Genomic DNA, 72,089 nt, shown 5'->3' with positions numbered 1-72,089 from the left:
AAGTGCTTCTTTGGCTTCTTGTCCTTCTTCAACTTTGGACAATCACTTTTGTAGTGCCCTGATTCTTTGCACTCAAAGCATGTGACTTCCTTAATTGATGACTTCTTCTGGCCTGAGGATTCAGACTTTCCTTTTACCTTTCCAGAGCCTTTGTACTTGCTCTGCCTGTGCTTCCAGATGCGGTTGAGTCTCTTGGAGATCAGAGTCAGCTCATCTTCATCAGAATCTTCTGATGCTTCTTCAGATTCTTCTGCTTCAGCTTGGAGAGCCTTTGACTTCTCAGCCTTAGCCTTTTCAGATTTGGATTTCAAGGCTATAGACTTTTTCCTCAGATCTTGCATCTCAGAACGCTTCAGCTCGTGGCATTTCAGAATGCTAATGAGTTCTTCTAAACTCATATGCTCAACATCTCTTGTGAGCTCAATTGATGTCACTAAAGGCATCCAGCTTTCAGGAAGACACCTGATGACCCTTATGACATGATCTTTTGTTGTGTAGCTCTTGTTGAGAGGTCGTATTCCGGCTACAAGCAACTGAAATCTGGAGAACATTTCTTCAATGGTCTCATTTGGCTCCATGATGAAGGATTCATACTTTTGGATCAAAGACAATGCCTTTGATTCTTTAACTTTCTTGTTTCCTTCATGAGACATCTTCAGAGATTCAAAAATGCCTTTTGCAAACTCACGATCTGTAATCTTCTGGTACTCTTCATAAGAAATAGCACTTAGAAGAATTGCTCTTGCTTTGTGATTTTGGGAGTACAGCTTCTTTTGATCTGCAGTCATCTCTGACCTTGGAATCTTCTTGCCATCTGCATCGACTGGACGTTCATAGCCATCCATAATAATATCCCAGAGATCTGCATCAAAACCCAGAAAGAAACTTTCGAGTCTATCTTTCCAATACTCGAACCTTTGACCGTCGAACATAGGAGGCTTTGCATTGTATCCATCTTTCTGTGTTTCACTGGTGGTATCCATTGTTTTTCACACCGGCCCGGATCACTGAACACTGTTAGTTGTGGTAATCAGAACTTGCGCTCTGATACCAATTGAAGGTATGAAAAACGGTAGAAAGGGGGGGTTTGAATAACGTTTTCAAGATAAAACTTCCACCTTAAAGATTTTAACAAATCTTTTCGAGAACAAAGTGCTAAAGATGAGAGATAGAAAAGCACACAAGGATTTTATCCTGGTTCACTTGATAAATCACTCAAGCTACTCCAGTCCACCCGTTAAGGTGATTTCTTCCTTCTTAGAATGAAGGCAATCCACTAATCAGGTATGTGTTACAACTGCACTTGAAACCTACAAGTGAGTAACAATACACTGACTTAGCTCACACTAAGATTCACTCTCTTAGTCTTCTCTAGGATCCGATCAACCTTAATCTCCTAAAGGAAAACTATACAACTGTATATGAAGTTCTTGTTTACAAAGAATGTGCTTCTAAAAAGCTTATAGTAAACACAATGAAATTCAGGATGAAAGAAAGCTTAGAAGGATTTGAATATTTCTTGCGCGTGTGTGAATGCTTCTAGCCGCTTCTTTCAATCTTCAGTCACAATTTATACTCCAAGGATTAGGGTTGAACGTTGCATGGAAATGCTACCGTTGGAGGGCAGTTCTGGAAATTCCAGCTTCTGCTGTGGCTGAGAACGTTAGGTAGGTCGTCAGGAAAGTACATTCGCTTTTGTACTTGGATAGCGGCTTGACCTTTAAACCTAGGAGGCTTCTGATCAGAGGAATGCTTCATGTTGGAACTTGTGAAGCCGGTTGATCAGAGTCAGAGGGAAAGCACAGATCCTATGACCGTTGTATCTTCTGATTCTGAGCTCAGAGGGAAGTACATGGTCTTTAGAGTTTCTTGCTTCTGGACATCAGAGTTTCCACTATTCAGCTTCTGGATCTTCAGAGTCTTCTACACCATCAGAACATCTGAACCTTCAGTGTTTCTTGGTTGTCAGAACTTCTGGATCTTCAGAACTTCTGGTGGCTGAGTCCACATCAGAGCTTGTATGACTTCAGATCTTCTGAAGCATTTCTACTGTTCAGAGTGAACATAGATGTTGCGAAAGCGTTGCTTGGGTCACTCTTTATGCACAGTGCTTCTGATTTGTGTGAGACTGAATCAAGGTCAGAGCCTGTAAATAGCACACTCAGAAAAACACGTTAGAGTACCATAATTGTTCATACTCAAAAGGTTAACTTGTAATCATCAAAACATAGAGTTGTACTACTAGATCAAAACTTGATCTTACAGTTTCTTCAGATTCTTCTGCTTCAGCTTGGAGAGCTTTAGCCTTTTCAGATTTGGATTTCAAGGCTATAGACTTCTTCTTCTGATCCTGATGTTCAGAACACTTCAGTTCATGACACTTCAGTATGCTTATGAGTTCTTCCAGACTCATCTGCTCAACATCTCTTGTGAGCTCCAAGGAAGTTATCAAAGACATCCAGCTTTCAGGAAGACCTCTAAGGATCCTCATGACATGATCAGCAGTAGTGTAGCTTTTGTTGAGGGGTCTTATTCCAGCAATAATCAACTGGAATCTGGAAAACATATCCTCAATGGATTCGTCAGGTTCCATTTGGGAGGATTCATACTGCTTGATCAGAGACAACGCCTTTGTCTCTTTCACCTTTTTGTTTCCTTCATGTGTCATCTTTAAGGAATCAAGGATACACTTAGCAGAATCACGATCAGTAATTTTCTCATATTCTTCATATGAAATGGCACTTTGCAGAATAGCTCTTGATCTGTGGTGATCTCTGAACTCCTTCTTTTGATCTTCACTCATCTTCTCCCTTGGGATCTTTACACCATGTTCATCAACAGGATGGGTGTAACCATCAACAACAAAATCCCAGAGATCAGGATCAAAGCCAAGAATGAAGCTTTCGATTCTGTCTTTCCAGAAATCAAATCTCTGACCATCAAAGATAGGTGGTCTTGCACTGTATTGATATTTGCTTGTAGTAGTGGTGGAATCCATGAGTTTTTCACACTGGCCCGGATCTACTGAACATTGTTAAGTGTGGTAATCAGAACCAGGCTCTGATACCAATTGAAGGTGTGAAAAACGACTAGAAGGGGGGGTTGAATAGAGTTTTGAATATAAAAACTTTCCCTTTAAGATTTAGAGTAAATCTTTTCGGTTTATCTGAGATAGATGGTGCTGCGGATAAAGATTGAGAGAAGAGAGAAGCACACAAGTATTTTATCCTGGTTCACTTGATAAATCCCTCAAGCTAATCCAGTCCACCCGTTAAGGTGATTTCTTCCTTCTTAGAATGAAGGCAATCCACTATTCAGAGTTTGTTACAACTGCACTAGCAACCGGCTCAGTGACTAACAATACAATGAACTAGTAAACACTAAGATTCACTCTCTTAGTCTTCTCAAGGATACTGACCTAACTGGTCCCTTAAGGAATCACCACTAAGATACACAGATCCTAGTCTTCTTAAGGATACTGACCTACCCGGTCCCTTAAGGAAAATCAAACAACTGTTTGAGGTTGGTGTTTACAAAGGTTTGCTTCTGAATAAGCTAAGTGTAAACTAAATAAGAACAGATGAAGAAATTGGAGGCTTGAATCTTTTCTTGTATTGCAGCTCTTGGTTTCTCTCTCTTCTCATCTTTCTTCTTTTCTTCAGCTTTAAATAGTCCAAGGTGCAAATGATATTTCTGTTGAGAAAATATGACCGTTGGAGGGCATTTCTGGAACTTCCAGAACCTGCTGTGGCTGAACCTTGGTAGGTAGGCTTGTCAGAATAGTACACTGCTCTTGTACTTCTTGATAGTGACATTTGCCTTTAACCATTGACTTCTGATCTGACGACGTTTCATGTTGGAACTTGTGAAGCTTGGTGATCAGAGTCAGAGGGAAGCTTGGATCCTCTGATCTTCGTAACTTCTGCTTCTGGACCTCATAGTAGAAAGTACTTGGTCTTCAGAGTAAGCTTACTCTTGGACTTCAGAGTCTTCACTTCTTAGCTTCTGGACCTTCAGAGCTTCTGGACCTTCAGAGCCTTTGGACCTTCAGAGCCTCTGGTCCTTCAGAGCTTCTGGACCTTCAGAGCTTCTGGACCTCAGAACTTTTGATCCTCAGATCTTCTGATCTTCAGATCTTCTGATCCTCAGATCTTCTGATGAATATATCTTCTGGTATCAGAATCAGAACCTGTTTGTCAAAACACTCAAGACAAACGTTAGAGTACCATAATTGTTCATCCAGAAATAAATACTTGTTATCATCAAAACATAGAGTTGTACCACATGACCAAATCTTGATCTTACAGTAGCCGTTGTGAGACAATATCCAACTGTTGAGATAGTCGTTGAGAAATGATATCGGGCCGTTGATTCAAAAGGCTTGGTTGGTAGCTTCATTAAATGTTACTTCTGAAGCAAGTCTATCCTTTAGCTCAAAAGGTGATGTTTGTCAGCTAGTAGGTGGTGATAGACTTTGAGCTACTTTTCAGACAAGAGACAATTTGGCAATTTGATGTTGACAGCTTGAACTTTTCCTCGTTGGTCAGCGTGCCTTTTGCTAAAACAAACTTGTCTTCATGTGATTCAGTTTGAATGAAACTCAAATAGTTGTCATTGGATTTGAATGTAAGACAACCGATTGAAATCAAACTAAAACTTTTGCGCTCAAAATTTGTCTTGATATATCTGACTGATGACGTGGCGTTGAAACGATCAGAGTCTTCAAACTGCGCGACCACTTACAGAACGGTTCTGTAAAGACATAGTTCCTTCTAGTTTTTGAGATAGATATCTTTTTAAGAACTGATAGAACGTTGAAGCGTGTGACATATGTCCGAATTTCTCCTGAAATTGAGAATGTTATCAGTAGTTGAATATTCAATGAAACTTCTACTATAAAATTGTTATGATCAAAATAAGATTTTAAAAACGTTATGATGCGTTTGAACTTAACAATCTCCCCCTTTTTGATAATGACAAATTTTATAGAAAGAGGTAATTGACATAATAAACTCCCCCTGAGTTTAGTGAAGTTTCCAAAGAATTTTGAGTTTAGAAATGTTTTCAAAAAGAATTTCATTCGCTTCACTCCCACTCCCCCTGACTAAATTAATCTATGTTTTAACTGTTATCTATAGAATAGATTTAGAGAAAAAATTTATCTTTTCTACCCTTTCTCTTTCCTTTCTCTTCTCCCCCTTTGGCATTATTAAAAAGACATGTTAACCAGAAGAGACATGCATATAGGATAACTTAAGTACGGATATGACAAAGGTCAAGAATTAAAGTGCAAAAAATTGAAGAGATAAATAACATAGAACGATAGAGGTAGAGAGTGGCCATTAGCCAAAACGATTCAGGAGCAGGTCAATCTTGGAGGCCATTAGCCAAAGAGAGTGTTGATTTGATTCTTATGATCCTCAAAATCGCTTCTGCGAACAAATTGATCTTCCAGAGGTTGCTCCATGTTCTCTTGCTCATTCCCTTCTTCCTGAAGTTTTGCTTTTCCTTTGACGATGTGAAGTTTTTTTGGACGCAGAAGGATGTCTGGAATGTTCCTTGGCAGCAAAATGAAGACCCAGTTGCCCAAGAAAACAATTAAAGCAGTTAACCTGTTTAGAAGGGAGTAGGACTGTGTGCCATTATAGCCTTCAGTTGTACAAACTTGCCATTCATCCCAATCTGGTACCTTGCTTGCTTCCAAATGATATTTGTAGCCAACGTCAGAGGATCTTTTCCATGAGACAGACACAAAATGATTGGGAGCCTTCTCAATTTTCTTAATCAGTTTTTCCTGAAAGACCTTGAAGTGCGCCTTGGTTGTTCCTGCAGTGCGCCTACGCTTAATAGCAGAGGACACTAGTGTCTGAAGACGCCTCTTTCTCGCCTGAGAAAGGATGCAGATTGTACCTGGCCTTGAGTGTGGTTTTGGGGTGCTTTCATTGGTTTGTGCTTGTGGAGTGTTTTGAAATGGTTGATCAATTGGGGTTGCCAGAGTCAAAGGGAAGAAAGTAAACAGTTGAGATTTTGGCTTGGTTTGTTGAACAGTGTGTTCCTCATCGTGGTTTTGGTGAAAGGTGTGGTTGTTGTGGTGTGATGTTGTGGTGTGGATCATATGAATCATCAAACAGAGAATTGACAAATTCTTGATTTGAGAGTTCAGAGTTTACCTCGTGGTGTGGAAAGTTGGAGTCTAAGGATTATGCGAGGTTGGTGTGAATGATGAGGTCTTCTTCATTAACTGGTTTATCAGGTTCATTTGCTAAAGTCTTCCTTTTGTTGTAGTGGGGCTGTTGAACTTGTACAGTGGATTCATCATCAAACTGCTTCCTTAAACGTTTAAGCTTTTTCTTGGGTTCTGCAAGCTTGCAAGCAGGAGACCCTTGCCCAGATCTTGTTCTTGAAGCGATGGGATGAGAAACAAATTGTATAGGAACTCCACCTTTGATGATCCGGATGGATCGTTCCTTAGTAGATGCCTTGGGAACGTCCCTGGACTGTTCTGGCTCGTACTCAGGGAACGGTGCGATTCGCAAAGCAGCAGAAACGACTCTTTTGCTTGGAACCTTGCTGATTTGTTCCGCTAGTTCTTTCAAGGTTTTCACCTTTCCTTTACCAGCTTTGACATTTGCATCTGTTTTCTCCTTCTCTCTTACAGCTCTTTTCTTCTTTGTCAGGTATTCATCAGGAACCTCTGAATCATCGTAAGGGATATTCATTTTTCTTACATCTCCTAGCTTGATAGGAGTGGGCCAGATGATATCCTCTTCCAATTGTTCAGCCTTGTTTTCCAGAAATTCAGCAGTAATTCCTTTCTTCTCAAGAATCACGGTCAGTAGGGACCCAAAGGGAATGTATCCTTTTCCCATATCTAGGAAGTTAATCAAGTAATTCCACATCAAATGAGCAGGATTTATCTTCACCTTTTTTACAATCTTGTAAATTGCATACCTTGCATGTGCGTTTACATGTCCTCTTGCACCATCTTTGGGAAGAACCACTTTGCTGATCACAGCATTGTTGAACTTGAGCTCATCTCTGAGATTGCTCACTTCCACTTGCAAGGGATCTTCTTGATTTTTCTAGATGCAACGGTAGTCTTCTGTCTTTGACCACCATGAGGGAGAGTATTTCTCACCTTGATCCAGACTCACATCAAGAGCCTCAGCGACGTCTTGCAAAGTGACATCAATGATTTTGTTGTACGCTCTTGACTTGATGGTTTCACGATTCTTCACCACAGCACAGTCATAGAATTCTTTGACAAGAGGCACATAGACTTCACGTTGTGCTACATTGTACACCGTCTCCCAGTCTTGATAGAGAAGGTCCAAGAGTCCTGCCATTTTTACAAAAGAAAATACCTTCATACCAAGATATCTTGGTGAAACCAGAGCGTTATCACCCAGTTTTCCAGTCTTCACAACTCCTATTTCTTGGTTCTGAACAGACCGTTGTAGGTTGATCTTCTCAGATCTTCTCTTCAGAATCTCCATTTCAGCCTTAGTGTAGGGTGTCTTTCCACCTTTCTTGGAAGGGACCTTAGAGGCGGTTGCAAGAACTCCGGCCATTAGGTTTTTGAGAAGAGGAGAAATTTGCAGAGAAATGAAGTTGCTTTTCCTGGAGGAGAGAGAGAGAGTATTTTGCAAATGAGAAAGCGTGAAGTAAGTTTGCAAAATCTTTTATAGATATGTTGATTGGGAATATGGAATGACGGTTTTGGAAGAAAGTGCAAAGAGCGGTTTTCCTTGAAAAGAGAAAATATTAAACAATTGAGTTGGGGTTGCACGCGCGATAAAGGCTGACTGAGTAACTGTTGAGCATTGAATGTGATGTGACTTTTCAGAAAATAACTGTTGAAGAACGTGTCACAAATATGATGACGTTGAACTTTTGACAAACAATTTTCAGGAAAGGCTGAACAGTAGCAAAGATAAACTCATAGTACGATGTGGCACGTATGCAGTTGGCTCAGTTCGTTCTGAGATGACTCTTGAACTGTACCTAGTTAATTCATCGAACGATACCTGCAAAATAGCAAACTTGCATTTCTATATCTTCAATTTGCATATTGCATATTGATTCTTTCTCTTAGGTCAGAGAATCTGCCTTCCAGTAAAGGTTTTGTCAAAATGTCAGCAAGTTGATCTTCAGTATGAACATAAGACATATCAATATGTCCTTTCCCAACTAGATCTCTGATGAAGTAATGCTTAATTTCAATGTGCTTTGTCCTTGAGTGCTGAACTGGATTTTTCGCTATATTTATAGCACTTGTGTTATCACATAGTAAAGGTATGTGATCTTCATGGATGTTGTAGTCTTCAAGTTGATGCTTGATCCAGAGAAGTTGAGTGCAACAAGAGCTAGCTGCTACGTACTCAGCTTCAGCAGTGGATAGGGATATGGTGCTTTGTCTTTTGCTAGACCAGGAAACTAAACAGTTTCCTAGAAAGTGACATCCTCCACTGGTGCTTTTCGCTCAACTCTATCTCCAACATAGTCAGCATCACAGTATCCACTCAGCCTGAAATCACTACCTTTCTCATATAATAGACCCTGATTAGCAGTACCTATTAGGTATCTAAATATTCGTTTAACCGCACTGAGATGAGATTGTTGAGGATTTACCTGGAATATGGCACATAGGAAAACACTGAACATAATGTCAGGTCTGCTTGAAGTAAGGTACAGGAGATATCCTATCATTCCACGGTACGATGTTGGATCGACCAGTGAGCTTTCATCATTCTTGTCTAGAACAGTGTTTGGGTACATATGAGTACTCATGTTATTTGAGTTTTGCATGTTGTATTTCTTGAGCATATCCTTTATATATTTGGTCTGATGTATGTAGATCTTGTCTTTCTCTTGCTTGATTTGAAGACCAAGAAAGAATTTTAGTTCCCCCATCATACTCATCTCGAATTCGCTTTGCACGAGAGTTGAAAATTCCTTGCATAGGTTATCACTAGTGGCTCCAAAGATGATGTCATCAACCTACAGTTGTACAAGAATGTAGTTATCTTTCAGTTGCTTTCTGAATAAGGTGTTGTCAATCTTTCCTCTTGAGAAACCGTTCTTCATGAGAAAGCTGCTTAAATGATCGTACCAAGCCCTTGGCGCTTGTTTTAAACCATAGAGAGCTTTCTTAAGTTTGAACACATGCTCGGAGCAAGATGGTTCCTCAAAACCTGGAGGCTGCTTCACATAGACTTCTTCTTCTATTACTCCATTTAGAAAGGCACTTTTGACATTAATTTGATATAGTTTAATGGAATGTTGACATGCAAAAGCTAGAAGAATACGAATTGCTTCAATTCTGGCCACTGGAGCAAAGGTTTCTGTGTAATCAATTCCTTCTTGTTGATTGTATCCTTGAGCTACCAGTCTTGCTTTGTTCCTTGTTACTTTTGAAGGTATGAAAAACGATAGAAAAGGGGGTTTGAATAGCGTTTTATATCTAAAAACTTAACCCACTTGAGATTTAAATAAATCTCTTCAATCACCAATGATAAAAGTGCAGAGATAAGAGATAAGGAAAGCACACAGATGATTTTATCCTGGTTCACTTGATAAATCCCTCAAGCTAATCCAGTCCACCCGTTAAGGTGATTTCTTCCTTCTTAGAATGAAGGCAATCCACTAATCAGAGTTTTGTTACAACTGCACTTGCTACCTGCAAAGTGACTAACAATACACTGACTTAGCTAACACTAAGATTCACTCTCTTAGTCTTCTCTAGGATCCGATCAACCTTGATCTTCTAAAGGTAAATCAAACAACTGTTTGAAGGTTTTGGGTTTACAAATAAGTGCTTCTTCAAAAGCTAATAGTAAACACACTTAGTTCTATTTGAAGAAAGATTGCTAAGAAGATTTGAAATATTTCTTGCGCGTGAACAAGTTTCTTAGGCGGCATCTTTTAATCTTCAGCCTCTTTATATACTCCAAGGATTAGGGTTTGAACGTTGCATGGAGATGCTACCGTTGGAGGGCAGATCTGGAATTTCCAGGTTCTGCTGTGGCTGAATCAATTAGGTAAGGTCGTCAGGAATGGTACAATTGCTTTTGTACTTTGGATAGCGACATGACCTTCAACCTTGTTGACTTCTGATCAAAGTGATGCTTCATCTTGGAACTTGTGAAGCTTGATGATCAGAGTCAAGAGGGAAGCTTGGATCCTCTAATCTTTGTACCTTCTGCTTCTGGACTCAGAGGAGAAGTACTTGGTCTTCAGAGCCAGCTTACTCTTGGACTTTAGAGTCTTCACTGCACAGCTTCTGATGCTTCAGAGCTTCTGATCCTTCAGAGCGTCTGATCCTTCAGAGCATCTGATCCTTCAGAGCGTCTGATCCTTCAGAGCTTCTAGTGAGCTGAATCCATATCAAAGCTTTGTAATCTTCAGATCTTTTGAAGCTTGATCTACTGTTCAAATTGAACATAGTACGTGCGAAAGCGTTGCAGAGGTTACTCTTTGAGCATTGTGCTTCTGAATCATGTGAGATAGGTCCAGAGTCTTGGCCTGTCATTTGAACACTCAGAAAACAACGTTAGAGTACCATAATTGTTCATACTCAAAAGTTAACTTTTAATCATCAAAACATAGAGTTGTACTACTAGATCAAAACTTGATCTTACAACTTTTCCATTTTCATCCATCTTGTTTCTGAAGACCCACTTGGTACCAATGATTGATTTTCCTTTTGGTTTGGGTACAAGTGTCCAGACTTCGCTTCTTTCAAATTGATTCAGTTCTTCTTGCATGGCTAGAATCCATCCTTCATCTTGTAGGGCTTCATCTACGGTTTTGGGTTCAATCTCTGAAATAAATGCGCAGTTGGATTCTTCTCTGAAGGCTGACCTTGTCTTGACTTTTTCTGAGACGCTTCCAATAATATGTTCTGGTGGAGATCGGATTTGTATTTCCACTCCCTTGGAAGAGAGATACCACTTGACGTCATGACTTGATCAGACTGTTCTTGAGCTTCTGGTTGAGGAGCAGTGAACTGTTCTACAGGTGAGATGTCCGAGGGTTGAGCTTCTTTGGAGAGACCATCATCATCTTGATCAGATAGGTCAAGGTTTAGGAAGTCTCTTTCTAAACGATCAATTGATTCGGTTGAGTGATCATCAAACTTGACATTGATGGATTCCTCTACTGCTTTCATCCTAGAGTTGAAAACTTTGTACGCTTTAGAGTGAGTAGAGTATCCTATGAGAATACCTTGATCAGATTTGTTGTCGAATTTTCTGACATTGTCCTTAATGTTGAGTATGAAGCATTTGCACCCAAAAGGATGAAAGTACGAAACGGTAGGACGTCTTCCGCGCCATAGCTCATAAGGAGTTTTCTTTAACAAAGGTCGGATGGAAATTCTGTTCTGGATGTAGCATGCAGTTTCAATAGCTTCAGCCCAAAAGTACTTGGGTAGAGAGGTTTCGCTTAGCATCGTTCTTGCCATTTCTTGAAGTGACCTATTCTTTCGTTCAGCAACTCCGTTTTGCTGAGGGGTTCTAGGAGCAGAGAATTGATGAGTAATGCCTTCTTGTTCACATAATTTTTCAAATTCTTCATTGACAAATTCTCCTCCTCGATCACTGCGAATGGTTGTGATGCAGTATCCTTTTTCGTTTTGAACTCTTTTGCTGAATATCTTGAATGCTCGAAAGGTTTCATCTTTACTTGTTAGGAAGAATACCCAACAGGATCTTGTGTAGTCATCGATTATGACAAGACAATATCTCCTTCCAGAAATACTAGCTACTCTAGTAGGACCAAACAAATTCATATGTAACAGGTCCAGAGGTTTGTTGGTGCTGAAAAAGTTTTTAGCACGACAGGAGGTACGATGTTGTTTGCTTTGAACACAAGCAGAACATGTAACATCAGATTCGATATTTAGTTTTGGAAGACCACGTACTAAGTCATTACTTATGATTTTAGTGATGGTCCTTAAGGAAGCATGCCCTAGCTTCCTATGCCAAAGCCATGTATTGTCCTCTGATGATACTAGACACGTTACATTTTGATTTGCTAGGTTTTCCAAGTTCGTCTTATATATATTCCCTTGTCTCTGAGCTTCAAAGATGATCTTGTCATCCGTATCAGTGACACTACACTTCACTTAATTAAAGGAAACAGTGAACCCACTATCACATAATTGACTTATGCTAAGTAGATTGTGTTTTAATCCTTCAACCAACAGAACATTACTAATCACAGGAAGTGGTTCCTTACCAACATTACCTTCTCCGACAATGATTTCCTCTAAAGGTAACCGATCCACCATTTCTTTTAGTTTGGATCTTTGGGAACATAGATTTTTCTCCCTTCATGTGACGCGAGCATCCACTGTCCAGGTACCGTTGTTGGCGTTTCCTTCGTTCTGTTAAATAGGTCTCATCATTATCTTCATCGTCTGAGCTTTCTGCAGATGCCATAAGAGCAAAGAGTGCATCATCATCTTCGTCTTCATCATCATCTTCTGAACCGTCCTCAGTGTAAGATCAAGTTTTGATCTAGTAGTACAACTCTATGTTTTGATGATTACAAGTTAACTATTAAGTATGAACAATTATGATACTCTAACGTTGTTTTCTGAGTGTTCAAATGACAGGCCAAGACTCTGGACCTATCTCACTAAAATCAGAAGCACAATGCTCTAAGGGAAACCTCTGCAACGCTTTCGCACGTACTATGTTCAATCTGAACAGTAGTTCAAGCTTCAGAAGATCTGAAGATTACAAAGCTCTGATATGGATTCAGCTCACTAGAAGCTCTGAAGGATCAGACGTTCTGAAGAATCAGACGCTCTGAAGGATCAGACGCTCTGAAGGATCAGAAGCTCTGAAGCAACAGAAGTTGAGTAGTGAAGACTCTGAAGTCCAAGAGTAAGCTGGCTCTGAAGACCAAGTACTTCTCCTCTGAGTCCAGAAGCAGAAGGTACAAAGGTCAGAGGATCCAAGCTTCCCTCTGACTCTGATCATCAAGCTTCACAAGTTCCAAGAAGAAGCATCACTCTGATCAGAAGTCAACAAGGTTGAAGGTCATGTCGCTATCCAAAGTACAAAAGCAATTGTACCATTCCTGGTGACCTTACCTAACTGATTCAGCCATAGCAGAACTTGGAAATTCCAGATCTGCCCTCCAACGGTAGCATCTCCATGCAACGATCAAACCATAATCCTTGGAGTATATAAAGAGGCTGAAGATTGAAAGATGCCGTCTAAGAAACTTACTCACGCGCAAGAAATATTTCAAATCTTCTTAGCAATCTTTCTTCAAATAGAACTAAGTGTGTTTACTATCAGCTTTTATAGAAGCACTTATTTGTAAACCCAATATTTTCAAACAGTTGTTTGTTTTACCTTTAGGAGATCAAGGTTGATCGGATCCTAGAGAAGACTAAGAGAGTGAATCTTAGTGATAGCTAAGTCAGTGTATTGTTAGTCACTTTGCAGGTAGCAAGTGCAGTTGTAACAAAACTCTGATTAGTGGATTGCCTTCATTCTAAGAAGGAAGAAATCACCTTAACGGGTGGACTGGATTAGCTTGAGGGATTTATCAAGTGAACCAGGATAAAATCATTTGTGTGCTTTCCTTATCTCTTATCTCTGCACTTTTATCTTTCTTGTTCGAAGAGATTTATTTAAATCTTAAGTGGGTTGAGTTTTTAGTTGTAAAACGCTATTCAAACCGCCCTTTCTATCGTTTTTCATACCTTCACTCAGATTCATCCCATCCAACAGCTAGAGCTTTCTTTTTCTTGTAGAAGGGTTTCTTGCCTGATTTCTTTGCTAGTCTTGGACAGTCCGGCTTGATGTGTCCTGGCTTTTTGCACTCGAAGCAGGTGATGTTGCTTTTGTCTAAGTTTGTGCCACCTTCACCTTTGTGAGTGAGCGATTTCTTTTTCATGCTTGAATCCCATTTGTTGTCCTTCCTTGATGTTCCTTTTCCACTTTGTTGTTTGATCCACATCCTTTTGAACTTTCTGTAGAAAAGGGCTTGTTCATCATCTGACATTTCTTCTGAGGATTCTTCTTCTTCAGATTGTTCTTTTGTTTGAATGGCCTTTGAACTGTTTGCTTTGAATGCAATGTTCTTCTGCTTCTTCAATCCTTCGTCATGAGCCAGCTCTATTTCATGAACCTTCAGAGATCCAAGGAGGTCTTCCAGTCTCAAGGTGTTGAGATCTTTAGCTTCTTGAATGGTTGTGACCTTGGGTCTCCATTTTCTGGGAAGGCATCTTAGAATCTTGTGATTTGATCAACATTTTCGTATTTGCGATCAAGATTTCTGAGCCCATTAACGACGGTTTGGAATCTTCCAAACATGTCATCAATGCTTTCATTTTCCTTCATCTTGAAAGTTTCATATTCAGCCACGAGTAAGCTTACTTTGGCTTGTCTGACATTCGTTGTACCTTCATATGAAACCCCCTAGAGCTTCCCAGACTTCTTTGGTTGTTGCTAAGCCATCAACCTTCTTCAGGTGAGATTTACTTAACGCACACAGTAGGAATAACTTAGCTTTAGCATTGAGTTGATAGTCCTTGCGTTGCGCTTCTGTCAGTTGATCCTTCTTTATAGGTTCTCCAGCATCATCTTTGTGAACGATGTTGCCATTTTCAATGATGTCCCAAAGCTTGTAGTTTGAGGACTCAATGAATAGTTGCATGTGAGTTTTCCAATAAGGATACTCAATTCCATCAAAGAACGGAGGCTTGTTGGTGGATGAGCCCGTAGCTATTGCTAGATCTTCTGCCATGGATCTTTACTCTACACCTGTTTAAGATGTTAGTTTCTAGAGACTATGCTCTGATGCCAATTGAGTTGCAAATAAGTAACACAAGAAAGGGGGGGTTTGGATTGTGTTCCTGAAAATTACTTTTTAAAACTTTGTTTTATGAAAAGAATATTAGTTCTTTGGTAAAAACGTTTAAGTGTGACTTTTCACAAACTGTTTAGTGCAACGGAAGTAAAACAGTAAATAGAACAGAACGATCAGCACACATAGATTTATACTGGTTCACCCCAAACAATTGGGCTACGTCCAGTACTTGGCCACCACTAAGATTTTCACTAGCAAGTATCAAGGACTTCTCCAATACAAGTATTAGACATGACTTCTCCAAGTATTATCACGGACTTCTCCAAGTATTCTGCAGGACTCCTCCTATAAGTATTGTACTGGACTTCTCCAAAATCTTACAAAGATTTAAATCACTCTACGGAGATTCTCTTCTTTCAAGAGCAAGGGTAGAGACTTTATAGCACTGAAACTCTAAGTGTTTGGGTTCAGATCTGACTATTGGATCACTTAAGAGTTACTACAGGAGTGTAAAGGGAATAAAGAGATATGACTCTTTTAAGGTACGAGGTTTTCTCTTTCACTGAGCAGAATTTAATGGCTTGTGTTTGACACTTGGGAATATCTGCTTGAGCTTTGAATGTTGTTGAGAAGTTTTGAAAATGAATGCTTGTATTCTCAGAATTAATTCATATTCCTTCAGATCTTCAAGAATGTCTTAAATACTTGCTTACTAGTGTTGTAGCCGTTGTGAGACAATATCCAACCGTTGAGATAGCCATTGAGAAATGATATCGGGCCGTTGATTCAAAAGGCTTGGTTGGTAGCTTCATTGAATGTTACTTCTGAAGCAAGTCTATCCTTTAGCTCAAAAGGTGATGTTTGTCAGCTAGTAGGTGGTGATAGACTTTGGGCTACTTTTCAGACAAGAGACAATTTGGCAATTTGATGTTGACAGCTTGAACTTTTCCTCGTTGGTCAGCGTGCCTTTTGCTAAAGCAAACTTGTCTTCATGTGATTAAGTTTGAATGAAACTCAAATGGTTGTCATTGGATTTGAATGTAAGACAGCCGGTTGAAATCAAACTAAAACTTTTGCGCTCAAAATTTGTCTTGATATATCTGACTGATGACGTGGCGTTGAAATGGTCAGAGTCTACAAACTACACGACCACTTACAGAACGGTTATATAAAGACAGAGTTCCTTCTAGTTTCTGAGATAGATAACTTTTTAAGAATTGATAGAACGTTGAAGCGTGTGACATATGTCCGAATTTCTCCTGAAATTTAGAACGTTATTGTAAGATCAAGTTTTGATCTAGTAGTACAACTCTATGTTTTGATGTTTACAAGTTAACCTTTTGATATGAACAACTGTGGTACTCTAACGTGTTTTTCTGAGTGTGCTATTTACAGGCTCTGACCTCAACTCAATCTCACACAAATCAGAAGCACTGTGTATAAAGAGTGACCCAAGCAACGCTTTCGCATTCACCATGTTCAGTATGAACAGTGGAAAAGCTTCAGAAGTTCTGAAGTTATACAAACTCTGATGAGGACTCAGTCACTAGAGGCTCTGAAGATCCAGAAGTTCTGATAACCAAGAAACACTGAAGGTTCAGATGTTCTGATGGTGTAGAAGACTCTGAAGTTGCAGAAGCTGAATAGTGGAAACTCTGAAGTCCAGAAGCAAGAAACTCTGAAGGCCATGTTCTTCCCTCTGAGTTCAGAATCAGAAGATACAATGGTCAGAGGATCTGTGCTTTCCCTCTGACTCTGATCAACCGGCTTCACAAGTTCCAATACGAAGCATTCCCCTGATCAGAAGTCTCCTAGGTTTAAAGGTCGCGTCGCTATCCAAGTACAAAAGCAACTGTACCTTCCTGACGACCTACCTAACGTTCTCAGCCACAGCAGAAGCTGGATTTTCCAGAACTGCCCTCCAACGGTAGCATTTCCCATGCATCGCTCAACCCTAATCCTTGGAGTATATAAAGAGGCTGAAGACTGAAAGAAACGGCTAGAAGAAGAAGCATTCACATACGCAAGACAATCTTAAATTCTTCTAAGTTTTCTTTCATCTGAAATTCATTGAGTTTACTATTAGCTTTTTAGAAGCAAATCTCTTGTAAACAATTCTTTGATAAACAGTTTGTTTAGTTCCTTTAGGAGATCAAGGTTGATCGGATCCTAGAGAAGACTAAGAGAGTGAATCTTAGTGTGGGCTAAGTCAGTGTAATTGTTAGTCACTTGTAGGTTTCAAGTGCAGTTGTAACTCTTACCTGATTAGTGGATTGCCTTCATTCTAAGAAGGAAGAAATCACCTTAACGGGTGGACTGGAGTAGCTTGAGTGATTTATCAAGTGAACCAGGATAAAATCCTTGTGTGCTTTTCTATCTCTTATCTTTAGCACTTAAGTTCTCGAAAGATTTGTCAAAATCTTTAAGGTGGAAGTTTTATACTGAAAACGTTATTCAAACCCCCCCTTTCTACCGTTTTTCATACCTTCAATTGGTATCAGAGCGCAAGTTCTGATTACCACACCTAACAGTGTTCAGTGATCCGGGCCGGTGTGAAAAACAATGGCTGCCACCACCAGTGAAACTCAAAGAGATGGTTACAATGCAAAGCCTCCTATGTTCGACGGTCAAAGGTTCGAATATTGGAAAGATAGACTGGAAAGTTTCTTTCTGGGTTTCGATGCAGATCTCTGGGATATTATTGTGGATGGCTACGAGCGTCCAGTTGATGCAGATGGCAAGAAGATCCCAAGGTCAGAGATGACTGCAGATCAAAAGAAGCTGTACTCACAACATCACAAAGCAAGAGCAATTCTTCTAAGTGCTATTTCCTATGAAGAGTACCAGAAGATTACAGATCGTGAGTTTGCTAAAGGCATTTTCGAATCTCTGAAGATGTCTCATGAAGGAAACAAGAAAGTCAAAGAATCAAAGGCATTGTCTTTGATCCAAAAGTATGAATCCTTCATCATGGAGCCAAATGAGTCCATTGAAGAAATGTTCTCCAGATTTCAGTTGCTTGTAGCTGGCATACGACCTCTCAACAAGAGCTACACAACAAAAGATCATGTCATAAGGGTCATCAGGTGTCTTCCTGAAAGTTGGATGCCTTTGGTGACTTCAATAGAGCTCACGAGAGACGTTGAGAATATGAGTTTAGAAGAACTCATCAGCATTTTGAAATGCCATGAGCTGAAGCGCTCAGAGATGCAAGATCTGAGGAAAAAGTCCATAGCCTTGAAATCCAAATCTGAAAAGGCTAAGGTTGAGAAGTCAAAAGCTCTTCAAGCTGAAGAAGAGGAGTCTGAAGAAGCATCAGAAGATTCTGATGAAGATGAGCTGACTCTGATCTCCAAGAGACTCAACCGAATCTGGAAGCACAGGCAGAGCAAGTACAAAGGCTCTGGAAAGGCAAAAGGAAAGTCTGAATCCTCAGGCCAGAAGAAGTCCTCAATTAAGGAAGTCACATGCTTCGAGTGCAAAGAATCAGGGCACTACAAAAGTGACTGTCCAAAGTTGAAGAAGGACAAGAAGCCAAAGAAGCACTTCAAGACGAAGAAGAGTCTGATGGTGACATTTGATGAATCAGAGTCAGAGGATGTTGACTCTGATGGTGAAGTCCAAGGACTCATGGCTATTGTCAAAGACAAGGAAGCAGAGTCAAAGGGAGCTGTTGACTCTGACTCAGAATCAGAAGGAGATCCTAACTCAGACGATGAAAATGAGGTATTCGCTTCTTTCTCTACCTCTGAACTGAAACATGCATTGTCTGATATTATGGATAAGTATAACTCCTTATTGTCTAAGCATAAGAAGCTGAAAAAGAACTTATCTGCTGTTTCCAAAACTCCTTCTGAACATGAGAAAATTATTTCTGATTTGAAAAATGATAATCATGCTTTGATCAATTCTAACTCTGTGCTTAAGAACCAGATTGCTAAGTTAGAAGAAATTGTTGCCTGTGATGCCTCTGATTGTAGAAATGAATCTAAGTATGAAAAGTCTTTTCAAAGATTCCTAGCTAAAAGCGTGGATAGAAGCTTAATGGCTTCAATGATCTATGGCGTAAGCAGAAATGGAATGCATGGCATTGGCTATTCTAAACCAATTAGAAATGAGCCCTTTGTGTCTAAAGCTAAATCCTTGTATGAATGCTTTGTTCCCTCTGGTACCATATTGCCTGATCCTGTACCTGCTAAAGTTGATAAAAACCCTCTTAAAAAGGGATCTTTCTCTATGACTAAATATCATGCAAATATTCCTTTAAAATATCATGTTGAGACACCCAAGGTGATCAGAACCTCTGGGGTAACTAACAAGAGAGGACCCAGAAAGTGGGTACCTAAGGACAAGATTATCTATGTTGCAGATATCCTTGATAGCTCCACTGAAACACCAATCATGGTATCTGGACAGTGGATGCTCGCGTCACATGACGGGAGAAAGGCGTATGTTCCGAGAGCTGAAACTTAAGCCTGGAGGTGAAGTTGGCTTTGGAGGAAATGAAAAGGATTTGACGATAAGCTTGACTCTGACCAGTCAAAGCTAGTTGAAAAGTTTGCAGATTTAAGCATTAATGTTTCTGACAAAGGCAAAGCTCCAGAGGAAGATGAGCCAGAGGAAGATGAACCAGAGGAAGAAGCTGGTCCCTCTAACTCACAAACTCTGAAGAAGAGCAGAATCACTGCAGCTCACCCTAAGGAATTGATTCTGGGCAACAAAGACGAACCAGTCAGAACCAGATCTGCCTTCAGACCCTCTGAAGAGACCTTGCTCAGTCTGAAAGGATTGGTGTCCTTAATTGAACCCAAGTCCATAGATGAAGCTCTTCAGGACAAGGATTGGATTCTGGCCATGGAAGAAGAACTGAATCAATTTTCCAAGAACGATGTTTGGAGCTTAGTGAAGAAGCCTGAGAGTGTCCATGTTATTGGAACGAAGTGGGTATTCAGAAACAAGCTGAATGAGAAAGGAGATGTAGTCAGAAACAAGGCAAGGCTAGTTGCTCAAGGCTACAGCCAGCAGGAAGGAATAGACTACACTGAAACATTTGCTCCAGTAGCAAGACTGGAGGCAAATAGACTGTTGATTTCTTTCTCAGTAAATCACAACATAGTTCTACATCAGATGGACGTAAAGAGTGCCTTCCTAAATGGTTATATCTCAGAGGAAGTCTATGTTCATCAACCCCCAGGTTTTGAAGATGAGAAGAAACCAGACCATGTGTTCAAATTGAAGAAATCACTCTACGGTCTGAAGCAAGCTCCCAGAGCATGGTATGAGAGACTTAGCTCATTCCTTCTGGAGAATGAGTTTGTAAGGGGTAAAGTAGATACAACTCTTTTTTGCAAGACTTATAAAGATGATATCTTAATTGTGCAAATTTATGTTGATGATATTATATTTGGTTCTGCTAATCAATCTCTATGCAAAGAATTTTCTGAGATGATGCAGGCTGAATTTGAGATGAGTATGATGGGAGAATTAAAGTACTTTCTGGGAATACAAGTTGATCAAACACCAGAAGGAACATATATCCATCAGAGCAAGTACACTAAAGAACTTCTGAAGAAGTTCAATATGCTGGAATCTACAGTGGCCAAGACTCCAATGCATCCTACATGCATTCTGGAGAAAGAAGATAAAAGTGGTAAAGTATGTCAGAAGCTCTATCGTGGCATGATAGGTTCACTTCTATACTTAACTGCATCTAGGCCAGACATATTATTTAGTGTTCACTTATGTGCTCGTTTCCAATCAGATCCAAGGGAAACCCACTTAACTGCTGTTAAGAGGATCCTAAGGTATCTGAAAGGCACCACTAACCTTGGCTTGATGTATAAGAAAACATCAGAGTATAAGCTTTCAGGTTACTGTGATGCTGATTATGCTGGAGATAGAACAGAGAGAAAAAGTACTTCCGGAAATTGTCAATTTCTGGGAAGCAATCTAGTCTCATGGGCAAGCAAGAGGCAATCAACCATTGCACTATCAACTGCAGAGGCAGAATATATCTCAGCAGCAATATGCAGCACTCAGATGCTCTGGATGAAACATCAGCTGGAGGATTATCAGATCCTTGAGAGCAATATCCCAATCTATTGTGATAACACTGCTGCAATCTCATTGAGTAAGAATCCTATCCTGCATTCAAGGGCAAAGCACATTGAGGTAAAGTATCACTTTATTAGAGATTATGTACAGAAGGGCGTACTTCTTCTGAAGTTTGTTGATACTGACCATCAATGGGCAGATATCTTTACAAAGCCCTTAGCAGAGGATAGATTTAATTTTATTCTGAAAAATCTGAACATGGACTTTTGTCCAGAGTGAAGATGGATCAGAACCTCTGACTATGATACTTCTTGATCAGAAGATGTCTAGTCCAGAAGGTAACTCAATCAGAGTGTGTGTACCCACTGGTACTGACTCTGAAGCTGAGACAACAACACGTGTGTCAGTATTTCTGATGCATAGTTCCTTGTGCCCGTGTGACTGTCTGTTATGATTGCGTGTAGATATGCTTCTCTCCTGTGTGTGATTTGTGTATTTTACTGTTACTATCTATCTTTAATTTTCAACCGCTGATCTTAAAGTGCTTTTTGAATCAACAACGGTTATTTGTTAAAACCCATTATACACACACGATCTCTTTCACTTCCGGTTTTTACTCTCGCTCTCTCTGCTTTTTCGAAACCGCTTGTTCTCGATTTCTCTCTCGATCTCTCTTCATCTTTCAACCCTCATCTTCTACCTCAAACCTTCAACCACTTCAAAAATGGTGAGACAAACCAGAAGAGCTACTGCAGATGCACCCCAGTTCCCTCACATGGTAGTTGGTCTAGCAACGGGTCAAAGGGGCCCTGAGAATCCGACACAAGATCAAGTTCAAGCTCAAGAACAGAGTGTTCCAATTGCAGAACGGGGCTGTGCCGTTCACTGCGTATATCCTCCTGAGGAACTCCAAGTCCTGGCAGAATGGAGATTCAACCTCGACAACCTGGCTACAAATGGGTATGATCTTCGTCCTGAAGTCCAAGCTCAAGGTTGGGGAAATTACTTCAACAGACTTCGAGGACCGGTGTATGATAGACTGGTCAAGGAATTCTGGAAGCACGCCGACTGCGATGATACTCAGGTGGTATCTCATATTCTTGGAAGAAAGATCATCATCACGGAGAAGTCCTTCGTGAACTTGCTGGGTGCAGACACTGCTTATGGGTATCGTTTCCAACTCACGGAATCGAAGCTGAAACCCAGCACCAAGGATATAATCAACCAGGCCCTGTACACCACTTACAAACCGGGCAAGACGAGTTACAAGGTGATGGACCTTCATCCCAAGCTCAGGATCTGGCACAAAATCCTGCTCCACTGCATAAACCAGAGACCAAAGGGCAGTTCTCCAGACTACATCAACTTCAACCAGAAGGTGATGTTGTTCTTCATCCAAGACCAGAAGAAGATCTGCCTTCCCTACTTCCTGTTCTCCTACTTGAAGGAATGCATCCGGAAGTCTCGCACCACTGCCTCCATCAAGTCAGCAATCAAATATATCCCCTTTGGGAGACTGCTCTCAGACTTTCTCATTGAAAGCAACCTGGTGCAAGATCTGGTCAATGCTGGATGTGTAGAGGATCTGAGCACCATGGTTAGTGATGTCTTCACTGCAAATTCTCTGAAGAAGATGGGTTTGGTCCAGAAGAAGATTGCTCCTGCTCATGAAGACACATCTTCTGAGATCAGAAGCAGAAGGATGCCTCTGAATGACTACCCTCTGTGGACACAGGCAGACAATCCTGACGCCATCAGGTGCTATGTTGAAGACCTAAGGGCTCAAGGATTCGAAATTGATCTTGATGATTTCGTCAGCAGACTGCCGCCAGCTCCAGAGTTTCCTTCTCCTCCCAAGAAGAAAGCTCAGAGGAAGATGATAATGGACGAATCTTCTGAGGAATCCGATGTCCCTCTGGTCCAAAAGAAGAAGAGAAAGCCTGATGATGGTGATGATAGTGATAATGAGGATGGTCCTCCTAAGAAGAAGAAGAAGCAGGTCAGAATCGTGGTGAAGCCTACTCGGGTGGAACCAGCTGCTGAAGTGGTCAGAAGGACTGAACCTCCTGCCAGAGTGACTAGATCATCAGCACATTCAAGTAAGCCTGCACTTGCTTCTGATGATGATTTGAATTTATTTGATGCACTCCCTATATCTGCCATGCTCAAACACTCCTCAAATCCCCTCACTCCTATTCCTGAATCCCAACCGGCTGCTCCAACCACCTCTCCACCACATTCCCCAAGATCTTCATTCTTTCAACCTTCCCCTACTGAAGCACCTCTCTGGAATTTGCTTCAGGACCAACCCTCTAGGTCAGAAGAACCAACCTCTCTCATTACCATCCCGTACGACCCATTATCTTCTGAACCCATCATCCATGAACAACCAGAGCCCAACCAAACAGAACCACAACCCAGAACGTCTGATCACTCTGTTCCCAGAGCATCAGCACGTCCTGCTGCCAGAACCACGGATACAGACTCTTCCACAGCCTATACACCCGTATCCTTCCCAACCAATGTTGCTGATTCTTCTCCCTCCAATAACTCTGAATCCATTAGAAAATTCATGGAGGTCAGAAAAGAAAAGGTGTCTACCTTAGAAGAATATTACCTCACTTGTCCAAGCCCTAGGAGATATCCTGGCCCTAGACCTGAACGTCTAGTAGACCCAGATGAACCTATCTTGGCCAATCCTTTACAAGAGGCAGACCCTTTGGCTCAACAAGCTCACCCTGCCCCTGACCAACAAGAGCCTATTCAACCAGAACCTGAACCCGAACAATCAGTGTCTAACCAATCCTCGGTTAAATCACCCCATCCTCTGGTTGAAACTTCAGACCCTCACCTTGGAACCTCTGAACCCAATACTCAAATCATTAACATTGGTTCTCCACAAGGTGCCTCTGAAGCTCATAGCAGCAACCACCCAGCCTCTCCTGAAACCAACCTCTCCATAATTCCCTATACTCACCTCCAACCCACATCTCTCTTTGAGTGCATCAATATTTTCCATCATGAAGCCTCTTTGAGGCTCCGCAATGTGCACGGTCAGACTGACCTCAGTGAGAATGCTGAACGTGTGGCTGATGAGTGGAACAATCTGGGCACTTGGCTAGTGGCTCAAGTTCCAATTATGATGCAGCTCCTGCATGCAGAGGGAAGTCAGAGCATTGAGGCTGCAAAGCAAAGGTTTGCTCGAAGGGTGGCTCTTCATGAACAAGAACAGAGACACAAGCTTCTTGAAGCTATTGAAGAAGCCAAGAGAAAGAAAGCTCAAGCAGAAGAAGCTGCACGTCAAGCAGTAGCTCAAGCTGAACAAGCCAGACTAGAGGCAGAGCGACTTGAAGCTGAGGCTGAAGCTCTTAGATGCCAAGCACTTGCACCAGTTGTGTTTACTCCTGCTGCTTCTGCTTCCATTCCAGATCCTCAAGCTGCTCAGAATGTTCCTTCCAGTTCTACTCAGTCAAGCTCATCCAGACTCGACATCATGGAACAGCGTCTTGACATTCATGAATCCATGCTGATTGAGATGAAGCACATGATGATGGAACTTCTGAGACGAACTGACAAACCTTAGTTTTAGGATCTCTTCATTTTCCTTCTTTTTCTTTAACCTTGTTTTATTTTTGTTAAACTCTGTTTCTTTTTACTTATTTATTCTCTTTGTTCGTTTGTGATTATATATGCATCTCTATATATATTTGTGTCACATATGTTTGCAAAAATCTTTTTATTCATCATATTTTTATGTTTATATCATACATTCTTTCCCTAAAGTCTAGAATGGAGGATCTCTCCTCATTCTTCTGCACTCCTGGCGCTGCTCTGACCTATCCTTCTCCAGACGCTCCAGTACATGCTGGATGTTGCTGAGCCTGTCCTTTAGCTCATCCCTCTCCAGAATCTCTTCTGCAGTCTTGAGCTTCTCTTCCAAACCTTCTTTTTCTTCCAGCAGCTTGAGTTCAAGCCGGCTGAGTTCTTGCACCTCCTCCACGAAGGCAAGAAATTCCCTCAGGTCTCTCTCCAACTCTGGACGCAGGTCCTCTTCCAGCAGTGTCCGTGTCAGCTCCGCGATGGTCGTTGTACCCTCTGGATGCCTGATGTTCAGGAACAAGTCCTCCTCAAAGGCCTTCTTCCTCAGCTCTTCTAGTGCTACGATGTATGATGCCATTTTCTTTACTGACAATTGTTCGAAGTGTGAAGCTTACCTTTCTCTCCAACGCTTTATATAGGCTTCACTTTCTCTCTAAAAGTTAATGCTCCTACGGTTTCTCGAGGTTAAGTTCTTGGTAACTGACCATTCTCTTTACTCACTTGACCGGTGGTAAACGTTCTTCTCTTGCATTAACTCTTCTATTTATTTCGCCTAACTCTGATTCTTGCATCGGTTTCATCTTCTTTAAACTTAGACCTTCTCTAAGGGGGAGTACCTTGTACTTCAAGCTAAGTTTTTCACACCCCAAGCTTTTTGCTTATGACAAAAAGGGGGAGTAAACCCAGTTTTTGATGTGTAAGATGTGTTAGTGTGATTTATTTTTCTTTTGGAGAATTTAAGAGTTCCACCTTCATGACCATAGATGTGTCACTAGGCAAATACAAGGAATACATTTCACTTCTTCTGAAGTGATTATAAGTTGACTCTGATACCCAAGACTCTGATACCTTGTCCGTGACTCCGATTACTTATGCGCTCTGATTACTCGATTTTCATCTATGTCATAAGTTTTTCACTCTGAACTCTTATATTATTTAGCTCAGAATCTAGACTTTACTAACGTTTTCATCAAGTATTAGATTCAGGGGGAGCTAAGCTCAGAATCAAGCAGTGACTTGAATTCAGAATGAGCAAGATAAACTATTCACATCAGGATAAGTATTATTCTATATCTCTAAACTCTGAGTGAATTCAGTTTAATGTTTAAGAATTGTTCATCAAAAATCTTAGTTTTGTCATCATCAAAAAGGGGGAGATTGTAAGATCAAGTTTTGATCTAGTAGTACAACTCTATGTTTTGATGTTTACAAGTTAACCTTTTGATATGAACAACTGTGGTACTCTAACGTGTTTTTCTGAGTGTGCTATTTACAGGCTCTGACCTCAACTCAATTTCACACAAATCAGAAGCACTGTGTATAAAGAGTGACCCAAGCAACGCTTTCGCATTCACCATGTTCAGTATGAACAGTGGAAAAGCTTCAGAAGTTCTGAAGTTATACAAACTCTGATGAGGACTCAGTCACTAGAAGCTCTGAAGATCCAGAAGTTCTGATAACCAAGAAACACTGAAGGTTCAGATGTTCTGATGGTGTAGAAGACTCTGAAGTTGCAGAAGCTGAATAGTGGAAACTCTGAAGTCCAGAAGCAAGAAACTCTGAAGGCCATGTTCTTCCCTCTGAGTTCAGAATCAGAAGATACAATGGTCAGAGGATCTGTGCTTTCCCTCTGACTCTGATCAACCGGCTTCACAAGTTCCAATACGAAGCATTCCCCTGATCAGAAGTCTCCTAGGTTTAAAGGTCGCGTCGCTATCCAAGTACAAAAGCAACTGTACCTTCCTGACGACCTACCTAACGTTCTCAGCCACAGCAGAAGCTGGATTTTCCAGAACTGCCCTCCAACGGTAGCATTTCCCATGCATCGCTCAACCCTAATCCTTGGAGTATATAAAGAGGCTGAAGACTGAAAGAAACGGCTAGAAGAAGAAGCATTCACATACGCAAGACAATCTTAAATTCTTCTAAGTTTTCTTTCATCTGAAATTCATTGAGTTTACTATTAGCTTTTTAGAAGCAAATCTCTTGTAAACAATTCTTTGATAAACAGTTTGTTTAGTTCCTTTAGGAGATCAAGGTTGATCGGATCCTAGAGAAGACTAAGAGAGTGAATCTTAGTGTGAGCTAAGTCAGTGTAATTGTTAGTCAGTTGTAGGTTTCAAGTGCAGTTGTAACTCTTACCTGATTAGTGGATTGCCTTCATTCTAAGAAGGAAGAAATCACCTTAACGGGTGGACTGGAGTAGCTTGAGTGATTTATCAAGTGAACCAGGATAAAATCCTTGTGTGCTTTTCTATCTCTTATCTTTAGCACTTAAGTTCTCGAAAGATTTGTCAAAATCTTTAAGGTGGAAGTTTTATACTGAAAACGTTATTCAAACCCCCCCTTTCTACCGTTTTTCATACCTTCAGTTATCAGTAGTTGAATATTCAATGAAACTTCGACTATAAAATTGTTATGATCAAAATAAGGTTTTAAAAACGTTATGATGCGTTTGAACTTAACACATGGCTCGGTGAGTAAAGCTTTTAAATCTACATCTCAAACTTTTGCTGTGCTCCTCATCTCCGGGCGGTCTGAGTCCACAACTGAGCTTGTGGCGATGGCATTTGGTCTGCTCGCCCCACCATAACTATGCGCGTACTCTGAATCGTGACATTTTGACATGTGTCGAGCCTTCGCCACGCGTCGTGCCCTGAAGTGGTGCTAGGGTCAGCGAATCCACCGAATCCCAACTGCTATCTTTGAAACGTCCTTTCGAATCACGGTAAAGCCTGACAATTTGAATTCAAACCAATCAGCTCCAACCGTTGTAACTTTTCATTTAATGCGTTGCCTTCGTTCCCCGAAATCCGCACCACGCTCCCTTGAGTAATCATTCCACCTTTGTCATGATAAGGCACGATTCCCCAACCGTTTCTTATATCAACTTTTAAATTCCCCTTCCTTCTCTCACTTACTGCTTCTGGAACCCTAACACTTTGCTGAACTTGACAACTTTGCATCCCCTCCCCTCTCGTCTTTTCTCTTTCTCTATTAGCGAAAAATGACTTCCCAACGCCGCACCAAAGGATCCTCTCGATCCCGTAGCGCCGCTCAAGCGTCTCCCGCTCCAGTTAACCCTCCTCCTGCTGGGGGGCTCCCCCTCAGCGAAAATGAGAAGAACGCTTTCTGGCACCAAGTCTTCTCCACCCTTCCTCAGTCTACCATTCGGGAACCCACTCAGGAGGCCATCTGCCAACCTTCTGAGTTGTCCACCGACAAGTCCATCGCCGAGTCGGCCCGCCAGGCTGGCGGGTTTTGCCACGAGAAGTCTCTTGAAGATGTCCTCATCACCGGCCGGGGCTTGGCCATCCGTCGTCCTTGGAGGTGCCGCGCGATCGAGCAGGGCGCGGGACAGCCCCACTTCTTTTATGTTTATGAGTACTTCTTCCTTGATCTGGGAATCAAACTACCCTTCTCTCCCTTCCTCTGTTAGGTTATGAGGGAGATCAATGTAGCTCCGAGCCAACTACATTTGAACGCTTGGGCTTACATTCGATGCTTCGAGATTCTCTGCAACGCCGTCAGTCTTGAAGCGAAAAACCTCCCATTTCTTCTATTTTTACGGCGTGGAGCTGAAATCCTTGAAGACCCCAACTCCTGGGTGGGTCTCTCTGAAATCCCGTACGGGCCAACAAAGTCTCTACCCTTACAAGAGCAACGTCAAGAAGGGGCCCGAGCGCCGATACTTCCGCATACTCGTGCATCCTACCTACCCTGAGGCTTTCACTCGTCGGGAAGGGACTGCTCTAATCCCTTTTTACTGGACCGATAGCCCTCGCGACGTTCCACAACCGTCCGATGCGTCACTGAGCAACGAAGACAAAGCCATCCTTGGCTTTTTCGCTGGGTTCCCCATCCTTGAGTGCTCACAGTTGCTTGAAGCTGCCCGTGAAAACACCCACCGCTCATTTCTAGAAAGGATAAACTTTACTGAAGTCGCGTTGCGGCGCGCCCTGGCTTCCGATTCACTTGAGTTCCCTCCTGTTTTTAATACCACGGGAATTAAGAGGAAATGCGCCGTTGCCGATTCTGATGCCGAGGCTGCCGTTCCCCCTTTAAAGAAGGTCAAAGGATCTTCTTCGATTGACCCTGCCCTCTCTGACACGGCCGTGGCCGCCCCAAATGCCGCTGGGTCTGGAGAGTCAATACCGAGCACCGCTCCATCGCCGGAAATTGACGATCTGGTCCCAAGGCCCAATGACGGTGCTGCTCAACCCTTCCAACCAAGAAAATCCCGGAAATCCAAAAGGGACGATTCTAGCGCAGATGGAAAATCTGGGGTCGAAGCTTCTTCGCCTCAGAAGTTGGAAAAGAAAAAGAAGAAAACCAAGAGATCCAAGGCTGGTGAAGCATTTGCCTCTCGCCAAGACCTGGGGGGCGAGAAAGAAACAGACTCCACGGGCGGCGCGGGGTCCTCGCCTCGCCCCGAGGGAGTTCCCGTTGATCAACAAGCTTCCGAAGCATTCCTTCCAGTGCTCCTCGAGCAATCCCTTCTTTTGACCGCTCAAGTCATCAGGCCGAGGCGAACCCACTTGGAGTCTTCCTCGTCCATCCAGTGAGTCCCAACGGTAGAGGTCCATCTTCCAACGCCTCCCCCACTCCTCGCCACTCTTCCCCTGATACTAGTCATCCCATTACTGATGGTCAGACGGGTTGTGCTCCAAACCAGCAACCTTCTCCTATCGACTTCATGCTGACCGATTCCTTTCTTGGAAGTATGAGGGGGTTCGAGAATCCTGACCTCGACGATGTGGCGCAGGAAGCCATCCTCAGCTTTTTGCGTGCGGGGTGCCTCTTCGCCAGGCTATCTCAGGATTCCGCCTTGTTTGCAAAGGTGGAAGAGGGTTACCGCGTGGCTACACAGGAAGCGCATGGCGAACTCGACAAGTTGCTGACCCAAGTGGTAACTCAAACGGCGAAGCTGAACAGGTTAGGCATTGAGATGAGCCAGCGCGAGGATGACTTTTCTGCTTGCAAAGAAAGAATGAAGGAACTGGAGATGGAGCGGGATGAGCTGCAACAGGAGGTGAAGGCGAAAACGGAGGTGATCAACGCAAACAGGGTCGCTTGTATCGTTAAGGACAGGGAAATCGCGTCCCTTCGCAGCGAATTGGAGGCGAAGAACGAGTCTCTCGCCGATGTGAGCTCCCAACTCGAGACAAAGGCCCAGGCCTTGGCGGTCATGGACTCCAAAATCAGGACCTCTCAAGCAAGGATGGAGGCTGGGATTGCTGCCGAGGCCGTGGAGGAGCATGGCCGCGGCTTCTTTCTCGCCAAAGCTCAGTTCCAGCATCTTTACAAAGGAATTAACCTTGACGGAATGGGAGCTTTCAAGAAGGTTACTCCGCATGGACTAGTTGGCCAAGACGATCCCTAGGGCTTTACTGCTGAGTATTTCGCGGCTGCAGAAATTGAAAAGGAAAAAGATGTCAATGTAACATGATAATTTTGCACTGATTTTCCTTACCCCTTTTTGTAATCAACTATTGTTCTTATTCTTATTCAGTTTAATTTCCGCATGGTTTCCTTCGTAAATTTTCCGCCTTGTGATCGCCTCGTCGCCTTTTAGGCCTTGTTTTTCTTTTCGCGCTCGTGTAGCGATTTTGAAGGTGTGTCAAAGAAACTAGGACTTTTGCTCAGTTTTGAACTGAGACTTTCTCCTCGCACTAATATTTCCCGTAAAAGCAGGTGCGGCCTCGCCGGTTTTATCCCGGCGAGGGCTTACGATGCTAGGGACCCAGCGGCCATATAGGTTTACCCAGACTTATGCCTAGTTTATGTTCTCGCCCATATTTCGGGGATGCCTCGTATTCCCAGATTTCGGGGAGACTAAGGGGATAAGGGACCCACCCCATTTTGGGGATAAGTCACTTTCCCGCACACATCGCCAACGAGAGGTCAGCGCTTCGCGTCAGACTTTCCCGGAGCAATCCCCAGACATCAAGGTCGTGTTGGGATTGCCACCTTTGGGGAATTTTTCCCACCGAGCGAACGTGACATGTTAATTGAGTTGCTATCTGGGTAGCACCGGTTCGCGCCGGACTTTCCCGGAACAATCCCTAGACAAGGTCGTGTTGGGATTGTCACCTTCGGGGAATTTTTCCCACCGTGCGACCGTATATTTGCAGTTTGAGTTAGGAGTATTGCTGGTGAATATCCTTTTGTATTTCATTCGTAAAAGATTTTTTTTTACATTGAGGGATGCCTCATTAAAAAACTCCCGAGATGGAGAAAAAGAGTGCATCTTTATTTTTGGTCCTATTCCTTCTGATCTGGTTCCTCGGCTGCATCCTCGCCCCTGTCGCCAAGCCTCCAAGGCTCCAAGTTAAAGTATTACGCCCAGTACCTCGCCCTTCGTGCCTGACGTACTCGCGACCCACTCACCGTTGTTGCGGAGTTGACTTTCTCGCCAGCGCGCCTCTGATTCACTCTCTTGTTCATTCCATTTGGCTTTTTTGTTGGCTTTTTTGTTTTCAAGGATCATTGTTCTCGCCGACTTCCACTGCTTTGCCTAAGCCTTCCCCTTATTCTTGCCGCGGTACGTCGGGCCTCTCTTCCCCGCCTTTTGCTTTTCCCGGGACCGCCCGAGCACTCATTTCCCCTTTGCTTGCAATCTTGGCGCTGTAGAATTCCTGGGTCCATTTCCCGGCTCATCGCCGCTTTCCCCTTCTGCTCGTTCGGCCCCTTGCTCGAAAGAGCTGGTGTCCTGAACCGCGGAAGTTCCCATAGTGTCACATTCTTTGGACTCCAGCTGAAGAGGTCAAAATTGTCCTCTACCAACTTCTCCAATCGTCGTTCCTGTCCGGGTCTGAGCCTGGGCTCGATCGCCAGCACCCCCCTAGTGAATTTATACCTTTCCAAGTCGTCAATATTTCCTGCCCAGGGCTCCAATGCCAGGATGTCTGTAAACTGCCAATTCCTTCCTGCCTTGTCATCTTGCTTGCCTTGACTCTGACTGTCTCGTTGCCTTTTTACCTTCCTATCAACGACCTGTTCTGTCCTTTGCTCCTGCTGGCTCAACCCTTCTCGTTTGTCTTCTAAAATCTCAACCTTGTGGCACCTGTGTCCCTCGCTGGCTCCTTTCTTTCCGTACATGCTAAGACAGTTGTTGTAGCACTCTCTCACCCTTCTCTGGTCCACCACGATCTTCCCCACTCTACCACACATCAACGGGTATTTCACCGCCAAGTGAGCTGTCGAAATTACTGCGCAAAGGCGATTGAGTGTGTTCCTTCCAATGATGACGTTGTATGAAGCCACAACCTGCAATACTAGGTACCTTACGCGAAGAAGTTTGGCGTTCTAGTCGACACCAAAGAGTGTGTCCAAATCTATATACCCTCGTACCCATACCTGCTCGCCCGAGAAACCTACCAATGTCCCTGTGTAAGGAATCAGATCTATATCCGTTAATCCCAGCTAGTCAAACGCATCCCCGTTAATCCCTGTTAGCAGAGCTTCCCTGATCCAGAAGAACTCGTCGCACATTGAAGCTTTTATCCTTATCATGACAACCACTGGATCGTCCTTGTGCGTCTTTATTCCATCAAAATCCGCCGACGATATCACGATATCTGGGTGCTGGAAGCCGAAAGGGGTCTCATATTGCTGTACCGACGTTACTGCCCTGACGTGTCTTCTCCTCGCCGAAGTCGATTCCCTGCCTCCACCGAAACCACCTGCAATCGTATTTATCGTCCCAACCGGCGGCTCGAGGTCCTTATTAAAGGTCTCCTCCGCACCCTTTTTCTGTGTGGCCAGTGTTTCCTTTTTGTCATCGTTTGGGGTACGGCGGCGATCCTCTCGCTTACGATCATCTTGCTGGCAGGCCCTATTATACCGGTTTCCTCGTTGCCGCTCTCCGCTCCAGCGATCACCATGATCACTCAACTGTGAACGGCTCGCTCGGATGAGCCTCTCGATCTCGATCTCGTTCTTCAGAGTAAAACAGTCCCCAGTGTCATGTCCTGCTGAGCGATGGTATTCGCACCACTTGGTCTTATCCAACGCTGCCCGGGGCGGGCCTGTCTCTTTCTCGCCTTAACCTCACGCAGAAGCTCCGTCAGGTGCACACTCAAACTCTTCCCTGGCTCCTCTCGCCAGCGAGAATCGGCTTGATGCCAGGGTCGGCGACGCTCAAAATTTTCCTTTTTGGGATACAACGGTTCCCTCGGCACTTTTTCACTCGCACGCACCTTCCGGTCTCGCCTTTTGCTTCCTTCCGTTCTCTCCTTACTCGGCTTGTTCTCTGGCGATGCATCCCTCTTATTACCATCTTTCTCTACCTTCGCGCGCCTTCGCTTAAAAGCATCATACTCCTCGTAGAGTATGTAGGTGTTTGCCCGCGCTCGAACCTCCGCCATTGACCGGGCGGGCTTGCGACTTAATTTTCTATTCAGTTTTCCAGGCTGCAAACCGTTCTTGAAGGCACGGGCGCAGACATTTGGCTCTGACTCCTCAATCTTCACCGACGCGGCGCTAAATCGTTTCACATACTGCTTCAGAGTCTCGCCTTCGGACTGGCGCACATTGTACAAATCCTCAATTGTCACTTGCTTGGTTTTACTTGCCGAAAACTGGACGAGGAACTTGGATGAGAAGTCACGGAAATTCATGATTGATCCTCGGGGTAGGGTTGTGACCCATGCCATGGCAGTTCCCTTGAATATAGCCGGAAACATCCTGCACTTTACAGCATCGGAAGCGTCACTGATTACCATCTTCATGTTAAAATATAGCAGGTGTTCCTTGGGATCAGCCTTCCCATTGTATGTCTCCAGGAAAATATTATTCATATTATCCGGAATTGCAACTTCCCGTACTACCGCCGAGAACGGCTCGAACTCAGCCACAGCCTCTGCCTCGCGCTCCCCCTCGTCCTGCTGCTCGAAATGATAGTACTCCAGCTGTTCTTGTAAGTAATCGTTTCGTTGGTGTATGTCATCGACACTTCGAATCAAGCGCCTCCAATCTTGACTGGAGATCGGAGCCTGAGGTGCCTGAGTCTCTTCTCCCAAAGCCGGAGGTGAATTCACCAGCGTCCTCTGCTGCTCCGGCGAGGAAGGTGGAGAAGGTAGCGGAGGCGTCGGAGAAGGAGGAGGCGGAGGCGGTGGCGGAGGAGGAGGAGTTAATCGATCCATTTCTTCACGATGAACTTGCTCGCGTCGCGGCCTACCTCTCACGCGACGCGGTGGCGAAGCGTGCCGCCGCTCTTGATCCTCATCCCGTCTTTTACGACGCGTTTCCATCGAGCTTCGCTAGTGAACCGAAGAATGCAAACGAAAAATCTTGAAAACTGAAGAAAATCACACAGAAAATCGAGCTCCTCTCAACCGAATCACGATCCACGTAGTCCGGGAATCGAAATCTACCGATCCCCACATACGGCGCCAAATGTTCTATCCAAGAACATACAATAGGGATATAGTACCCAAAGTGTGAGGAAAGTGATGTGAATGCTTAGAAAGAGAAATTCTAACCGCTAGAGAGAGAAAGAATAACTGAATTTCAATCTTGTTATTTCACAAATGAGCCCCGAGTCCCTTACATTCGGTAACCGTCCCCTATTTATGGGTATGGAGTTGGGCTTGGCACCTCTAATTTACCTTAATGGGCCAATTGGGCCTCAGGGAGGGAGGCCCAAGTCTCAGGTGCGCCCCTCGCCTTAAGCTGACGCCTCTAGGCGAGGGACCCTGGGGTCTCGCCCAGTCCAGAAGCCTCGTCCTCGCAGTCGACCTAAGCAGATCAAAGAGGCTAAGCGTGGCTTGGAGAGCTCTCGTCGGCGTAGGGGACGACCTCGTAAATCTGGGAGCATGGATCTTGTTGCTGCGCCGCAGTCGTCTAGTCCCCTCTCTCCTTCCGGCTCGTATTTCACGTGACTTTTCCGGGTAGTGATGAAAATGCCATTTGAGGGCTGGCCGCGGAAGTTAAAGAAAAGTTTCCCTCTAGTTGTTAGGATCTTTGCGCTTTTTCTCTTGGGTTTTTGTTTTTGGGTCTTTGGCTGGCTTTGTGGTTTTGTGTTTTCTATTCTCTTTGGGCTGTCTTTTGATGATTAATGAATAATCCCCCTTTGCTCTAAAAAAATAATGTTTTCTAATCCTTGTATTACATATTTCAACTATCAAATTATCATACTATTATATGCATTTTTTTAACAGCAACATAAATTTTATTGAATGAAAGGAATTATCATACTATTATATACATTTACTCCTAAAATCATTAAAATTCTAAAAAAGTGTAGTTAAATTATATAAAAAATCATTTTTATACACTTTAGTTTTAATATGAAAATATTTTCTTGTAAAATATCCCTCTCGTGAGAGTTTTTTACACATAAGGATCACTTATATTATCCTTCTACCATCACCTGTGAAAATCTTGAAATTAGATAATTGTAGTAATCTTAGATAATATTATGCAGACACCAAGCATTTACCTTGCTCAAATGGTTTTAAAGGGAATTATTCATATCTGTGACTTGCAAACCAGCATCCAGTGGAGAAACATTCTTCTCAGCAGAATCAAGTGTCTCATCACACAGCTGAATCACCTCCTAATAGACAGCTGATAATTGAAGCAAAAGTTATCCAACACAGACTCATGCTGACTTATGTTGACTTTTGACATGTAATCTAATCTATAGTGAAATTCAGGCATATTATAAGAATGAGGCACAAACCATTAAAAGAGTCTTTGCTTTCATTTCAAGCAAATTTTTGGAGTATTTACTCATCATAAACGCCTCATTAATATGTTATAATGCTTTGTCTACATCAGAGGATGTTCTTCTTTGTAAAAGCTCAGCATAATTGTTGGTCAATTCGCAAGTGTACGAATACCTCCGGGTTTTAAATTATCGAACCACAGGGAATTGGTGAGGCAATTCAGTTTAAGATTCAAGTTTAAGGTTGAAAAGCAAGTAAAATTCAGTTTTAATAATTGGTTGTTTCTTGAGTTTGTAAAAAGACAAGTAATCAAGTAATAAAGCGATTGAAAAACAGAGATGAGATTGCCTTGGGTTCTTGTTCAACTATTTCAGTTTTAGCAAACCTTCCTATTCAATTAATCCCGAGTCTCTCCTTGATGTTCTAGCCTAGTTAGTTATCTTTCGATGCCTCGCAAAGAAAACCCTTCCTAATCAAAAGATAGGTTCAATTCCTTGATAACCTAAACATTTGCTAGAAGCACTAAGCATACAAATCAGGCCAACAAACCCCAACCCTTCCTCTATTCCTAGTAGCAAGTATAGAAGGAGTAATCTCACAACAAGTCCCAATTCTATAACAAACTATCGTTATGATTATAGAAAAGTAAGAAGCTAGCATGCATTCAAGCTTGGAAGATAAAGCATAGAAGTGAGATTCAAGGGTTTACTCAGAACATCATGAATAGAAAAGGATTGATAGCTAAAACATTCAAAGTCTTACAAAGAACCCAAAGCAAAAGGGGTTTTAGCCAAGCATGGCTATGAAATCCATACAAGAAGATAAAGATGAAACCTGAAACATAGGGCTTAGGGAAAGCTCCTCAAGCTCTAGAACTCAAACCCTCTCTTCTAACTTATGAAAATATGATAAAATGACGTTCCAAAAGAAATGACAAAAAGCCTATTTATAGGCAAACAGGTTGAGTCTGGGCACTCAGGCGCCAATTAAGCACGCCTGAGCGCCAATTCCAAGCCAAAACAAGCTCTCTGGAGGTAATTGGCGCTCAGGCGCTCAATCAAGAGCGCTCAGGCGCCAATTCCTTTCTAGCATCATGTAAACATCGATCCAATTGGCGCTCAGGCGCTCAACACGAGCGCCTGAGCGCTCTCTAAATGCTAGAAACCCTCTTGACCTTCTTCTTAACTCCCCTTTAATCCTCCCTTCAATTTTCCAAGCCTTTTGACCTTCTTTCTTCATCAGCTTTCAGACCTAGCTTCTTGGGAACAAAGTAAGGAAAATATCTAGGATTTCCAAGAGTTTATTAGCACAAAAGACCCTCAATTCAAGTAGAAAAGATATGCAAGTCCTAAACTTACTTAAAATGCAAGAAAGGTCCCTATAAAACTATAAAATTACCAAAACAAAGTAAAAACTTAAAGAAAGATAAAAATGCATGATAATGCATGAAACACTACATGAGACTCAATAAAAAGACTCAAAATAAACTACAAAATGTCCCTAAAAACACTACTAAACTAGGGTCATCAATAATGATTGATGAAATCTGATACTTTATGTCATCCATCAAAAACACAAATTAGTTTAGGACAGGAAGTGAGGGATTGACTTTTACCCTACACCAAGTTAACAAAAATATAAAAACCATGGAATCTTGTGATCCAGTGAAAGTAATAAATTAACTTTGTAGCAGCATACAGCTGACAAAGCTCTCAAATTTACATCAGAGTGATTGGAAGCCTAAAAATTATACTTTGTCAAACAAACAACTAAAGTACTAAACCAACCTAGAGAGATCAACTTCTTATAGGGAGCAAAACTGAAATGTCTTTGATGTTATTAGCACAACCATATGGGAATAATAAAACTAAATATCAGAGAGTGTAGGATTCTACTTGTGACGCCCGGGGCCGATGAGGGAGGGGAGTGATCGCCGGTGCAGTGAGGCACGGACAAGGAGCGACTCTAACTGGAATTGTGTGATATTGTCTATTGAATTGTTGATTAGAGCCTTGATAACATGTTAAGTATATACCTTAGGATATGCAACTGAGAACCTATATAAGTATATACCCCTTTTGTCGCATGTTGATTGTATATCTATTGTATACTGTGAGTTGACCCTCGCGCCTTGGCTTTGTTTGTATGTTTGTGTTTGGGCGGTCGGCCTGCTGCCAGACGACGAAAGGAGGTGATGTGAGCAGATGCTACTCCACGTGGAAGAACTATAGAAGACTCGAAGAATAGAGTCGGGTGTAGGGCTAGATCCTTTGGGTAGAAAAGCTTACCGTTATTGGTTTAAGCTTGCAGGATCATTTTATGATTTGTATTTGAGGTTTTGGGTAGGTTCCGGTGCATTGCTTTCCTATGGTTACCCCGTGTGGAAATCATAGGGAGTATATCGGATCTATGGAGTCATTGCATAGTGAGTCCGTTGTTGGGTCTTAGTTTATTTGTCATGTATTTTATGCTGTGCCTTGATCGAGGCCAGATGTAAATTATTTACGGTTGGGAGTATGCATTACATATTTTAGAAACACTTCGAAAAGGAAAAAAAAATACTCACATTTATAAATCCCTTTTGGAAAAGATTGCATATTTACTTTAACATGCTACTACCGTGGCACCCAAAAATCGGGGTGTTACATTGTGGTATCAGAGCTTTGGTTGCGATAACCAGAGCTTGTTGGGGAATAGGTCTTCTGTGCTAGGTTGTGTGAACTCTGTAATCGATCAATTGGGTTTTGATCAATTGACTGAGTGTTACTTTATAGATCGTTTGAATTGTTTCCTAAGGAAACAATGTGTAGTTATTAGGGCATCATTTAAGGGTTGCTTGCTGAGAGCAATCCTGTTGACTGCTTGTTTTCTTTCTTTAGCGTAGCAGAAAGCTTCTTGCTTGCTGTCACTGCTTTGAGCACTAACTGCTTGCTTTGACTTGGTGGTTACTGCTTCCAGCAAAACTTTAACCGTTATTGTTAGTTTCCTGCACTATCAGGTGGTATTTCAGGTAGAGATTGCTATTCTTCTGATAGTAATAGGGTATAAGTATGAGACCCATTCCTTCGACTGTTGTTTGTATTTAAGTATAGAAGTTATATAGGGTTTAGAGAAGTTCGTTAAGCCTTGAAGTTTGTCTTAGACTGGTATGAGTTAGTAAGGAGAGATAGATTCTAAGAATGAATCCCAGTGGAATGTCATATGAGTTTTAGAAGTGAGATGTAAAGGTTATGTAAGTTATAAGGTGGAATTGTTAGAGATTGAATAGATTAAGAGATGATCTCAGTTCAGATGTGACTACTTGATGAGATAGATTCATTGGCTTTACCAGTGGGTTTTTTTGAATCCTCATCGCCAAGATATTGAGCCTGATCAACTTAATCTTGAGGGGGTGATATTTGGAATTACAACTGGCATGGACTATGATAGGAGGATTGACTAGATTCGATCAATGATTAGTCGAGTTGGTAGGTAAGTTATGTTAAGCATATGATTGTAGATGATTAAGATTTAAATCTTTGGAAGTTGATGATCGTCGTATAGTCATTAAATGGTTAGTTCGCATGAGAGGTAGACTAAGCCAAGCGATTCAACGTTGGAGAGTCTTAGGTATTCCTTCGAAAGCTATGAAGCTATAGGTTATGTGATTTTGTGCTAATTTTACTAAGAGACTAGACTTAGTGGATTACCGCCTAGTTAGACTCTAGAGGTGTAAGTGTTGATCAAGCAAAGATTCTGGATGTTGGGGAAACATGTTAAGTTGGCAACTGAGAGTTACTAAGTTGAATTGAAACCTTAAGGATTAAGACTGACCTTGACAGTTGAGGATTTGGTATGAATAAGAGATTTAATGGTTTTAGTGGTAATGATAGCAGTTAAATCTTAGAAGATTAAAGATCTGAAGATGAGTTTCAAGTTAAGTCCTTTGAGGTATAGTATATGGTTTGATCTTAAAGGCAATGAATTCTGAGTTGTATAGAGAGTTCAGACTTAAGAAATGTTGTTATTTGATCCGTGACTAGGTAGAAGATTGATTGTGTTGTTTGAATGAGGATAGTTTCGAATAAGGAGATGACAATGATGGATTGTTAGATATGAAGATGATGATTTGCTTCTAAGTTGTTGATCGAATGATGTTGGATATGAGATAGTTGGCCGATGAGCCATGCGATGAGATTTGAATGGTACTAGCATGATGATTTATGGACGTGTTTATTATGATTCAGCTGTTTTTGTGAGAGCATGACGACACTTGTCAGGTCGTTCATGTAAGCGATTGAGTTAGGATTTGGATTTCGGTGCCTAGCGCACTAGCATAAGCGAGGTATCTAGGTTTATTTTGAGATGATTGCTAGATTTATAAGCGTTGTCGTTGTTTTGTATGTCACCTTCGAGGTGAATTTGTTCGACGTCTCCCAGGTTTTGGGATGCGTGCTGACGCTACTTTTAAGTTTGGAGAAAAAGTGAGGGAATGGTATTCCCGAGCCTTCTCTGACTTCGAGTTTCGAGGACGAAACTCCTTTTTAGGAGGGTAGTATTGTAAGACCCGAAATTAAATAGAACGTTTAATTATTTAATATCCTTAATTTACGACAACAAGTATTTTGTTATTAATTATTTGTTATTGATATATTATTCGCGCCACGACGACGGGAAATACCTTAAGGAATATTTCCCTTATAGTTAATTAATCGCGTGTTTATATTCATTATTTTATTATATTATTTTCCCTTCTCGAATCTAATCGCGATTCGTGAAAATTTATTAAGTAGTAATTAATTTCAATTTTTTTGATTTTATAGAGTTATTTAATAGTAAGGATTTAATTATAATTATTTTTGTTTTTGTGTGTATTATTTTATTTTAATCATAGGAATTTATACTCTATGTTTATCTCTTTCTTTTATGAAGAGATGACCTGCTCTAACAGGTCACCTTTGCTACTTACTTGTGATAGCCTATCAAGCATCACAAAGGAATATTCTTTATTCCTTTTATTTCCCAACCACTCATTTAAAATATCTATTTCTCCTCTCATTCTCACCACACATTCAAATTTTCTGATCACACTCTCTCTCCACGTGGGCCCCACCCACACTTAATCAGAATTGTATAATCTCTCTCTCCCCATTCACTCTCTCACGCTCTCACTCTCTCAATTTCTCCCTCTCACTCGACATCTCTCTTTATCTCTTCTTCTCCAAACCCATTTTTCTTCTTGGCTTAATTGCACATTTGCTCCTTCATCTTTCACCGTTGTGCGAAGTCTCTCCCCCATGTTTAAAACGAGCAAATTCCCTCCCTCATGTTTCAAATTGTGCTGCTGTTAACTTTCCATCCAATTGTTAACGGCAGTTGCTATTTTCACCTCATCCATTTACTAACCACACATCTCAATCAATAATAAAAATAAAGGAAAATATAAATGAAATAAGTTAAATATAATTAATAGAAAAACAGAAAAAAAAATTATAAAATCAAAGAAAAAAAAAACTAAATCAGTCAAAAAAGTGAAAAACAATAACGATTTCTGCACGTGAGGTTCCTTCATCCTTCCTATTTCTCGAGATTTGGGTTTGGCACCCCACCCTTTAGGCTACGCGCCCCAGCATTTTTTTTTTATTCCAAAACTACCCATCGGTAAATGATTTGCCGATGTCAAAATACCAATCGGTAAATGATTTACCGTTATTGTTCCTCAGTATGAACACCTTTATCCCATTACCCAGAACACGAAGAACAATATCGGTTAATCATTAACCGATTCTTATATTGATATCGGTATATCATTTACCGATTGATAATCTGGCAGTTTGATCACCTTTTCACCATTACTCCTCCCTCCACCAACCCCTCCACCATTACTCCTCCCTCCAACAACCCCCCACCAGCCCCCCATAACTCGCCCAAACTACCTTATTCTACCATTACTCCACTCCTCCCTCACATTTCACCTTCCCACCACCACCACCATCTCCACATTTCCACCACCACCACCACCAACACCACCACCACCAAGGGAAAGCTTTTAACTTCTGGTAAGTGGTGTTAGCTTTGGTACTTTATTTATAGTTAGTTTAAGTAGTTAGTTGTTAGTTTAAGTAGTTAGTTTAGTTAGTTAAGTTGGTAATTTAGGCTGCTGAATCGTGAATCGAATCGGTAAATGAATTGTCGTTAATGTATCGGATTATGATTTACCGTTATTATACCGGAATTTGATTTACTGTTATAGGGTCGGTTATTGATTTACCGTTTTTGTTCCAGGGATGACAGAGTCCTTTTTCTTTGGTGAATCACAATTGATACATGCTGCTGGATTGGAAAATGATAATCCAGAGGAGCAACCATCACTAGCTGAACCTCCGATTATATCTATAGATGTCTCTCATTTGTATCATACTGATCAGGTACTCATTGCACAAATTTTTGCATGCTTTGTTTGCTTTGTTTATGCCTTGTTTTATGCCTTATGCCTTGTTTATCCTGAAACAGCGTTTCCCTTTGAAAGATGATCTTATGAAATGGGTTCGCGACATTTCTATGGCAAATAATTTTGTTTTGGTGACAACAAAGTCTGATAGTGGTGCGAAGGGAAGAAAAGAATATGTCATTCTGGGGTGTGAGAAGCATGGTGCGTATATTCCCTACAGAGAACCGGATCTTGTTGAAGGAACGTCAACACAAAAGACAGGTTGTCCTTTTAGGCTAAAAGGACGACGTACGAAAGATGATAAAGGTTGGTGGTTGAAGGTGATGGACGGTAGACACATCCATCTCGCAGCTGAGTCACTAGTTGGCCACAATTACGCTGGTAGATTGAATAGTGAGGCGAAGGAGGACGTGATAAATCAGGCTAAGACTTGGGTTCCACCTAGAAAGATGTTGGCGTCCTTGAAGGAAAAAGATCCTTCAAACTTGACTACCATCCAACAAATTTATGGTGTTTGCAAGCGGTTCAGACAATCCGTTCGTGGGTCACTGACTGAGATACAATACTTGCTGAAGAAGTTGGACGGTGAGAAGTATGTTCACTTCAAACGAAATGAACCCGGATCGGAAGTGATTAGAGATATATTTTGGGCTCATCCGAATGCCGTCAAACTTTTCAACACATTCCCATATGTAGTGATCATGGATTGCACATACAAGACCAGCAAATACAAACTACCCTTGCTCGAGATTGTTGGCCTGACCTCCACGGATAAAACATACTCAATAGCATTCTGTTACATTGGCAGTGAGACCACAGAGGACTACATTTGGGCATTGGAGTGTATGAAGTCTCTGATTTCCGACCAATCCAGGTTGCCTAGAGTGATTGTGACGGACAGAGATCTTGCTTTATTGAGTGCTGCTTCACAAAGCCTTCCCACCACCACCCATTTACTATGCTTGTGGCACATCAACAAGTGTGTTTTGGCAAAGTGCAAAGAGTATGTTGGCACGGATGATTTTGCTCAAGAGGTTATGGACAAGTGGGCCGAATTGGTAGATGCTCCAACAGTTCCAGAATTTGAAGCTCATTGGATTGAATTGTTTAACATGTGCAAGCATAAACACAAGTTGAAATTTGCCCTCCACCGCCTCTCCCGGATATGTAGCAGGTATCCCCTGAGGGCGGAGGTGCGGCTCAAACTCAGCATAGGCAGCATCTGTGGTCTCAGCAAGGGACCCCGTCGTCTGGATCTCAGAGGGGTGTCGAGGGATGTCCTGTATGAAGAAAAACTGGCGCATAACCCGCTCTGGTAGATGTCGGCTCACAGACCGGCCGTAAGGTGTCCGGATGTAGCCGGAATAGAGGGCCCTGGGATCCCGCGGTCGAACATCTCGATGGTCCTCAAAAGGGGTCCATGTGATATCATCCACTGTAAGCTCATCGAGCATGACTCGTCTCTCATCGAGTCTGAAATGCGCGATCCGAGACGTGGACCACCGCTGCGCCCTAGGCTGGTCTTGTGTGTAGCCGGGGACCTCCGTCCTGATAATGACGTTGCTGGATATGTACTCATACGCCCATGACAGCACGAGGGAGGTGAACCCACCGATCTGCGCTGTCTTCCTGCGGGATGCACGACTCAGCTGTTCGTACAACGAAGCCAGCGCAATCGCACCCCACGCGTACTCCGACACGCGACCGAGGTCCTCAAGCATCCCGATCCAGTAGACAGTAGTGTGGTAACCACCACTCTTGCTGGCAAAGAGGGTGGCACCAAGCTGGTTCACCAGCCAGATCCTAGCAGCATCCTCATAGCGTCCCCCTACAATGAAATGAATTAAGTTAACAATTATTAATAATACTCTAAAAATAAATACAACTTAATAAAGTAATTATTAAGACATACCATCCATAGCAGACGTGTACATGGTCTTCAGAGTAATGAACCGAATGTTCTGGCCACCCGCCGCCTCAAACTCAGCCAGATAAGCAGCAACAGATCCTCCCAGGAGCTGGGCGCAGAGCGCTGCAACCTCGTCTCGCTCCCCTCTGCCCGGAGTGTAGAACCTCGACCCTGTGGGAAGATGGAGAAGAGCAGACACATCGTCCAGGGTGATAGTCATCTCCCCGAACGGCATGTGGAAGCTACTCGTCTCCTCATGCCATCTCTCAACAAGGGCCAGTACGACAGCTGGGTCTGTCTCCGGTAACCCGCACCAAGGCAGGTGATACAAACCCGTCTGCTGCAGCAGCTGTCGCACGTGTGTGGGCCTCTGAATCGCCATCACAGGGGAGGTTCCATACCTTCCCCCCAACAGTGGCCACCCTCAATGTCCGACGGTCCACGTACCGCGGGTCTGTGCGAAGAAGTGCCTGCCACGTCCAAGGAGCCTTGTGGTCAGGATAATGCGCAAGAAGCGACAGATCCTCAGGCCCCCCGGGAAACGGTGCCACCCTCTGGATGAGGTCGTCATCCGCACCGCCCTCTGCACCGCCCTCTGGCACCACATCTGGCACAACATCAGCAGCATCAATCTCCTCCTGCAGAATAAGAGGCTCCTCCTCCTCACCACTAAGCTCAGAAGAAGAAGAAGACTCCTCGCCACTAGGCTCAGAAGAAGATGTCTCCTGACGAGGTAACTCAGCCATCGGAAACAACGGAGCAGGGTCCAGCTCAGCCGGAGCCCTAGTAGCAGACGGAGCGGGGGTAGCTGACGGAGCCCCGACCGGAGTAGCAGATGGAGCCGGGGTAGCTAACGGAGCCTCGACCGGAGTAGCAGATGGGGATGGAGACGGAGCTGAAGCCTCTACCGCCTGAGTGGCTGCAATATGGTCGTCGCGCCTGGTAGAAGCATGGTGTCGATCCGCTGGATCCTCACTAGTAGAAGCATGTCGTGACCTCTTCCTCCCGCCCTTCATTCTCGCTATCTGTGCAAAACAAACAAATTTAACAATACTTGTCATAATAAGTAAAGCATTTTCACATATGAGCATATCATTTGAGTCATTTTTTAACTTAATCAGGAAATTTCCAATCAATCGTTTAGCAACTAACCATAGGAAAAGGAAAATATAGAGAATTAGTTGTTAGTTTGCATGTGAATGTGATTAAATTAAATTTCTAGCTGTGTTAAGGTCAAGCAACCATCATCACAAGCGAACAAAAACAATAAACAACTTTCCTAATTACAACACATGAAGCATATGATTTGAGCGCTTAATCTTTTCCAATAAACAATAAACAACTTTCCTAATCACAACACATCAAATCTATCTTGATCTTTTCCAATTCTCAACAAATCAGCAAAGTAATCCTGGAAGCTAAATACATGCCATGGTTAAATATTGGAAATAAATTTTGGAAGTCTGCACTGTCATACTGTCATATCGGAAAATCATTTTCCATTACCATATCGGAAAATCATTTTCCATTATCATATCGGAAATTGATTTTCCGATATTACAGTAAACCCAGAAACAGACCCAAATGCACCCCACTCGTGCCCGTACTCGTTTCATGGAATTTCAGGCAACAAAACACAACAAAACCTACCTCTAATCATCAATCAACTACCCTAGTGTTCAACCATTGACCTAATTCAAACTTCAAATGTGAAAATCATTGAAATCAAAACTTACCTTTTGAATGTAATGGAATGGGTCTTTGTGGGAGCTTTGATGATGATTAGAACCGACCTTTGAGATGATTGAAGTGGTGGAACCGAGCTTTGAGAGAGGATGCGATTGAGGGAGGGAAATTTGGGTTTTGAAATAATGGGTTTCAAAACCCAAACTGTCGTGTTTATATGTTTTAAACACGATCGGTAAATGATTACCCGTTATAGAGTCGGGTAATCATTTACCGTTTTTAATCAACTGGTTTTCTGGTAATTTCGCCCCCAAGGTGGGGCGGGGGGCCTAATGCCTGGGGTGTTAAACCCAAATCCCCTATTTCTCCTTGCGAATTCATCCTTTGTTCATCTGCATCCTCCTTCATCATCATCATCATCATCATCTCATTCTCTTTTCATTTCTCTTAGAAATCGAAATCCTTCAACTCAAAATCGCAACACTGATTTGTCTCTTCTCTTCTCTACCAAGACCAAATTCACAAAACCCATCTTCTCAAAACCAGAAACAAACCCATTCAATTTCAGATCTTGCAGTTCAAAATCGAGAGCCAGTAAAGAGAGAGCATCATTTCAATTTCATCACCGAAACTCTTCCCAGATCTCGCAGTTCTCTCTCTTTCCCGATCTTGGGGGTGGTTGTGGTTATGGGTCGGAGAAGGTTATGGGGCTCAGTCGATTTTTGGCATGGTTTACTTTTATCTGGGTAGTGGTTATTGTAATTTTTCTGGTTATTTGTCTTGAATGTTTTGTGTGTGTGTTGTAATTTTGCTTGGTGGATTCTTGTGTGTAATGTACTAATGTTACTTTACTTGTTTCAGTTAAATACATGCATTCAACCATATATGTTTTATCCTTTTCACTGATAATTGATATTAGTTTTAGCTAATTGATAATTGATATTGATGACATCTATTGGTTGATGACGCACTGAAAAATAAAGACATTATTATGGGTTCATAGAATTTAAATCTCCTACGGTAGTTGTTGTTTCCACTGAACAGATTGATGAAAACCCAGGTCAAATTTTGAAGCTTTTTAAGATAGCTCTTTTAAAGGGAGAGAGAGCTGGGTGATGTGATTTTGAGCTGAATGATGAAGAAGAAGAAGAAAAAGGATGCAGATGAAGAAGGTTAAGGGAGATGGAGAAAGGGAAAAGTGTGATTAAGCTAAGATAGAAATTTAAAAATAATTTTTTTTTTTTAATTTAGTGTAGGTGGTGCAGATAGTAAAAAGGGGGGGGTGAAAATAACAATCACCGTTAACAATTGGATGGAAAGTTAACGGCAGCACAATTTGAAACATGAGGGAGGGAATCTGCTCGTTTTAAACATGGGGGAGGGACTTCGCACAACGGTGAAAGATGAGGGAGCAAATGTGCAATTAAGCCTTTCTTCTTCTTTGCAACAAACACCATCACCATACTTCTTCTTCCCTCCTTGGCCAAGCAGCCGCCACCCATGGCCAACCACCGCCACCACCACGTGCTAAAACGCCACCACCACGCGTTTTTCTCCTCTGGTTCCTCAACCATGACCAACACCGGTACCACCGCGAGTCCCTCTCCTCCATGGCTACAACCAACACGAGCTCCAACCACCATGGACGCGGAAATCAGAAGAAAAAGGCTGAGAAAACGAAACCCTAAAACTGCCACCTTTCAACTCCGATCTCCGGCGAACCACTGAGTTTTTGGAGAAACCAACCACACCATGGAACTCCCCTCGACGTGCGCTGCAAAACCCCTAAAGAAATTTCTGATTCCGACAACCTTCGCCGGAAACCGCCGCCAGCCACCGTGAACCACCGTCTTCTCCGGCCAACCTTCGCCGGAGATGTTACTGAACTCTGAACCAGGAAGCTCTCCTCCTCCTCTTGCTGAATTGATTATCAATTTTGGGTAAGAGATTAATCCTCCCTTTCAATTTCTGATTTCCCCCTTTTCAAAACCCTAATTCTAATCCTCTTATTCTTATTCCTCTGCTGAGTCCTTGCTTGAACTCTGAGTCCTTGCTTGAACTGTACCAGTGTTGTTCAACATTGATGGTCCTCAGAGGAAGGTAAAAGCTGCTGTTAGAGAAGAGGAGGAAGCAAATTCAGAACCTTAGCCATGAGGCTTAAGGTAGAAAATGAAATATTTTCTGTTTTGGGTATTGTGTTAATTCTTGTAGGGGCTGAAAATGTTTTTGAAAATGTAAGGGCATTTGAGATGGTTAATCTCTAGTTAGTTCTGTTGTTTATGTATTGATTACCTCTGGATGAGCATGGGTTCGATATTAGATTAGGAGAAATTTATACTGATGTCGTCTTGTGATTATAGTAGCTGTTGTTCTGTCAAATACCTAGGTTTAATGACTGAATTTGAAGTAGTCTTCATAAGAACTGTAGCTTTTTCTGTTAGCAAACTTTTGCCACTGGTTTCGTGTCGTTTCGATTTCTCTAGCTCAAGTTATACGCATTTTGGTGAGCACGAGTTAAGCTGTCCCGTTTCTCACGAACTGTTGTAGTATTTGATTTTTCGTGAATTTTGTACTTTGAATCTGGACTTGAAAATTTATGAGGATTTACAAAACCTGTAGATGAAGCCAGGATAAAAATATTAGATTTTTCGGAGTTTATTTGACGTATTTAAAAATTAGCTAAAGTCGCTGTACAGTTTATAATCGTTTAACAAAATTAGTTATTTCAAGTGAAAATAGTTGTTTTAGGAAAAAGATGAGAAAACCTTTTATTTTAAAATTATATTACAATGTTTGGAGTAGGAAAACTTCTTTTGAAACTTGCTTACGTACGTTGTTTATTCGTTTATGAAAATCAAGAACGTATGAGTCTTTACGCACATTTATTCGTTAAAAAGTGATTGCGAAAAGTTTGAAAGTCGAATGAGTTTTTGGAGTGTTAGAGAATAAGTGTTCGAATATTACCTCTTTATTTATGGACGTTTAGGAATAACGTGTACGGATAGAGATAGAACAATTAAGTTTGGATTTCCGATTGAGGAATTAGACTTTGAAAGGTATTAATTGGAATAGATTAAGTTGTGATTGCAATCTTGATGTTGGAAGATGACTTAGGATTGAATATTGAATTTCAAGAAGTTTATGAGCTTTACTATAAATACTTGATTTTAGAAGGTCTAGATTTGAAACTTTGGAAGTTCGAGGACTTAGAAGTAATTAAGGGATTAATTGAGGACTAGAAGCCGTTTCTTAGAGATTGAGGACTAATCTATAAGTTTGGGATTTTTGTAGAACCAAGTGGAGTTTCAAAGAGACTATGGTCTTTGCATAACGAGACATCCCGAGTTTAAGTTTAAGAGAAATGATTCGATTGTTTTGAAGGAGCTTATGAGTCTTGAATAAGTACATAATCATTAGGTAAGAAGAATTGTTTGTCTTGGAAGTTAACTATGGTTTATGGATTACTTGATAAGAGTTAGTGGATTTGATAAGAATTGATAATGATACAACGTTGGCTTGAGGAATAGATTGTGAGAGCGAGTTGAGACATTAAGTTGTTGTAAGTGACTCGATAAATAAGTATTCTTTATTTGCTCTTTATATTTTAACAAAGATATGAGTATTTGGTTTTAAAGCTGATTTACTAAGTCAAAAGCTTTTGAAGCATTGTTATTGTTTTGTTGTCATTATGATGACTTGTCTAAATTTCAGCGATTGATCCTAATGGTTTATAACCATTGCGAAGATTCAGTTTAACTTGTGTTTTCTTTGAGTCTTTTGCTTGAGGTTGTAGCTCTAGACTTCGTTCAGTATGCTTATGAAAGGTACGAAGAACGGAAGCACCTTGCATCGAAGCTACACAATGGAATAAAGCGAGTCTACACGGGGAAAGCAAATATGTGATTGGATTGGAGTTGCAACTTAGTAAGGGAGTTGGATAAGCTGAGGGCAACTTACTTACTAGCTATTGCTTGGTAGGCGTCGATTAATTCGACTTGATTATTGTTTTGAATATTAAATATTGCCTTGTTAGGGAATATTGCTTGAATATTGTTCATCGCTTGATCTGGAAAATGTTTTCTGGAGGCTTCGGCCGAGTGAACTTATATGAGACGTGTGTCTCCGTTTTCTGAGAGGCTTCAGCCATTTACTGGTTTCTGTCTTATGATTCCCGCATCATATTATTGTTGCATCGCTCTTTAGAGCTGAATATTGTTGAATTGATATCGAATTGTGCATGTTGACGCGATTGCGTAGCGTAGGACATTTGAGTTGATTTTGTTGATCTTTCGGGTTGAGAGGAAACCCTAGGCAGGCTCTGACGGAGGTCTGAGACCTAGCCCTTCTTTTGAACGCTTAAACTTTTCCCGGGGATTTTATTTGGGGGATTTGGGAAACTCGGAATAGTTAGAATTTGGGAACTTATGGAACTTGGATTTCAGTAATAAACCTCATAATTTGATTAACTTAACTTGAACTGCTTTGATTAATTAACGAGACCTTGAGGGAAACTTAAGAGTTGGAAATGATTGTGGAAAACGGGAAATAGTCGACAAGCCTTGAGTTTGGAGTTTTGTGGTGTTTGCCACGTGGGCGAACCACGGTGACGAGAGAAAGTCACCGAGTACTTTTAGTACCCTTTCTCGTTGGAGCTTCTGTCATGAAGTCGACATTGTCATGAGTTCTTGAGAATTGGTGGACGCCACGGGGGTGAGCCACTGTGACGAGAGGAGGTCATCGAGTACATTGGTACTCTTGTTGTTGGAGTTTATGTCGTAGGGTCGACATTAAACCCTTGAGTTTTGAAATTGAGATTAAAGCTAAACACTTGCGTTGTGAGGACGATTCGATGTTTGGCTAACCATATTGCATCATGCATACATTCGAGGTTGGGACAGTCGAAAAATTGGGCCTCGGTGAAGTTGGGACGACTTCGGTCGGGCTTCACGAAGGTTGGGACGGTCGAAAGACTGGGCCTTCATCGAAGAACACCTAGAGTATATCTTCAGCATAGCGGGCGGAGTGGTACAACCTAGGGTGGTTGGGACTGATCTGACTATGCATGGGTTTGTAAGCGACACCCGAGCGGAGTTGTCGACACTAGGCCGGTGTAGGGCAGACTCGATGGTGCCCATCCCAATTGAACTATCCGGATCATTTGAAACACATTGCACGCATACATGCACCCTAACTGGAATTGTGTGATATTGTCTATTGAATTGTTGATTAGAGCCTTGATAACATGTTAAGTATATACCTTAGGATATGCAACTGAGAACCTATATAAGTATATACCCCTTTTGTCGCATGTTAATTGTATATCTATTGTATACTGTGAGTTGACCCTCGCGCCTTGGCTTTGTTTGTATGTTTGTGTTTGGGCGGTCGGCCTGCTGCCAGACGACGAAAGGAGGTGATGTGAGCAGATGCTACTCCACGTGGAAGAACTATAGAAGACTCGAAGAATAGAGTCGGGTGTAGGGCTAGAGCCTTTGGGTAGAAAAGCTTACCGTTATTGGTTTAAGCTTGCAGGATCATTTTATGATTTGTATTTGAGGTTTTGGGTAGGTTCCGGTGCATTGCTTTCCTATGGTTACCCCGTGTGGAAATCATAGGGAGTATATCGGATCTATGGAGTCATTGCATAGTGAGTCCGTTGTTGGGTCTTAGTTTATTTGTCATGTATTTTATGCTGTGCCTTGATCGAGGCCAGATGTAAATTATTTACGGTTGGGAGTATGCATTACATATTTTAGAAACACTTCGAAAAGGAAAAAAAAATACTCACATTTATAAATCCCTTTTGGAAAAGATTGCATATTTACTTTAACATGCTACTACCGTGGCACCCGAAAATCGGGGTGTTACAACAGTGAATGAAGAACACAGAGTGGGAGTTGAAGAGAGAAAAAGAGGAATGAGGTGGAGTGGAACAAATTACCTGAGTCGTCACCGTCGCGCGTGGAGAGTAGGGAGGCCGCGAGTGTGAGCCATGGAATTGAAACGTTGTTGAGAGAGAGCGATCAAAGATTGAAATGATGATGAAATTGTAATGTCGCGACGTCGATCGAGGAAGGGACTGTCAACAAATGAAATACACCACTAATTCAAATCAAGCACCGAATCAATAACCTAATTCCACAACCTCATCAAAGCTAATAATAATCAGAACAAAAACGGATAAAATAGAATCTATACCCATCGTTTGCCAGGTTCAAGAATCTATTGCTTTCACGAAGGAGCGGCAGTGGACTTCGGCAGCACCTGAGTCAACGCGATTTGAGAATCCTGTAGCCTCTGATCTTCCATAGTGGAGGGCGAAAATGTCCTTCTTCGAGGAGAAAGTTTCAGAGGTGGGGGGCACAGACTGAGAGGAGGTCAATCACGGAACGGAGAAGCGGCGATGGTAGACAAGGGCTGCGGCCTGAGAGAAGGACGATCGGGGAAGGGAGGGACGGGTCAGTGGGGAAAAACTAGAAGATATTTGAAACGCAGAGAAGGAGAAAAGATGAGAGATGGGAAAAACGTGTTTTGATAATAATTGGCATTAAAGAGAGATGAGTGTAGGTTAAGAAGAAAGGTGTAGAATAATATGAATGAATGAATGCATGCCACGTAGGAATTTTTCATATATTAACCAATCAGGAGGTGACACACAGGCGATGACTGGGCTGAGATCTTTTCCTGAATGTATATACTATGGATTTATAGCTAGTCAATTATTAAGAGAACAAATGTCATTTTTTTTGGATATGTGATGTTGCTAGTAGCAACATCTATATGCATCAAGCCAATGAATCATTATAATTCTCTCCATTGCAATTGGTTCATTGTCAGGAACCTAATATGTCTCATCTAAGAGCCTTTTATGTGAGCTATGTGTTCTTCGTTGTCGAGCAGACAACACTTAGATGAGATTAAAAGAAAGCTAAGATTATGCTATGATTTTGAGCTATTATCAGAAGATATTTCATATCTTACTTATCATTATTTCTCGGCATCAGGGGGAGAGAAAAATTAAGCAGCTCTGAAAACTTGTGTAGAATGCATATATGTACTCACACACAATAATGTGAACCTAAAGTTCAAAGGAAAAAAATGCATTCTCTGACCTAAAAGGGATTTCTAAATTCCTTTATGCTGCAAATGTCCTTCTCTATTAAAATTTTACTAGGCTAAGGCATGCCTAAGCTTGGTTTCAAAGATAACTCTTAGAGAAGGAAGATGGTCTTGTTATGAATAAAATTATCATGAAAAGTGTAGAGATTACGAAAAAAATTTAAACCTCCTGAAGAGGTTCAGGTACCTGTGATTATTGATACATAAAGATCTCAATCGATTATATAGATGACCCGGGTTTATATGATGTTTTTATGGTTTTTCCTTGTAGGTTTTGAGTCTTTTTCTTGTGTCTCATGTAGTGTTTCATGCATTCTCATGCATTTTTATTTTTATTTGTGCATTTGCATTAGTTTAATAATTATGTAGTTTTATAAGGACTTTAGTTGCATTTTAGTATAGTTTTGAGTCTTTTGTTAATTGTCATTAGTTTTGAGTCCCTTGTGCAATTAAATGGTTGGTATTCTTGATATTTTTCCTTGAGCTTTGATGAGAGTAATCAGGTCTGAAACTGAAGAAGAAGGAAGGTCAAGAAGCTTGGTGAATTGAAGGGAGGCTTAAAGAGGCATAAAGAGGAGTTAAAATGAAGATCAAGGGACTTTCCAGCGAGTCTGAGCGCCTAGGCATGCTCCATTGGCGCCTAGGCGCCAATTGCCCTGTTCCAGAAATTGGAATTGGCGCCTAGGCGCTCTGAATTGGCGCTCAGAACGCTCTGGAATTGGCGCTCAGGCGCTCTGAATTGGCGCCTAGGCGTCAATTACCTTCCAGAGGCACTTTTTCAGCATGGAATTGGCGCTCTGAATTGGCGCCTGAGCGCCCGGAACAGCCCAAACTCGTGATTTTTGCCTATAAATAGGATTTTAGTCATTTTCTTTTGTAATTTTTGATACGCATTCCATTTTTACATAAACTCAGAGGTAGAGAAGCATCTAGGAGAGTGTGAGAGGGCTTCCAAGTTTGTAATTCAGGTTCTTAGCCAAGCATGGCAAGAGCCATGCTTGGCTAATCTCTCTTATTTTACTTTGGTTTTCTTGTAAGACTTTTCCTTTTAAGTTATAATCTTAAGTTCTTTCTCACATGTTCTTCTTCTTTCCTTGAATCCCATATCCATGCTTTATGTTTCAAGTTAGAACATGTGCTAGCTTTATGCTTTTCTATAATCAGAACGGAAGTTTGTTATAGATTAGGGACTTGTTATGGGATTACCTCTTCTATACTTGCTACTAGGAATAGAGGAAGGGTTGGGGTTTGTTGGCCTGAACTTTATAATCTTTATGCTTCAAACAAATGTTTAAGTACACAAGGAATTGGGCTTATCTTTTGGTTTGAAAGAATTATCTATGCGAGGCATCGATAGGTAGTTGCTTAGGCTATAACATCAAGGAGAGATTCATGAGAACATGTGCTTAGAATGATGTGCTTGAATTGATTAGTTGAGCAAGAACCCAAAGTAAATCACTCTTTCTTTTCATTTTCTGTTTCATTTCTGAATTCATATTTTCTTTTTCCTTATTACTACTTCGACATATGTTTGCCTCAATAAAACAAACCTTCAAACTCAAAGCTTGAACCGAATCTATTCACTCACAATCCCTGTGGTTCGATATTTAAAACCGAGTGGATTCGTACACTTGCGGATTTACCAACAAGTTTTTGGCGCCGTTGCCGGGGATTGTTTGTGATTTTTGGTTTGAGTTACGAGTTTGAAGTTTAGTCTACCTAAGACGTGAACTTAGGGCTGAATGGGAGACAACCCATGTTTTTTTTTCTGTTTTACGTTTTGTTTCTTCTGTTTTTTTTTTTCCAGGAAATAAAAAGGATACAATGGTGCTCAAGCGGTGGCAATTAGCACTTGAGCACCTTATTTTTCAGCATTTGAAAGACCAAAGGTGAACACTTGGAAGCACTCAATCACTTGGAAGGAGGTTCTTTTCTTACTCTCAGTTTTAGTTCATGCATTTTTGCATATTTTTCTTGTGTAGATTTTTGTTTTTGTTTATCCTTTTTGATCATGCATAGAGTCTTTTAAACCTTGGTCATTACTTTCTTATACTCAAATGATATGTTCCCAAGTTTTGCTCTTTCACATGATGCTGGTTTTGAAAATGTTTTTAAGTGGATACTTTGTGCTTTCTTTTGGGGAGTGATTGTATGTTTGGGAAAGAGAGGGAGAGACTTCAGTCTTCTAAGTGTTATCTTGAGGATAGAGTTGATGTGAGTTCACAAGGGTCCATCTTTGACCCTTCACTATATAATTTCCCTGGAGGATCCTGACTCACTTGCACTTCTTGGTTCTGTGTTTCATTTAGTGCACCCTTGAGAGTAGCTCTATGAGACTTGCATCTTTGAGACTGGTAGGTTTTCTTGGCCTTCAGAGCTTGTATTGTATATATTTGTCCCTAGTCGACCCTTTTGAGCCTTATAGAGATTCTATTGTTACCTTGATTATTGGGCTGGATGATTGGTTGGATTCAATGGGGAGTTGTGGTCCTTAAATCTTAATGGAGCTAGTTTATGAAAAGTGCAATTGTCTCTTGCCCCAAAGGAAAAAATCGGAAAAAATCAAAAGAAAAAAAATGAACTCCATGGAATGGGTGGAATTTCAAGAAAAAAAGAAAAAAATTCTGAAACAAAAGGGGGTTAAGAGACTTGTTTGCTAAGTATAAATTGCTTTAAGTTCCGGTTTTCATGAAGGACCACACTCAAATTTTATGCAGCCTTAGTCTTCCTTAGGGACCACCTACCTTGTGCTTTACCTAGCCAACATCATAACCCTTTTGAAGTCTCATTCAATAATGCATTGTCAACTTTAGTTGCTCTTGAGGAAATGATTCTCAGAACCTATGAACTTGCTTGTGTGCTCAGTGCACTAAACAATTGTCTCATGCTAGGATGTTAGCTCTAAATGCTTCTCATAGTGGACTCTAATTCTTCTTTATCTAAGAGTAGCATGAAGTTGATTGTTGAATCTTTCTCTTGGAACTAACTGCATTTACTTGATCCCCCAGTTTTCTAAAAATGTATCCCTCTTTTGGCATGTGTGTTGGGAGTAATTCTTTGTGCTTGAGGGCAAGCTAATCTTAGTGACGCTCGAGGGCGAGCTGTCGTTGAGTATAGTGGTGTGATGACCCGGGTTTATATGATGTTTTTATGGTTTTTCCTTGTAGGTTTTGAGTCTTTTTCTTGTGTCTCATGTAGTGTTTCATGCATTCTCATGCATTTTTACTTTTATTTGTGCATTTGCATTAGTTTAATAATTATGTAGTTTTATAAGGACTTTAGTTGCATTTTAGTATAGTTTTGAGTCTTTTGTTAATTGTCATTAGTTTTGAGTCCCTTGTGCAATTAAATGGTTGGTATTCTTGATATTTTTCCTTGAGCTTTGATGAGAGTAATCAGGTCTGAAACTGAAGAAGAAGGAAGGTCAAGAAGCTTGGTGAATTGAAGGGAGGCTTAAAGAGGCATAAAGAGGAGTTAAAATGAAGATCAAGGGACTTTCCAGCGAGTCTGAGCGCCTAGGCATGCTCCATTGGCGCCTAGGCGCCAATTGCCCTGTTCCAGAAATTGGAATTGGCGCCTAGGCGCTCTGAATTGGCGCTCAGAACGCTCTGGAATTGGCGCTCAGGCGCTCTGAATTGGCGCCTAGGCGTCAATTACCTTCCAGAGGCACTTTTTCAGCATGGAATTGGCGCTCTGAATTGGCGCCTGAGCGCCCGGAACAGCCCAAACTCGTGATTTTTGCCTATAAATAGGATTTTAGTCATTTTCTTTTGTAATTTTTGATACCCATTCCATTTTTACATAAACTCAGAGGTAGAGAAGCATCTAGGAGAGTGTGAGAGGGCTTCCAAGTTTGTAATTCAGGTTCTTAGCCAAGCATGGCAAGAGCCATGCTTGGCTAATCTCTCTTATTTTACTTTGGTTTTCTTGTAAGACTTTTCCTTTTAAGTTATAATCTTAAGTTCTTTCTCACATGTTCTTCTTCTTTCCTTGAATCCCATATCCATGCTTTATGTTTCAAGTTAGAACATGTGCTAGCTTTATGCTTTTCTATAATCAGAACGGAAGTTTGTTATAGATTAGGGACTTGTTATGGGATTACCTCTTCTATACTTGCTACTAGGAATAGAGGAAGGGTTGGGGTTTGTTGGCCTGAACTTTATAATCTTTATGCTTCAAACAAATGTTTAAGTACACAAGGAATTGGGCTTATCTTTTGGTTTGAAAGAATTATCTATGCGAGGCATCAATAGGTAGTTGCTTAGGCTATAACATCAAGGAGAGATTCATGAGAACATGTGCTTAGAATGATGTGCTTGAATTGATTAGTTGAGCAAGAACCCAAAGTAAATCACTCTTTCTTTTCATTTTCTGTTTCATTTCTGAATTCATATTTTCTTTTTCCTTATTACTACTTCGACATATGTTTGCCTCAATAAAACAAACCTTCAAACTCAAAGCTTGAACCGAATCTATTCACTCACAATCCCTGTGGTTCGATATTTAAAACCGGGTGGATTCGTACACTTGCGGATTTACCAACATATATCTCTACAAGTTGAAACAAGGAACCAAGAACTTGAAAAATTATAGCGCTCAATATTATAAGTGCGAGAATATTAGACCAATATTAAAGGGTGTGGTTGGCCAACCTATAAAGAAGTAATTTATTTGCAAAAATATAAGAGTTTTTGGACTTAAAGTCTATACCTCAAAGATGTAAAAGGATATTGCATCGTTGTTTGGTTCTGAATTGGTCATTGATTGACAAAATGGAACATGCTTTTAACTAGTTCCGGTTTCATTGTCCAAATCTGAATATGAGAAGTTCTTCATCGAAGATTCATCTATCACCTTGCAGACAACACAAGGCTAAAGAAGGATACATCAAGGTAGATAGAGAAAAGCACATATCACCGAAGCTCTTCTTCACTCATGATCTACAAAAGAATGGTGACATAAACATCCAAAAATTCGTTCAAGTGATAATTTGACAGACTTATTTATGAAGGCTCTTCCAACAACAACATTTGAAAAGCTTGTGCAAAATATCGGAGTTCGTCGGCTGAAAGATCTCAATTAATATGCATTGTAATCTTTTTCCGTTAATCGTATTTTTTTTCCCATTGGATTTTTCATGGTAAGGTTTTTATAGAGGAAATGTACAAAGATGAACTATAGAATGATGTACTATTTTTCTTTCACTAGGTTTTTATCCCATTGGGTTTTTCCTAGTAAGGTTTTTAATGAGACACATTTTTAAGAGATGGTCATCCAGGGGGAGTGTTATGAATAGGATGACCATATGGGCTAGGCCCATCTATTCTTATCCCCATATACTTGACCCATCTAATAATACTATAAATATAGAGGAGGTTGCATCAAGCAACCCACTCCTCATTCACACTATTCTGATAACTCTCTCTTCTTTTGCTTTCTTCTCTCTTTACTTGCTTCTCCTCTCTTTACTTATATTAGTTCATTCCTTTATTTCCAACAGTTTGATTGAAAATAGTACTTATCACATTATAAAGGGAATTGTTATTCAGACCCCTCCCACATCTATTCCAACCCCCGTTAAAGTGCAAAAATACTAAAATGCTCTTAATGAAAAAATTATAAAAACTCCTCACCCCCTCCACACATTCTCTCTCCTCTCACCTCTTTCATCTTTCATATTACTAAATTTATTTATTATTTTATAAAATTTATCTCTCATCATATACTACAAATAAATTTATGAGAAAGTGATCATATATTATAGTAGAAATGTCAATCAATCAATAAGTAGAAATATTGTTGTTTTTCTAGTTTCAACTAATACTTGGAAAACTCGTGTAAATACGACATTTTTCTAAAATTAAGATCTCGTAATACATTTGAATGATAATGTCTTAGCTGAAATGACAAACTCCTTTTTTTTCCAAATAGAGAAAACCATACATAAAATTTCTCAACAAGCTTACATATTTTCTGGTGAGAGGCCTAAATGCGGCTTTTATCACATTGATACCGAAAATTAGTGATCCAACCTCCTTATCCGATTACAGGCCTATAAGTTTGATAGGCAGTGTTTTTAAACTGATTTCTAAAGTGCTAACAGGCAGATTAAAAAGCGTATTGCCAATCTTGATAACTGACAATCAATTTGCATTTACAAGTGGGCGTCAAATAACTGATTGTATTCTCATTGCCAATGAAGTCGTTGATTCCATGAGAAAAAAGAGTGGGAGGGGGGGCTGGTGCTGAAGTTAGACTTTGCTAAAGCCTATGATAACATTGAATGAAATTTCCTCTTCAACATGCTGAGAGAGATGGGGTTCTGTAATAGATGAGTCAATTGGATGCAGGGGTGTGTTTCTTCAGCTACCCTAGCAGTTCTGGTCAATGATTCCCCTACTTAATTTTTTGAGATTGAGAAGGGCCTAAGGCAGGGTGACCCTCTCTCACCCTTGCTGTTCAATATTGTTGCAAACGGTTTTTCATGCATGCTGAACCTGCTTCTTTAAGGGCCTTCCCCGTGTGGTTTCAGAATTGGTTCCGAGGTAATAATTAATCATCTGCAATTCGCGGATGATACTCTTATATTCTGCGAGGATGATGTGAGCCAGTTGGAAAGAATCAATGCAGCAGTGGAAGCTTTCTTATGGGCCTAGGGGCTTAAAGTGAATTATAACAAATCTCAATTAATTGGGTGTAATGCTCCTCAAGAACGAGTACTGGTATTGGCAGATTTGTTTGACTTCACTATAGGCCAGCATCCAATTCAATATCTTGGGGCCCCTCTTGGTGATAACCCGCGGCTGAAACTGTTCTGGCAACCAATAATTGAGAAGATGAGAGTGAAGCTTGCTGCTTGGAACTCAAAATTCCTTTCTTAAAGTGGAAGACTAGTTTTGTTGAAATATGTTATCTCGGCCATCCCAATCTATTATATGGCGTTGTTTAAGGCTGCGGTGGGTGTGATTGGTGAGTTTGAAAAGTTAATGCGATCTTTCTTGTGGGGGAGCACTCAAGGTCGCAGGCGTATTTCCTGGGTTGCGTGGGAGCAGATCTGTAAGAGTCAACAATTAGGAGGTCTTGGGCTTGGATTTTTGGGTTGGAAGAATAAAGCAATGCTTCTGAAATGGGCATGGCGTTTTGGAAGTGAGAAGCATGCATTGTGGAGGCGTGTGGTATGTAGTAAATATGGCTGGAATGAGAGATTTATGATCCTTCATCTCTCAGTAGATGGCTTCTCCTCGTGCTCCATCTTGTTTCAAGACATAATGAAAAATCTGCTAGAGGATTCAGTCATGGTAAGGACTTTCAGAGAACAACTTTTCTGCAAAATTGGTGCTGGCAATTCGATCCGCTTTTGGCTGGACCCTTGGGTCCAATCTATCCCCTTATGCACCATGTTCCCTCGGCTCTTTGCGATAGCTTGCAGTAGAATGGCAGCGGTGAGTGAGGTGGGGTCTTTCATTGGAAGTCACTGGATTTGGAATATGAATTTCCGGAGACAATGTTTTGGTTGGGAACTTGAAGAAAAAACAAGGCTATTCCACTGTATAAGTTCAGTTTTGCCAAGTGTAGGTGAGGATGGGCTTTTATGGCTTGGTGACCAGATGGGGAAGTTCTCAATTAAAGCCATATATGCAATGGCGGAACTAAAAATTCTTGAGGTAGATATGTGGGTAGTGCCTAAAAATCTGCGAAAAATCTTTCCCCCGAAGTGATTATTTTCCTTTGGCAGGCAGCTCTTGACAAAATTGCTGTCAAAGACAATCTGATTAGAAGAGGGGTGATAATAGAGAATGGAAGCTTATGTAGCATATGCGGTGAAATCAGTGAATCAACAAATCATCTTCTTATGCACTGTCACAAAGTCTGGAGATTATGGTGTGCGATTACCCAAAGGGAAAATGTTCAATGGTGCTGTCCAAAGGATGTTCAATCCCTCCTACTAGAGTGGGAAGCTTGTGGTCACAAATGTGATAAAACACTGTGGAAGTTGATTCCATTTGCACTTTGCTAGTCAATATGGATCGAAAGGAATAATCTGATTTTTCAGAATGGGGTTTTCTCAACGGAAGGCATATGGGATATGCACATATCTAGGATATCATGGTGGATCAAAGCGTGGTGGAAAGAATGCCCGTATACACTAATGGAATTCCTGCAAAATTTTGATTCTATCAACTTAAAGAGGGGATCGGCCAAGATTCGCTTTACTACTTGGATTCCTCCAAACGTGGGGTGCTTGAAGTTCAATGTTGATGGATCCTCAAGAGGGAATCCGGTTTGAGTGGAGTGGGAGGAATCCTGAGAAATTCTTCAAGGCAAGTTTGTGGGGTGTTCTCAATGAAGGTGGGTGTTTGTTGGGCGTATGAAGCGGAGGTACAGGCGAACCTCCAAGCCTTACTGTTTTGTCGTGAGTTCCAAATTCGCTGCTTGGTGATAGAATCTGATTCCTCTCTTGCTGTGTAATACATGATACCAAGGCTAACAATTAGTTTGTTAATTGGTTAGGAAGTTAATTTTAGAGTTAGTTAGTTTGTTACAGTTTGTTACTAGTTAGTTACTCTAGTTAGTTACAGAGTTAGAATAGTATTTAATCTGAAATCAGAGACTGATGTAATTACCAAAATTCATTTTTCACTTTTCTGAATACAATTTCATCATTCTCTCAATTCTCTCAATTTCGTTATGGTATCAGAGCTCTCTTTGCTTCGCACTCTGATTCTTGTTTCTTCTTCCTGATCACGATCTTCTTCTTCTACCTCGTGATCAGATTCAGCCATGGCAGCACCAGCACCAGCTCATTCGATCCATGAACACTGAAATTGCACAATCAATCTTGTGGTGAGAAAAAGCAATCGATGTCTGGAAAGAGTTGAAGGAGCGTTTCTCCCAAGCAGATCTCTTCCGAATCTCAGAGCTTCAAGAAGAGATCTATAGTCTGAAGCAAGGTGATCTTTCGGTAACAAAGTATTTGACTGCAATTAAGATTCTGGTTGATGAATTGGAGGTCTTGAAGCCTCTACCTTCTTGCACCTGTGAAGCTTTGATCAAGATCAAAGAAGAACGAAACTCCAATCATGTGATTCGATTTCTTCGAGGCCTGAGTGAGCAATTTTCTGGTGTTAGGTCACAAATCATGCTCATGGATCCTCTTCCCAGCATCAATTGTGTGTTTCAATTAGCAGCGCAACAAGAGGGGCAATTTGCAGTAGAGCATGTTCCCAAGGTTCTGATGACAAATGCGAATGGAACTTCAGATTCTCAGAAGCAGAACAACAATGGTGGAAAATTCAACAATTATCATTCTGGATGTACTTCTGTGGATGTTTGCTACAAGAAGCATGGTTATCCACAAAGTTTCAAGTCCAGGAATGGCAATTCTCAGGGTTAGCAGAAGCATGTTAACATGACTATGGGTGCAGATTCAGGAACCAATACTGAGGATGAGGATGCTCATTCTACTCATGGAGATCACTCTCGGTTCAATCTCACAGAAGCACAATACAACACCTTGCTCTCTCTACTGCATGCGCAAGATCAAGAACCTCAACGCACCGCCAAGGTCAATTTCGCTCCTACAACCAAGGCCTTTGTTGTTGCTCAGCACAACACCGTCAGTGTTCCAACCAAGAATGGTAAATCTAAACCTCTCCAATGGATCATATATACAGGAGCCACATATCATATCTCTTGTAGTTTATCCGTTTTTGTTTCTTACAAACGCATCAAGCCTGTTCTTGTGAAATTACCAAATGGTAGTTCACTCATTGCACATTTCTCTGGCACTATTGCATTCACAGATTCATTTTATCTGGTTGATGTTCTTTATCTTCCAGCTTTTCACTTCAATTTGATTTCTGTTACCAAGCTTGTGAATACCCTAAATTGCATACTCATTTTTTTGCCAAAGCTTTGTTTGATATAGGATATCAATGCCTTGAGGATGATTGGTGCGGCTAAGGAAGTGGAAGGCCTTTACTACCTTGCAAATCCAACTTTGTCAACTCCTCACTTGTCTTCCACTGCTTGTTTTTCAGCATGCTTTTCCACTGCTTCAACAGCAACCTCTCCAAGCTTGTGGCACAACCGTTTGGGCCATCCTTCTTTTGATAGGCTTAGTCTTTTGGGTAATCAATTCCCCTTCATTTCATGTAATAAGAATCACATTTGTGATACATGTCATCTTGCTAAGCAAAGGAAATTGTCCTTTCCTGTTAGTGATAGTAGATCCACTAGAGCTTTTGAATTGATACACATTGACATATGGGGTCCTTCTTCTACTTCTTCAATGCATGGTCATCGGTTTTTTCTTACAATTGTTGATGATTATTCACGTTTTACATGTCTGTTTTTACTTCAAAATAAATCAGAAGTTCAACAACTTATACCTCATTTTTGTGCCATGATTGAAAACCAAATTGAAGGCTTGGATTATCTTGACACATTCTCACCGGTTGCCAAGATGACTACTCGGAGGTTATTACTTGCTCTTGCCGCTTCTCAACAATGGTTTCTCCATCAACTTGATGTTGACAACGCATTTCTTCATGATTCCCTTGTTGAAGAAATCTATATGCAATTGCCTCCTGGTGTATCCTCTCCTCGTCCCAATCAAGTGTGCCATCTACATAAATCTCTATATGGCTTGAAACAAGCAAGCAGACAATGGTATAACACCCAGGTGGAAGCTTTGAAATCCCTAAGATATCAGCAATGTCAACACGATCATACCTTACTGCTTAAGCGCACTGCCACTTCGTTCACTGCTCTGCTTTTGTATGTTGATGATGTCCTGCTCACTGGCAATAGTTATGATGAAATCCAAGCTGTTAAATCCTTCCTCCATTGCCAGTTTTGCATAAAGGATTTGGGTGATCTGAAGTTTTTCCTTGGATTGGAAGTCGCTCGCTCTACCAAAGGTATTTGTCTTACTCAGCGCAAGTATGCTCTTGAGCTTCTTACTGATGCAGGGTTGCTTGGTTGTAAATCAGTCAAGACCCCAATGGATTCCAATGTTCATCTATCTCAGCATGAAGGTACTCCTCTGGAAGATGTCACAGGCTATCGTCGCTTGGTTGGTCGCCTTCTCTACCTCACCACTACTCGACCTGATCTGAATTATGTTGTCCAACAGTTGAGCCAGTACCTAGCATCTCCCACAGATGTCCATCTGCAAGCTGCTCATCGTGTACTCCGATATGTGAAGGCTGCTCCAGGACAGGGTCTATTTTTCTCAGCGACTTCCTCGTTAAAGCTTCAAGCATATAGTGACTCTGATTGGGCAGGTTGCCCTGACACACAAAGATCTGTCACTGGTTACTCTATATTTCTTGGTTCTTCTCTCATTTCGTGGAAAACTAAGAAGCAAACAACGGTGTCTTGTTCTTCATCCGAGGCTGAATACAGAGCCCTTGCTGCAACTGTATGTGAAATTCAGTGGCTCACATATTTATTCCGGTTTTTGAAGCTCAATGTCCCATTGCCAGTTCCACTTTTCTGCGACAATCAGTCTGCGGTCCACATAGCTTAAAATCCTACTTTCCACGAGCGTACAAAGAAAATTGAGCTCGACTGTCATGTTGTTCGTGACAAGCTTCAAGCAGGCCTTGTTCACATTTTGCCTATTTCTACTCACAACCAACTGGCTGACATATTCACCAAACCTTTACCTCCTTCCTTGTTTCCACAATTTGTACTCAAGCTGGGTCTGTTTGATCTCCATTCTCCAGCTTGCGGGGGGTAATACAGGATACCAAGGCTAACAATTAGTTTGTTAATTGGTTATGAAGTTAGTTTTAGAGTTAGTTAGTTTGTTACAGTTTGTTACTAGTTAGTTACTCTAGTTAGTTACAGAGTTAGATTAGTTACTCTAGTTAGTTACAGAGTTAGAATAGTATTTAATCTGAAATCAGAGACTGATGTAATCACCAAAATTCATTTTTCACTTTTCTGAATACAATTTCATCATTCTCTCAATTTCGTTAGTGTGGGGTGGGTCTCATGGAGGAGGTGGAGTGTTTGGGGATCAACCACATTTTTTGCGAAGCTAACAACAAAGCTGACCATTTTGCAAAAACAGGTTGTGCAATGAGTGATATTAATATTATGATTTAATTAATATTCTATTTTAACAAAAAATTACGGTAATTTAAATTTTTTTTATGTAAGACAAGTGTCTTCTTTCGGAGGCAACTTGCTTAAGGGAAATCAAGTAGGTACCACTTAAACCAACCACTCGTTGGTACAGTAATTCAAATTTAAATATATAAAAGATTTATTCTTTTTACAAAATCTCTAAGATATTTAGTAGCAAAATAGGATGACTTTTTTCTTTCCCAAAATTTTATCTTTTTTACATATCTTATCTCTTTTTTCTATTCTAAATTTAAAATAAATCTAAAAAAAAAACTGATTTCAATTCTAAAATTTAAATTTAAGATAATGCATAAACGGAATCTTTTATGTTCTTTAGATTTTGAATTAATTTGTTTTTTTAGTGCTACTTAAATTTGTTCCAAGTCGGGTTATTAAAATTTCTAAACAAGGGTTAAAGATGCTATCACTTTTACCAAAAAAAAGATGCTATCACTACTCTAGTAGCTTTTTTAAATCAATCAATCAATCTTTTGTTTTTAATGGAAATCAATCAATCTTGATCCATCTTAACTAACCGCTAATTAGAATTAGAATTAATAATTAATTGTGAAAGGAAATTCTGATTTGAGGATATTTTATGTGAACTAAGATATGGATTATTTTTGGTATACTAATCTGATAAATATTCATTATATTATATTTTGCCCATATTTGTTTATATAGAAAATGTTTGATTTCAATTCTAAAAATTTAAATTATAAATAATTGATAAATATCGATTATATTTGTTATACTTATCTGATATATATTTATTCCAAACAAACAAACTTTTGAAGTGATCTTATTTAAAGATTTCATCAATCTCATCTTCTCGATTAAAAAAAAAAGAATCGATAAGAATAAAATAAAAACTTAATCTTTTTTGATAAAACTTAATCTTTTGTTCTTGAGTGGGATATATATGTATATAGATAGAATATAATTAATTACTTATTCTTCATACGCTAGGTTTCACTTTCAACGCGTGCTACTCTTCTCCGTCGTGTGTCTTCCTCTCCTCTCTCCATCGCACCACTCCGCCACTGCTACGCTTATCCATCGGTACTTCATCGCTGAATCTCTCAATTTTCGGTTCCCTAGTTCATTTTGTTTTATTTCATCAATTATGGCATCCTAGCTCCTTCATTTTTCTTCTCTTCATTCAATCAATTAATTCCAATTTTTATCATAGGCAGCAGACACCCAGAGCTTCCACATGGAAGGAAACATGAGAACAGTTCAACAACTCCTTCCTCCTTCACATCCCTATCCATGGCTTCTTTTTTTCAATGGTGAAGGCGCCCAAGATACTCAAAACTTTTGCACCATATCAGATGCCCCAAAAACCTATACACGAGTGATTCCAGAGCTGGTGGAAGGAGAGCTATGCTTTGTGCAAGATGGCTGGTTTCTTTTGGCAAACTACCACACAGAAAACGATGCCAAACTCTTCCTTTGGAACCCATCTAATCTTAAAAGGATTAATCTCCCGCTCCTCAAACATAATGGCATTCGTGATGGAATTTTGACAATCTCACATGATCAAGTTTTGTCCGTGTTTTTATTCTCTACTACTTCAGCTGCAATATTCTGTTGGTATCTTGGGGATGAGCACTGGACCAGAGTTGACTATCGCGAGCAACTAAAGAGTGTTCTAGCCATTGAGGGCGAAGAATTCCAGAAACATGTGGAAGACTTGATCTCTCTTTCTAACCCATTTTACTATAATGGTTGCTTATATGCAGAGTCAGATTTTAGGTCTCATCATCTTCTGGTAGAAATCAAGAATCTTGAGCCCCGTGCTCTTAAACTGAACTCTTCACATATTTTATATCCAAAATTTCCAGCAGCTGCCCTTGGCTACATATCAAAGATGTTAGAATCAAACAACGAGCTCTTTCGAATTGAAATTTCGCATGCACATGACAAGGTTATTGCGGTTGTTGTTCACAAATTGGATTTTCATGGGAAGGTGTGGCATAAGGTTGAAAGCATCCAGGATCGGGTGTTTTTTATATCTGACGATGGCTCATTTGCTTGTCAAGCCATCAATCCTGATGCTGATGGAAATCGTGTCTATATCTCGCTAAAGAACCACAATTTTGTCTACATTTACAACATTGAAGACAAAACCTTTATGATTTCTCAACCTTTCTCAAATTTATCAAAGAAGCGGTCTCATGCATGCTGGTTTATGCTGGATCTAAGGTAATGCAATTTTTATTTATTTATTGATTTTCATCTATTTCAGAATTAATTAAAGTTACACTTTCAATGTGACTATGTTTGATATAGTATAGTTATATTGTATGTTATGTAGGATGATTGGTTCAACCAATGGAGATATAGGAAAGACTCTAATTAGTGGAAAAGAAAGCAATGACGATATGGATTCAAAGAAGGTAGGGGACATGATCACTAATGATGAATTTGCGTGGAAATTGTCCTCTACTCTATCAATGACTGATAATCTTTCGTTGTCTCCATTATTGGTTTACTTTGAGAAAGACAATGTCTTATCTTTTGTGCATCCAAAGGACGGTGTCAAGAACAAATACAACATTAATGTGACCCTAGACCTCCAACCATATTGTGAAATCTGCTATTCAAAAGATGGTTGGCTACTAATGGTGGTAAATAAGCATTCTTCATTTTTCTTTAATCCTTTTGCAAAAGAGCAAGAGAAACCACCTGCAAATGTACCTTTAACAGACGTCTTGAACACTCGGTGTATTGCCTTTTCACATCCCCCAGCCTCTCCTAAATGTGTGGTAGTTGAACTTCAAAGGATTCCATATTGTCAAACCCCGATGATTGCACATGTCACTTACCCTGGTCGGAAAGAAGAATGGGATAGACTCTTTTTTGAAGACCCTAACTTTTCTCTCTACAACATTAGCCCTGTTTTTCATAAAGGGTCTTTTTATTATCTCAACGAAGAAGGAAAGTTGGGAGTTTTGAAATTAGCAGGAGAAGAAGACATAGATTTTGATGAACTTGAGAAGCCTTCTGCTCCATGCACAGGCTACGACAACAGCTTCCTAGCAGAATGCAATGGCGATCTCTTGACAGTATTTGAGGGTTGTTTTGGAGAGTGGGTTCGAGTGTTTAGGTTGAACGAAGCTACAATGACATGGGTCCAAGTTAAAAGTTTGGAGAATCACATGCTTTTTGTCGGTAATATATCATTTTCTGCTGTGGCGAATGTTCCGGGAATGGAAAACAAAATCTATTTTCCTAGATTTTATGGTCAAAACGTGGTGTTTTATTCATTAGAAACAAACAACTACCACACATTTGAAAGCAATGAAGTAGTGGATTTTCACTGTATGAGAGAACTCGTCAATAGCAGCTGGATTGAGCCAAGGTGGAACTGATTTGAATTTCTAGTTTGGTAGAATAATTTGTTATATTATTTTGATGCTAGCAGTATGGACTAAGTTTAGTCATTAATTTCATTGCTTCATGTTTTTTTTTTTTTTATTGTTTTTGATAATTTCATTGCTTCATGCTTTCCCATATAAAGTAGACGTTTAATATTTTCTTGGTTCAATCATGGACGACTCTATCTTTTATAACTGTTTTCTATAACAATATCTTTTATAATTTTAGTTTAGCATATAAAGTCGTTCAAATATTTTATAGTTCCCTTAGTGGATTTATCAGGTCTGGCTCATTTCAGAGTTGCTATAGGATAAGTCTGATATCTCCCACTGCAGAATCATGTAAAAGTTTCCGAGAATAAATAATTTGCTTTCCATGTTGCTAAGTGTCCTCAATTAGTCTTTTAAATTCTGTATCTTTAATGAGTTATGATATATACACATTTCTCCACTTCTTTTCCACCTCCATTCTATTTATTTCTCTCTTATTTATCAATCAAATCACATCTTTACTTTATCTCTCCTTTCTTCTTATCTCTCTTCTTCCACCTCTCCCCACCTCAAAAGTGAGGCGTGAAGATATAATTATCCGGGCAAAAAGAGTAATCATACTCTCTATATTCCTATATAACTGACACTTTTATATAACTGACATTTTAAGGTTGTTGCACAAGTATTAAGAATTACTCCCTCCGTTTCTAAATAACTGACACTATTTCTAGCTAAATTTTGTTCCTAATTATCTTCAACTTTACAAAGTTCAAGAGAGAATTAATTATACTTTACCAATTGTACCCTTCATTTATTGGTGGTAAAAAAGTTGAAAAGTTAGAATTAATATGAGAGATAAAGGGTATAGTAGGAAGTTAGATTGTAATTTTAATAAAGCAAGAACATTAATTGTTATTTCTTAATACTTGTGCAGCAACCTTAAAGTATAAGTTATTTAGGAACGGAGGGAGTAACAGTTAATGTTCTTGTTTTATTAAAATTACGATCTAATTTCATATTATACCATTTATCTCTCTTATTAATTCTAACTTTTTAATTTTCCTACCACCAATAAATGAAGGGTACAATTGATGGTGTCCACTAGGGTGGGCAACTTTAAAATTGGTCCACCGGTGGACCTGAGGGTAATATTGAATTTTCCACTTCCTACTTTACCTTTCCCTTCAGATTTACCCTTTGGTCAAATTCTCAATTTCCATGGCATCACCCAACTATCTTAGATTTGCTCAAACTCTCTCAATTTGCAAAGCAAAAATTCCCTACACCATAATAACAGCAGCATCATTCAAGATATGAACCCTTTGTCCTTCAAACTCCCTACAGCATCCTTAATAATTTCCTCCATTGGAATGAATTCCAGCCCAAATCCATGAGTTTCTTTGATCCATCCTTTGCTCTCAACAATCCCAGCTGGGTATCATTATTCAGATCTTTAAAATACTTTGATTACATTATTTTTTAATTTAAGAAATTTGACATTTTTTATAAAAGAAACAAACAGTGTTGGGGTAAGAGGAAAAAAAGAAACGGATCTGGCCAAACAAGTTCCCATGAAGAAGAAACATGGGAAGAGAGAGAACGATATAAGCAGATCAACAGTGATGGATGCGCGGTCTGGTGGTTCCGGCGCGCGGCGCGGTGGCCTTGGCTGAAGATCGTAGTGCAACCCTAAGCACGGTGGCGAGGAGTGGATGCGCGGCGTGGCGAGGTGGAAACAGAAAGAGAAGCGAAGGAAAAAAGGGAAGAGAGGAAATCGGTCAAAGGGAGAACGGCGGCTTCCCTCCTTCCTCTACACCCAGACATATAATTCTTTGGTGACCTCTTGATTATTGTCTCATTTGAGACAGTTTCAAAACAGTCTCAAATACAGCCAATTAAGGCATGACACGTGTTAATTCTATTTTTTTATTTTTTATTTTTAATAGTAACTAGATATTCAATCTTATAACACCAACATTTTACTAAACTAAATTTTAGTCTCAATTAATCTACATTATTATACTTTCTTCTCAAGATATCATAAATTATGATTTAACCCATAACATTTATCAAATTATATTTTAAATCTTCAGCAATCAATATTTTATGTGGTATTTCAAAAACTATCACAAATCTTGACTTTATAACCGTTAGTTCAAAAAAAAAAAACTTAACAACCGTAAAAAACAATTCAACCACGTTAAAAAAAAAAGAAACTTCGTCCTTAACATCATCTCCGTTAGTTTACCGCCGCCGCTCGCTGCAGACCGCCGCCAGTGACGCTAACCTTTCGCCTACAAATCCTCTTTTCACGGTCGAAATTATAATTTATTACATCTTGAGAAAAAAGTATAATAATGAAAATTAGTTGGGACTAAAATTTATTTTAGTAAAATGTTGGGGTTCAAAGATTGAATATCTTGTGACTATTAAAAATAAAAAATAAAAAATAGAAATAACACGTGTCATGCCTTTATTTGTTGATTTGGGACTGTTTTGAAACTGTCTCATTTAAGACAATACCAAAAAATTACCCTAATTCTTTGGCACAGCAAGAGATGCAACTGAGATCTAAACCCGTATGGAAAGAAAAAAAATTGTCATTCAACAAGATTAAAAAATGAAATACAGGAAGAGATTGAAACAGAAATCAACAAAGGAACTGCCCATGATTTTCGGTCAATTTCATGTGATCTGGTAGATGAATCATGAAAGAGATCTAGAGTTTGGGAAGAATTGAGGAGTGAGCGAGAGGATATTAAGTTGTTACCCTTTTAACATTAACTGAATCCTAACCACTTATTTTAAAAGATATTCCTAGATTACTCTATCCAACGGTTCTTAGGCATTGGTCCATCATGGACCATTTCTATAAGAGTTCACCCTAGAGGGCACCACAATTGATAAAGTATAATTAATGCTCTATTAAACTTTGTAAAGTGACAGATAATTATGAACAAAATTCAACTAAAAATAGTGTCAGTTATATAGGAATGGAGAAAATATTTCAAATTCAGCAGCGTCTTGCAGAAGCAGCAGCGCCCATTGAAAGGGAGCCTGCCACCACCACCATCGAACATTTCTTCCTATTCATTAAGGTAACATCATCATCAATGGAGGATCCAAGACCAAGGGGTTCAAAATTTTCAAATGAACACATCGGTAAAAATATAATAAAAAACAACTTTAATATGTTTATTCATAAAAAATTATACATTTGTTCTCATACCAATTTTTTTCCTGACCCAATAACTAGCTCCTGGCTCAGTTTTTTATTCAAAGCCTGAGCTGTGTGAGAGAGAGAGAGAGAGTGTGAGGCAGTGTTATTAAACTCGATTCGGTGAACGACTCGGTCGAGGTACTGGGTTAATGGGTCAATGGTTCAACCGGCGAGTCATTGGTTCAACCTGTTAAACCGGACATATGAGTGTAATGGTCTTGTGTTCGAATCTCACCCAACTAACCCTATTATTTGTTCTCCACATTCACTTCTTTTGAGTTACAGCAGCCACAACCGCATCTCTTCCCTCTTTCTCATTTCTCTATTAAAACTTTTCATTTTCCTTATATTTGCTACCAGATCTAAGTTTTGAGACCAAGGAAATATGTGATACCACATTAATTGATGACCACACGGATGTTAGACATGAACATCGATCTATTTTAATCTTTCTCATCTGTTCTCCAGTCTTGTCGTCGGCCTTGGGTGATGGGTATGGGAGAAGGAGAACTGGAGAAGCCGAGATATATATATATATATATATATATATATATATATATATATATATATATATATATAGAGAGAGAGAGAGAGAGGGTCTTGGTGCAAACTAAAACTTTGAGGAGGTTCAAAAAAAATTATATCAAGGGGTAAGTGGGAAATTTTATTTTCCAGGGGTTCATCTGAACCCCTGAGCCTAAGGTAGGTCCGCCCGTGATCATCATCATGGCCCATGGGTGACCTGAATATCATTGTAGCTCAGATATTTTATCTTTGAATATGCCAATATATTTATCGATACTTGTCATTGTTTCCAAGTTTTAAGGAGATAGTT

At 40.7% G+C, this 72,089-nt stretch overlaps 3 protein-coding genes across 3 annotated transcripts; 1 reads left to right on the top strand and 2 right to left on the bottom strand.

Moving 5' to 3' along the window:
* Positions 1-32,130: 32,130 nt before the first annotated feature.
* On the bottom strand, positions 32,131-33,851 carry LOC130724946 (uncharacterized). Its single transcript, XM_057576213.1, has 2 exons — positions 32,757-33,851; positions 32,131-32,646 (listed from the first exon to the last, which is right to left on the bottom strand). The coding sequence occupies exons 1-2, from the start codon at positions 33,849-33,851 to the stop codon at positions 32,131-32,133; spliced, it is 1,611 nt and encodes a 536-aa protein (XP_057432196.1).
* Positions 33,852-35,164: 1,313 nt separating this feature from the next.
* On the bottom strand, positions 35,165-45,704 carry LOC130724945 (protein MAINTENANCE OF MERISTEMS-like). The gene is made up of 3 exons (XM_057576212.1): positions 43,721-45,704; positions 43,116-43,636; positions 35,165-35,266 (listed from the first exon to the last, which is right to left on the bottom strand). The coding sequence occupies exons 1-3, from the start codon at positions 44,097-44,099 to the stop codon at positions 35,165-35,167; spliced, it is 1,002 nt and encodes a 333-aa protein (XP_057432195.1). The 5' UTR covers positions 44,100-45,704.
* Positions 45,705-65,631: 19,927 nt separating this feature from the next.
* Positions 65,632-68,565, top strand: LOC130721913 (uncharacterized). Its single transcript, XM_057572500.1, has 3 exons — positions 65,632-65,722; positions 65,857-66,868; positions 66,981-68,565. The coding sequence occupies exons 2-3, from the start codon at positions 65,877-65,879 to the stop codon at positions 68,035-68,037; spliced, it is 2,049 nt and encodes a 682-aa protein (XP_057428483.1). The 5' UTR covers positions 65,632-65,722; positions 65,857-65,876; the 3' UTR covers positions 68,038-68,565.
* Positions 68,566-72,089: the final 3,524 nt, after the last annotated feature.

This window comes from Lotus japonicus, chromosome 6, assembly GCF_012489685.1.
Source record: "Lotus japonicus ecotype B-129 chromosome 6, LjGifu_v1.2".
Lineage (NCBI taxonomy): Eukaryota > Viridiplantae > Streptophyta > Magnoliopsida > Fabales > Fabaceae > Lotus > Lotus japonicus.
This window is presented reverse-complemented; position numbering and strand designations above follow the sequence as displayed.

Bases quoted from the DNA above. Each gene is read 5' to 3' on its own strand.
- LOC130724946 (XM_057576213.1), bottom strand. From the start codon at position 33,851: ATGGATCGATTAACTCCTCCTCCTCCGCCACCGCCTCCGCCTCCTCCT. The intron at 32,647-32,756 runs GTTAAGGCGAGA...TTTACTCTGAAG, and splicing joins TGACGGAGCTTCTGCGTGAG to AACGAGATCGAGATCGAGAG.
- LOC130724945 (XM_057576212.1), bottom strand. From the start codon at position 44,099: ATGGCGATTCAGAGGCCCACACACGTGCGACAGCTGCTGCAGCAGACG. The intron at 43,637-43,720 runs GTATGTCTTAAT...ATTTCATTGTAG, and splicing joins GTACACGTCTGCTATGGATG to GGGGACGCTATGAGGATGCT. The intron at 35,267-43,115 runs GTTATGCGCCAG...GCTGTCTATTAG, and splicing joins GCCGACATCTACCAGAGCGG to GAGGTGATTCAGCTGTGTGA.
- LOC130721913 (XM_057572500.1), top strand. From the start codon at position 65,877: ATGGAAGGAAACATGAGAACAGTTCAACAACTCCTTCCTCCTTCACAT. The intron at 66,869-66,980 runs GTAATGCAATTT...TATGTTATGTAG, and splicing joins TGGTTTATGCTGGATCTAAG to GATGATTGGTTCAACCAATG.